Here is a 67,789-nt window from a genome sequence, read left to right as displayed (position 1 = left end):
TCATTCTCAGATGACTGAAGCTCGTCATCGAGCTCATCTTTTAAAATCACGTCTGCTGACATTAATGAGCAGCGACAGGAGGACACACAAAGCTTATCACGTCCAAAAAAGCACGTTCACCAACTTTACTCTCAAAAGCACTTTTCACTTCCATCTCGTTGATGTGAGGGATGTTTTCAGGTCACGTGTTTGATGTGTGCACATTGTAATGGTCACCAGTGTCAAAAGCTAATACTGATTCACTATGTCGTTTTGAATCCTGTTCTTTTATACTATATTCATTTTTTTACCCTTTTCATTTATATTGTTGTCTAAACGTGATGTTGACATGCTCATGTTATATTAACTCTTGATGGGGTTTTTTTTTACGTTTATTTGAACCGAACTTCAAACACAGGAGTTTTGTAAAAATTACGAATCTGAAGCCGAATCTGCAACCGACCAGCAACATCTGGAATAAAGACAACAAATCGCCAGTTGCCATGATTCCCAGTTAAATTGGAACACCGGCTGACAAACCACGTCCCTACGCATATTTATGTGAATTTTACATTTTGTTTCCTGTCAGCTGGTTGAACACAACGTCCACACCCAGTATCTAACGCTAATTTCGGCGTAGATCAGGTCACTTAAATCGCTACAATAAAGTCAAGAATCACGTAGTTAGCTTCCCCGGGACCCCTTCAACCCGTGGCTTCAACCGTTGTGTTGAATCATTTTCACCCGATCAAAAGTGTCACTACGGATGATGTGTGAAGAAGCTCAGTGCGACCAGACACAGAAGAGCCTTCACGTTAGCTGACTAAATCCGATATATTTGATTTTGATTTTGATATCGTTGTTATCGTGAGGTTGTGTTTATCCGGTTGTGTTCCACTGTGAGAGCCTTGCTAATTCCTGCATGTTTTTCCTTCATCAGAAAATGGGGCTTGTGGAGCGTTTCGTCATGGATCTCACATCCGTCCGTCTCCTGCTCATTCTTGGTCTTGCTGTTGCCGCCCAAGGTCAGTGTGGAAGAGCTAATGAATCAGGAGCCAAAGCGAAAGCAACGTGAAGCCAGGCGGCCCCTTGTGTTGGGTCATTGTCACAGACTCCCCCTTTAACAGATAGATAGATAGATAGATGGATACTTTATTAATCCCGAGGGAAATTTAGATTTAGAATCTTCTCAGTCATTGTGCAGTAAAGTGACAGGAAATATGATACGAGCATAGTCCCACGGAAGAACAAGAGAAATGTATATCAAACAGAGGCTATAACTAAAATATTGTTGTGTTTTCATAATTTTCTGATGCTCCGGCTTCAACGTGCTGTGATTGGCTATTTACGCAAATGAGGGGATATTTTCACTGTTTTCTTTTTCTTCAATTATTAGAACTATACCAAACTCCAGGATGGCTCAATAGAATTATTCCCCAATCTTCTCTCACACATCCTCTGTTGGTCAAGTACGTCCGTATTATACACTGTCTGAACAGGGTGTGAGTGCTCTGCCTGTGGAAAGCTGGAAACCACATAACTGCATTAAATAACAATACAACCAGGGCCGGGTCTAGACAGGCATGTATGAGGGGGCAGCCACAAATCTTGAGGGGGCATTGTGCTTTATTATATTATTATTATTATAAATTGGGATTTAGTTTGAGGGGGCACAACATTTATTTGAGGGGGCCAGGCCCCCTCTTGCCCCTGCCTAGACCCGGCCCTGAATACAACTACAAGTTTTCAACATAAAACCAGCGGCATTAATTCATGACAGCAACTGTTTATTATATAAAAACGCTGAAGATGACTAGTTTGATTAAAATGGATTTAAACTAGTTTCCACAGCCTTAATGAATAAAAATACACAACTGTAATCGGATGTATGTGATCCAAGCAAATCCCTGATCACAGTGTCCTGATTCCCCTTTTACTTTATTAATTTTTTGGAGCAGTGGCTGCCACAACTAACCCTATTATTTGGAAAGAAAGTTTCTTCATTTCTTGTAATTGATCTCCTGTGCGCTGTGTGCTCTGTGCGCCTGATGGCACAGTCACGTTCATTGCAGTGATTTGATGATACACGCACAGTGTTAGAAGATATTATTAAAACCTATTAATGACTCGGCTCCGTAACTCCGCTGTTAAATGGAATCTAAACGTAATTTGCTGTAAGTTGTTTTATATATTTTTTAATTAATTTGTGTGGAACATATATGTCACGCGAGCAAAACTAAGCTGTTGGTTTTAATGTAAATGATGACTTGGATCAATAATCTGCTTCAGTTCACCACATCACGTCGACGCCACTTTCCCGTCTCCAAAACGTTTGTCAGAGTTTGCGTGGTAATACGCAAATTTTCCCGTCAAGTTTGTTTTTATAAATCCCAACGTTTGAGTGAGAAGTGGTGTACGCACGTTTCAGGCCCCGTTTTGTGCGTACGCAACGGTTATAAATGAAACCATTGGTAAATCATCAAAAATAATCTGTCCTGGTAGAGTTATTTCTGGCCTCTTCCATGATCTCATCTCTTTATTTTTCTACATTTTATTTACAGAGAGTAGAAGGGACGTCGTGAAACTGTATGATCATCAAATTGTGGGTAAGTTTCAAATGCAGTCGAGTACAGCACAGTAGATCAAGAAAGTAAAGAGTTAACGCTCATTATTTGCATAGTGTCAAATCATGACTTACATTATCTGAAGGCACTTTACATAGAAGGTCGAGACCTTTAAAATTATGGAGAAACACAACAGTTCCCACAATGAGCAGCACTTTGGCGACTGTAGAGAGAAAAGAGGGGAGAGAGAGAGAGAGAGAGAGAGAGAGAGAGAGAGAGAAACACGTTATAAAGAAAAAATAAGAGTAATATTTATAGATGTTATTAAGGATAGCAGCAACAATTAATAAATATATGATAATAATTATAAGTTCTGTTGACAAAGTGTGTCGGCATGTTCGTTTTTCCCAAAGATGAGAAGAGTCTGGTCTAATTAAAATATTTATTAAGAAACAATGAAGTTGAACAAACATAGCTATGGACCATTATCACAGCCTAGGCTAAATCAGTTAGCAATAGGTAGTCAATAATGGCACCGAACAGAAGGGGTTTGATATAATTATAACAGTAGATTGAATGACATTGGTTATAAAATATTGAAGCGGCGTCACCGCAAACCACTGTGTTTCGGCCTTTGAAGGTGGACAGGCGTAGGCCATCCTGCTGGCATTTGAATACGGAAGTGAACAGGGAGCCACTCCCAATCTCACTCCTTCTTTAAAAGTTTCTTAGCAACCTGTTCACTTCTTGAAAGGCCTTGACCCAGCAGATGCCATGAGGGCAAAACTGTTGTCCACTGGAGAAAAGAATATTATGTTTCTGCTGTATCAATACAATATCCTGACTGTGTAAACATTTGAAACAACTGAATCCAAACAATGTCAGTCTGACTTTGCCCCAGAAGGGACAGTTCCGTGTGTGATGTTGAGTGCAGCGAAGGGAATAAGCCAGAAGTAAGAATTTAGAACAATTAAAAGATTCATTATTAACACCAAGCAGCAACAGTTATTACAATCATTTGTATGAAGGCATAATATCTAGCTAAAACTACTCCTATCTTTATTTGGTTAGAATTCTGTCAGACACAAAGACAGAGACTATAGTTAAAATATTGAAATCCTTACAAGTGCCACATTCCCGATCTTACTCTTCTCATGTGCGGATGGTGAATGCATTTGTTGGACTCATATCCCGTCAACCTTTTTAACACGTTTGTATTTGTCTCCTCAAAATAGTCGATTTCGTCATTGCTCTCATCATTGAGGTCATCAGCCTCCTCCTCCTTTTCATCCTGATCTGCATCATCATCCATAACAATTGCTGGTAAAGGTTTTATTTATCCTTTTAGACTAACACCTTGAAACGGCTGCTTCCCTTTTATGGCTGCTGTATCGTATCACAGACCAACCAGCAGTGTTGCCACAGTTACTTTGAAAAAGTAACTTAGTTACTTTACAGACTACTTGATTTTAAAAGTAACTAAGTTAGATTGCTAGTTACTTTCTAAGTTACATTCCGCAGCTGCCGACAACACCCCCGCCGACTCAACATAAAAATGACAACCGGTTTTGCCAACACTCACTTTATTAGTGGATTTTTAACAGTAATGTACACAACAACAATGTACAATGTAACTTAAAAACTAATTCTTGGAAAAATACATGTTTTTATAAAAACAAAAGTCTTCCTTAAATTAACTTAACTTAAATACTTCTTTTTTTTATAAAACAATAAAAATAAAATAAAGACAGTCTTTCTTGACCTGACATATTTAACTGTTAACACTGTAATCCTCTTTGTGACTTTTAAGACTTCTCCAACCAAGAGGTTTGGTGTGATTTGCACATTTCATTTCACTTAAATAAAAGATAGATAACGTCTTTTAAATGCTTTTAATAATCAGCCCGAGAACTGTTCAAAGAACAATCCAGTTCCTTTTTTCAAATTGCCCGTCTGGTTTGTTCAAATTTTACGTGAACTAATTTTACCTCTGCAAAGCAGGGAGCAGTGCTTAATAAATGTTTCCGAGGAGAAAGATTTTAGTTACTGTCGGGGCAGAGTTGTTGTTTGAGTGTAAAGACGAAATCGTGTGTAGGACAGTGTTGTGCACTAATAATCTAATTTATCAAAATAAAATATAAAAAAATAATATATAAAATATTAATATTAAAGGGACTCTTACCTTTGTTGCATTTGAGAATTACAGCACATTCAAATCATTCCGCCTTCCTCCAATGCCCCACCCCCTCGTTCCCATCCGCGGTGTTTTTTTGAAGAAACTTTATTTACAAGCAGACTTACAAGCTACTGCCTCCGCGCACGTACGTGAGTTTTTGTTTACCAAAGCAATGGATTCGGTAAGTTATATACATTTACATTCACATGCCTTGATGACGCAGGCCCGAATGCGCCACAAGAAGCAGACGGAAAACCTGCATGTCCATGCAGCAAACAGACAGGTCTGTCGGCCAATAAGGTCCTTCGGTCCGAAAAATTGTATTGGTTGAAGTTTTCACTAAATATTATGAGAGTGAAATAATTGTTTGTTTTTACTCCTGGTGGGTCTGTCTTGCATTTTAGAGTGTCATTACCTTATTAATACCAATTTAACCTTATCCAAAAAAAGTGTAAAAATGCAACAAAGGTAAGAGTCCCTTTAAATCATAACTTTAGTATGTTAAAGTTACCTCGGGGAACCACCCTTCAAAGGAAGGGAAAAGATAGCCGATTTATTGATTAAGATCATTCTCCTTTAGATCTAGTTCAATTAGAACTCTCAATATTGCTGGTGTCTGTGTAAATGTTAATCAGAGAATGAAAGATTCAGAGAGAGAGAGCCTGTGAAGAGCCTACCTATCATTAACTTTCATTTAACTTATAAACATAATATCACCACATATATCAAACTTATAAACATCACACAGAATCAAATAAACAGTCTTGCTTCGTCTAGTATAGCTGGCTTTGTGGTCGTAAAGTTCTGCATTCGCTATTCTGTCGAGCTGTGGCTCAGTCGCTGGTTTGAAGTTCTTACCTGCAGGACATCAAGTCGCTGCTAGAAGTTTGTAGAGCTGGGTTTTTTCAGAGGCGGTTTCCTTGATGAGATGAGCTGGGAGCTGCACCGCTGCGCGGCTCTCGTTGGACTGGAAGAGAAGATTTTAGTTGGAGAAATCCGGTTTCTCCACTCGCCGATGCAGGAGGAGAAGCTGGCAGCCTCCTCCTGGGAGGGTTGGTGAAAGGAGAGAAAGAATTGGGGCAAACCTCTCCATATATTGGTCTGGTGACCTCACAGGTCATGGGGCCAGAGTGACCAATTGGAGTTGACCCTGGTGGTTTTTCACACCTCTGGGTAAAACTGGCCAGAACAATGGAACATGCAGCATTCTGGGAGCCTGAGTTCCTTGGGTTTCTAATAGTTCTCCTGAACAGAAAGAAAGAGACCATGCTTGTTTTCAGGTTTTGACCACATTTAGGCCAAAAGGAGGCCTGTGGTTCCACAAAAACCATTTCCCAACAACAGTATCTTTAAAATCCTACTTATACAAGTTGTGAATCTTGAATACACATTTGAGCTTCACAACTTTGGCTCTGTAGGAATGAATTTGGCAAGTCAGTGAATTATGATTTATTTTTTGTAAGTGATATTTCAGCCATTTACTCAACACTTACTTTTCCTTTCTGCAGTGGAATAGGTAGCACTTTGGCATCCCAAAAAAACAGAGCGAATTTGGTCAGTGCGGCTGCGAGTCATAGTTGGTGTATGTGTATGTGTGTGTGGTATTCTCCTTGAAAGAAGTTGGTCTAGGTCTTTTCTCCACTTTATTACATTCTACTGGGTCACACATTAGCAGTAAAGTTGACCATTATTGTGTTGCAGCCCTCAGAGAGACGGTGAGGCTCCAGATCAACGAAAGCAAATTTCTCTCAAGAAAACTTCCATTCAGGGTAAGAAGATTGACCACAAAGCACATTTGAACCATTGTTTGCCAAATGAACACATAACGATGAGCGGCACCGAAATATGATGATAAAGGCACAACATTTGAAAGGAGACGTATGATGCGTTTTCACTGTTTCTATACTTTAGTGTGTTTATATGTGGTAAATGGTTTTGTATTTATATAGTGCTTTTCTAGTCTTGATGACTCAAAGCTCTTTACAGTACAGTTTTACATTCACCCATTCACAACACCTTCATACAGTGCATCTATTTGCACAACTTTCTTGTTCTATGAGGGGCAATTTGTGTTTCTGGGAATCGAACAGTCGACCTTCAGGTTGGAGTACGACCGCTCCAGTCCTCAGCCACAGCCGCCCATATATGTTTGAGTGTCTATGTCCAAAGTCTGTGGTAGAGGTAACTGTGCTTCCCCGAGAGAAAACATTGCTACTGAAACGCCTCCTCACTTGTCATGCTATTTTTATGTCCAATGACATCACATTTGCATAACTTTTTTTTTCTTTTATTCATTAAGAGGACGTGTAGAGAGGAAGCAGAACTTTCTCCGTGGTCAGCTTCATCCAAACAGGTTTGCTTTTGCTTTTAGGTACAGAGAATCAACACAAGACTGGACAAGTCTGAAAGTGGACAACAAGAAATAAGCTATTTTGTTTAGTCATGTATTCTCTAAAAGTAGAGTAGGAGCCAGAGCTTTCAGCCATCAAGCCCCTCTCCTGTGGAATAATCTCTCACTCTCAGTTCGGGAAGCAGACACCATCTGTACGTTTAAGCGTAGGCTTAAAACCTTCCTTTTTGATAAAGCTTATAGTTAGAGCTGGTCCAGGCTTGTCTTAGCCCTGCTCTTAGTTATGCTGCTATAGGTCTAGAAGGTTGATAACATCAACTGGCGGTAAGCATTAATTAGTGTGGCAGAGCGTAACTTGTCCTATGTTCTAAAATAGGAAGCGTTTAGTTTAAAAAGGCATAGAGGTATTGATGTCTGATCTACTGAATGGGCCACATGGTTTTCATAGTACTGCCATACAAACCAGTAGCCAGTCAGATTTACCTTGAGCTTCAGTGTACCCTCAAGTTTGGCCTGTATCATTGTATCATTGATTACAAGGCAAAAACACCGGATGACCCTAAGGTGCAAAGCGAATTTATGACACATGACACACGGAGCTCTTCTTTCCAGCTTCTCCTTCCTCTTCCCTTTGCCTTATCGTCCGCAGATCCAGGGCCGCAGCTGTGGCCATATCATGGATTATAGTGGCATCCGATCTTGATGGTGGATCATGATCTTGCTGAAAATTAACACTATTCTTTTTTCTTTTGGATCAGTAAGCATTCCTGTCCTGATGGCCCAGCTGTACGGGATGTACCAATGATCTGAATGGAAGAGGGTCGCCCCTGGACGAGTGTTTGAACCTGCTTATGGCTTTAATTTAGTTCACCTGGAATTACTTCCACTGGTCAATAAAACTCACTTTTCTCTTTGCACTTTGTGTTATAAGCTCCACACGTTTTCAGTTTGTTCGTTAATTAGCAGCAAAAACTCCTGAACAGCTGGGGCCAGAAAGAATTCCATACTGTTTGATGGTATTTCATCATTTTCTCTGGATAATTCATGGATCCTGATGATGAAAATCAGACAAATTTAATGTGTCATAAAGAGGGTGAAAATTATTCTTATTTGATCAATCGTTTGAAGCTGGAAAAACTGATTCTAATCCTCTGTCCTTGTATTATTAACACTGAAAGATTACTTAGAGAAGTAACATAGTAAACACAGCAAGTCCAACACCAAAGCACACGTCACTGTTTGCAAGAAACCAGTCTGAGCACAAGGAAGATCACACCACAGAAACATTCTCAGAAAGTTGAGCAATGCTGCTGTGTTTTAGTCTCAGAGGCCAGGTTGTAAAGAGCAACAAGAAAACAGAGGAACGTCTAAAGAAAAAAAAAATTGTCAACTTTATCCAGTACCTGATCAGCATCTTCCATCATCTTTAAAGAGAGGGATAGAAATTAGAAATCAACACATTTAACTACTTATGTTGCCTTAGAAAACGTTTACATATAAATCATCAACCTAAACAGGAACATTTGCATTTGCCTATGCTCAGTGTTGAGGGTATTTTCATTATATATATGGATCTTAAAAGGGTCAGAGGCCTCGGAATCCAGAGCGACACGATGACATGAATCCAACTTGGTCGACCATGTGGAAAGTTTCCCAGGTACAGATGGTGTTTGTAACACCTGCATTAGATCCTCAAAGGATTTACCTTCAAGTCTCATACTTAAAACTAACTGACTTGAGCGGGAGGGCGAAGAGAAGGAAAGGCAGCTTAAATGATCGTGAACAACTTACGACTCTTCCTTTGCTAACAATGTTTTCCATCGAGGAACATTAATCGAACAAAGCAGATTTCTGTTTGTTTCTCTTCACTGCTCTTTGTCACATTGATGATTTACATTGATTCCTGTGAATGACCCTCGCTTGTGTCTGTGCTCGTCTTATCTAAACCTTAACTCAGCTACAACTCATTTGAATGTCTTGTTCTTAGTCTTCCACGCCAATCCAGGAAACACCAACAGCCAATCATATTTGACGTAGTTTATCGTGCTCCTGGGGCTTATACTGAATTTCTAACAGAATTCCCTAAGTTTTTATCAAACCTAGTCCTAAAGACCAATAAAATTATTATTGTTGGTGACTTTAATATTCATCTTGACAATAATAAAGATAGCCTTAGCGTAGCATTTATTTAGATACTACACTCAATTGGTTTCAGTCAGTGTGAACACCAACCTACTCATTTCACCACACACTTGACCTTGTATTATCATACAGTGTTGGATTTGAACATTTAACAGTACTTCCGCGCAATCCAATACTATCAGACCATAATTTAATAACCTTCAATTTTCCATTATCTGAATATATGCCCATAATAAAAAACAAATTTTCTAGATGTCTACCTGATAGTGCTGTAGCTAAATTTAAGGAAATAATTCCGATTACATTTAAACCCGTATTATCTGTAGACATAAACAACAAATTCTTTAAAAACCCGAGCTCTATTGAGATTGACCACCTCGTAGAAAGCTCTGCAGACTCATTACGATTAACATTAGACTCAATAGCGCCTCTAAAAAAGAAATGTGTAAAACAAAGTAAATTAGCTCCGTGGTATAATGCCAAGACACATGAGTTGAAACAAATATCAAGAAAACTAGAAAGGAAGTGGCGCTCCAGCAACAGTGTTGAAAATCTCCTAGACTGGAAGGCTAGTGTTAAAGAATATAAAAAGGCTCTCCACAAAGCAAGAGCTTCCTATTATTCAAAACTAATAGAAGAGAATAAAAACAACCCCAGGTTTCTCTTCAGCACTGTAGCCAGGCTGACAGAGGGTCACACCTCCACCGAACCCAGTATTCCTCGATCCCTTAATAGCAATATCTTTATGACCTTTTTTAATGATAAAATTCTAACTATTAGAAATAAAATCAACCATCTCCTGCCCTCAATTGGCACTAATACCCTCCCAACAACAGAGATCTCAGAAACGGCTGAGAATCCTTCCCATTATTTAGACAGCTTCTCTCTGATCACCCGTGATCAGTTGACTAAAATAATCTCAGGTTCTAAACCAACAACCTGTATCTTCGATCCTATTCCTACAAAATTACTTAAAGAAATTCTGCCCCTAATTGATAATCTGTTACTTAACACAATCAATCTGTCATTATCATCAGGTTATGTACCACAGTCTTTTAAAATAGCTGTAATCAAACCCCTACTCAAAAAACCCACTCTAGACCCAGAGGTTTTAGCAAATTACAGGCCAATATCTAATCTCCCCTTCATGTCTAAAATGTTAGAAAAAGTTGTAGCCAATCAGCTGTGTGAGTTTCTCCAGGAAAATAATATGTATGAAGACTTTCAGCCTGGGTTTAGAGCCAATCACAGCACAGAGACAGCCTTGACAAAAGTCAATAATGACCTTCTAATAGCTTCAGATCAGGGACTTGTGTCTGTCCTCGTTCTGTTAGATCTCAGTGCAGCATTCTACACAATTGACCATCAAATTTTATTACATTACATTTCATTTAGCTGACGCTTTTATCCAAAGCGACTTACAATAAGTGCATTCAACCCCGAGGGAACAAACCCAAAACAACAAGAATCAATACAGTACAATTTCTTCGAAATAAAGCAAAACTAAAAAGTGCTATTGGTATTACAGAGACTAAAACAGTTAATTAACATTAATGGAACCGCCCTAAACTGGTTTAAATCTTATTTTTCTGATCGCTCCCAATTCGTACAAATTAATGATGAGTCATCTGTGCGCACCAAAGTTAATCATGGTGTTCCACAGGGCTCTGTGCTCGGCCCAACTTTATTCTCATTATATATGCTTCCAGTAGGAAACATTATCAGGGCACACTCTGTAAATTTTCACTGCTATGCGGATGACACCAAGTTATATTTGTCAATAAAACCTGAACAAAGTAATCAATTAACTAAAGTTCGAGCATGTCTCAAGGACATAAAAACCTGGATGAGCCGCAATTTTCTCTTATTAAACTCAGATAAAACTGAGGTTATAATACTTGGCCCTAAACACCTTAGAGAGACGTTATCCAATGATATAGCTGCGCTAGACGACATTGCCGTTGCTTCCAATGAAACAATCAGGAACTTGGGAGTGATCTTCGATCCTGATTTGTCCTTTAATTCTGACTTAAAACACATTTCTAGGACCGCCTTTTTCCACTTGCGTAATATCTCAAAAATCAGACATGTCCTTTCACAAACAGAGGCAGAAAAACTAGTCCACGCCTTTGTTACATTGAGACTGGACTATTGTAATTCATTATTATCAGGGTCCAGCAGTAAGACGTTAAAGACTCTGCAGCTTGTCCAAAATGTCGCAGCACGTGTCCTGACGAGAACCCAGAAAAGAGAGCACATTTCTCCAGTATTAGCATCGCTACACTGGCTTCCTGTGAAATCAAGAATAGAATTTAAAATTCTCCTCCTCACCTTCAAGGCCCTTAATGATATGGCACCTTTTTACCTTAAAGAGATGTTAATACCATATCAACCTACTAGAGCACTCCGATCCCAGAACTCAGGCCTACTTGTCGTCCCTAAAGTCTCTAAAAGTAGAGTAGTAGCCAGAGCTTTCAGCCATCACGCCCCACTCCTGTGGAATAATCTCTCACTTTCAGTTCGGAAGGCAGACACGATCTGTTCGTTTAAGAGTAGGCCTAAAACCTTCCTTTTTGATAAAGCTTATAGTTAGAGCTAATTAGTGCGGCAGAAAGTAACTCGTCCTATGTTCCAAAATAGGAAGCGTTTAGTTCAAAAAGCCATAGAGGTATTGATGTCTGATCTACTGAGTGGGCCACATGGTTTTCATCGTACTACCATACAAACCAGTTGCCAGTCAGATTTACCTTGAGCCTCAGTGTAGCCTCAAGTTCGGCCTGTATCATTGTATCATTGATTACAAGGCAAAAACACCTGATCACGCTAAGACGCAATGGAAATTTATAACACATGACACACGGACCCCTTCCCTGGAGTTTCTGTGCCTTATCGCCCGCAGATGCAGGGCCACAGCTGTGGCCACACCATGGATTACAATTGCGGATCGCGCATCAGAGGTCGCAATGGTGGATCCAGTTTGGTGGATTCTGTATCGTGCCGGCTGATCGCAGTGATAATGGAGGATCGACTGAGGCGGCGGCTTATGATGGATCCTAACTGGTGGCAATGGACAATGACTGTGGACTATAGTGGATCCCATCTTGATAGTGGATCGTGATCTTGCTGGCTGCTGACCAGAGACTATGATTGCAGCAGGACTGCATGACATGTAGTATTGAAGTTATCCTTCAAAATGTTTACCCTCATCGATGCTGCTTAAAACTGTAATCCCGATGATGTTCTCCTTCACTTGACATCTATTGCACTTTGTCTCTCTGAGGTTTCTACGTATTTTTACCTGTGAAAAGGGTTTTTAGTAGTTTTTCCTTACTCTTGCTGAGGGTTAAGGACAGAGGATGTCACACAATGTTAAAGCCCTATGAGATTAATTGTGATTTGTGAATATGGGCTATACAAATAAAATTTGATTGATTGATTGATTGATTATCTGGACGGACCCTTCATGTGAGACTAATTGGACTGTGAGGAGAAATTAAGCCTTTTACTCTAAACCCTGTTCTCCTGAGTCTCCTGATGGCTGTGATTACGCCGCCTGTTTTATAGCTCGGAACTAAAAGCAGCAAAAACGTAATTCCTCCTCAAACAGGAGGAACAAGCAGCTCAAGAACAAGTTGATCAGGAGGAAGCCGCTCAGGAGGGAGCAGCTGATAAACTCTTCAGAGTTGGTTTTCAGAGGATTTATGATTTGAGCCACACTTCAAAACAAACCTTGAATATTCACAACATTTGGCTCCAGAGGAGAAATCTCTGATAGCTTAGTGACGCATGTTCGTAACTTTGAGGTTTGTTTAGCTAGCCACTGGTTCTGGCTTCACTTTTTGCGTTCAGCTGTAAACTCAACGTTAAATAAAAATCTGTTTTGTTTTCCAGATGGTGTCATTTGGCTGCAGGTGAGTTGAAGGTTTGTTTCTCCTGCATCAATGGAACTGGGAACAGGAGAAGTGCAGCAGGTCTAATTAACAGTCACTGGAGAGCCCTTGAGCAATGCACCGAGTTCCACCAGGCACTCTCTTCAGGGACCGAGTGTTCCTGCTGGTTGTGGAGAGATGTGCGACAGTGTGAATGTGTGTGGTGCAGTAATCGAGCAAACTCGGCACAAACAGGGTCCCTGAAAATATAAAGGTAACACATGACTGATGAATCTACTGTCGGATGAAAACTGAGCCAAGCTACAAATCTCAAACTGGATGAGAATCAGGAATAAACTAGATGATCTGTGGCTGTTCCACCGCGTCACACAGGAGGTCGGATGAGATCCAATACGATCTCACTGAAGATTGAACTTCATCACTGTCACGGTACATCAGAGTTCAGCCAATTCATCCTCCTCTTCATCAGTGAGAAGCAAGGGAAAAACATATGACTCCTCATGGAGCAGCGTCACAGATTCTCTGAAATCTGATCTATATATATATAGATATCTATGTGTGTATATAAAAAACAAACCAATGAACCCTGCTTCAGGCTGTTTGTTATCTCACTGTAACAGTCGACTCCTTCATTGATTTCCTGCCTTTAGAACTCGACGCTCGCTGCACATGATAACAGACAAAAGCTCAAAGTGCATCTACTGAAACTCCCAAGTTTGACGGTTTGACTGACGGTGAATCAACAGAAACTCCACAGAGACGACTGAAGCAACAGAGAAGGAAACAATAACATAGACGTGATCGGAAGGTAAATTATAGATCGTTGACAGTTGCTTCTGAGAGATTTTCACACACAACATTATTTATCTGCATGAAATCTCTCCAGAGACGAAGTGCAGGCGGCAGAGCCTCCATCCATCACTGAGACAAACTGAGGAGGGATTTAATAAGTGTGTGATGTCGCCTAAAGACAACGATCGCACCAGGATAACAGTCACATCACTTCTACTACTGTCAATACAATATTACCATTAACAGTGCTGCTGATATCAAGTTCAAGAAAAGCGGCTGGATTTCCGCTCTAAGTGTAAAACTGTTTTAATGTGTCTGTGGAACATTTTTTTTTTTTTTTTTGGGAATATTTTTTTTTCCAAAATATTTTCACAATGCAAGAGAACATGCAGTGCATACAGAGCACTCTACATTAAACATTACAGAAAATTACATAACAAAATAAAAATAATACACACATAGATGAAATAAAACTATTTTTTATTTATTATACTTTATTTACAATTTTCAGATACATAACAAAGTGTTGACCATACATAATACAAATTTAGAAACAAAAACAAAACAAAACTAAGGGTAAAATCACACACCAAAAACAAACAACAAAAATAAAAACAAGCTGCCAGACAGATTACTGAATTACATATATGGTCTTTCGGGAATGTTCTCACAATAGCCCTATCTAAAATATAGGACCAGGTAAAACGAATAAGTGAACAGAGCAATATACTACATCAACTAATGTAGCCAGGTAGGTCAGGGTTGTTGTGGAGTTAAAGATATATTGCACTGCGCCAAAGCAGGTCCCCATGTTCTCTCAAACTTTTTCTGTGTGTTGCCTTTGTGGTGACGCAGTTTTTCCATTTGAATTACAGAGAACATCTCTTTAAGCCAGTGTGTGAAGCAGGGTGGAGAAGTAGACTTCCAAGCCAGAAGAATACGTTTCTTAGCGATCACCATCCCGAGATGAGGAGCAGTTTGTGTGTCATAAGGAAGCTTGATGAGTCTCTGCTGAGCATCCAAGGATGGCCAGATCTCAGTTTGGCTGAATGTCTCCAGAATAGGCTTTTGAGAGCCACTGAAAAATTTTACTCCAAAAATGATACAGTTTAGGGCAAAACCAAAAAAGGTGCACCAGTGAACCTACAGCAGCACCACACCTATCACATTGAGAGGAGACCGATGGGAAAATGAGGTTTAGCTTTTTTTTTTAATAGTGCATTGTCAGTATTGGAGATCAGTCTAGAGTCGACTAGAAAATAGTCAATCCGTGTATAGGACTTGTGTACATTAGAATAAAAAGAATAATCACGATCAGATGGATGTTTCAGTCGCCAAATGTCTACCACCTTCTTTGACATCATCAAATTATTGAGAGTTTTAACAGCCACAATCCTGGGGGGAGGAGCTGAGGATAGTCTGTCAAGATAAGGGTCAAGATAACAATCGAACGAAGCAGAGTTACCCTCATCCACATCTGGGACCACCGGCTGAAAAAGCAGGGAGAAATTCTCCAAAACACAGCCCCTCGTTGGCCCACACGGCACAGAACGTATTACACATTAAGGAAAAAAAAAAATCGCCGTGGTAACAGTTCAGTGATCGTGGAATGTACTCTACATTTGCATTTCGCATAGTTGCCTTTCAAAGTTTTTGCTCAATGAAGTTCTTCGCTTCAGCCAGGTCGTTAAATACCTTCACTTGCCTTGGTTTCCTTCGTATTCCATCGACTGCTGCCTCCCGAGCCGTATAATCTTCTCCTTCTCCTGTGCGAGGTGCACCCGTGCTATGATCGTGCGGGGTCGGGAGCCTTCCGCTGGTCTGGGCTGTGATGTGCGGTGTGCCCTGTCGATGACCACCGGCTTAGCGAAGTTGTCGTCCCCGAGCAATTTGGGGATCAGGCTGGAGACAAACTCGGTTGGCCTCCCTTTCTCTTCACCTTCTGGGATGCAAACAATCTTTATGTTTTGGCGCCTGGACCTCCCTTCTAGATCACACAGCTTGGCCCTTAGTGTTTTGTTGTCCCGCTGTAGCTCCGTGACTGAAGTTTCCACGTCGTGGGTGCGCTGCTCGTGGTCTGCGGCCTGATTCTCGGTAGCAGACAGCCTCTCCGTGAGCACTTGCTGGGCAGAAAGGAGACTCTTGAAACTCTGTTCAAACTTATCGAACCGCTCGTTAAAGGACTGCAGGAGCTTGTTTGATAGTTTCTGCCAGATAAGTGGCAGCTCTTCCTCCTCCTTGAGCAGTGGCATGTCTGCAGGCTTCTTGCTAGCAAGGTCACGGCTAGCGGCAGCTTCGGCTAGCTGGCGAGCTCCTTTTCCGGTTCGTGGAGTTTTAACTGACATTTTAACGGCAGTTTTCCGATGGAGCAAGATTTAAACCGAACGCGAAGATGCCCTGCTCGTGGTCTGCGGCCTGATTCTCGGTAGCAGACAGCCTCTCCGTGAGCACTTGCAAAAACGTAGAGTATAGCATTAAATTGGCGATTAAATAAGTAGAACTGTGTGAGCCTCGAGAAAACACGTCTACACTGCACTCATCTCACTAGCGCCCCCCATAAAACTAATTAAATAAATAAATACATAAATTATTCCCCCACTCCAAAAAGAAAAAAAAAAAAAGTTGGTGCATAGGATGACACATCACAGAGAAATACTGCAATGACACAGTGCATAATGTTATTCAGAGCTCCAAATATTTACAGTCCTATGGTGCCGTTGGTGGTGTATCCATGTACTCCAAATAAGGCTGCCAGATATTTCAAAAATAACTTATATTTCTTTCTGAGACTATATGTAATCTTTTCAAAAGGAATACAACTTTTCATTTCCACAGACCATCTGTCTATGAGAGTCGGGGAATCAGACTTCCAAGTCATTGCTATACATTTCCTGGCCACACATAAAGCAATTTCTGCTAATTTAATTTGGAGCTTCGTTAAAGACCCGTTGAAAGTTGTAAAGTTTCCCAGTAAACATAGCTCCGGATCCAATGGAAAGGTAACTCCTGTGATCTTAGTTAAGGCATTACAAAAGTCATACCAATAGGACCTCACCTTTGTGCAAAGCCAGGTACAGTGTAGGAAGGAGCCAACCTCTATACCACCTCTGAAACACATTTCTGATAATTCAGGTTTGGATTTATGTAGCTTCTGTGGGGTGAGGTACAGTTGATGAAGAAAATTATAATGCACAAGTCTGTACCGGGCATTAACCGTTGCTGACAGACTGTTGTGGCACAAATCTGACCAGAGTTGTTCATCAACTGCTATATTCAAGTCGGATTCCCATCTCACCCTGGATCTGTGTAATCTTGTTTTTGGGCACTCATTCAGCAACATGGTACGGAAGCGTATTGCATTCACTTGAAAAATTAAAAAAGCTCTGGGTCTGGGCCCTGTTTTTCTGAGATAAAATCCTGTTTTTCGAACTTTTTTTTCTCCTGTTTTTACGAGATAAAATCCTGTTTTTTGAACTTTTTTTTTTTTTTTACCCAGAGCTTTTTTAATTTTTCAAGTGAATGCAATACGCTTCCGTACCATGTTGCTGAATGAGTGCCCAAAAACAAGATTACACAGATCTATTGGTGATTTTTTTTTTCTGTTTTTCCGAGATAAAATCCTGTTTTTCGGAGTTAAGTTTTCTCCGGAAAAGGCGTTCCCTTAATCCTGCCTGAAGCTCTCACACGCATGGATTATGGTTGCTCCTGCATCAGACCGTCAGTGCTAAATTATTTCAAGTGCAACGGTGTCAATACAGGTAAGGAAAGTATTTGGTTACATGTTAGATGCCAAATTCTGTTACGTCTTTTGACCACATGTAACAAAAGAGAGCAAACGACAGTGACGGCAACCTGTCTACCTTAAGGCACGATCCAGCTAGCTGTGTTCGAGCCCCTGATTATAAAGCTATCTAGTATTTTGATGAAGTTACATTTTGCATGGACGTTTCGCATAGAGCCCTTGTTCAGCGTGCTTCATGCAGTGTTGGGGAGTAACGGAATACATGTACCGGCATTATTCGGATGGTATTCAGAATACAGTTACATTATTGAAATCAATGGATTACATGACGGTACTTCTCTGTTTCACGAGTTTATTCACTCTCTTAATAAATCTATGGAAATGCCGCAAATGCCGCTTGTAAATCCACCGGAGGCAAAGCCCCCAGGATGCAGCTGAGAGCCCCGGCCGCCGGTGGCGTTAAGAAGCCTCACCGCTACCGGCCCCGTACCGAGGCTCTGAGGGAGATCCGTCGCTACCAGAAATCTACGGAGCTGCTGATCCGCAAGCTGCCCTTCCAGCGCTGCCCTTGTATTAGTGCCATGACGTAAAGCGTCGCTTAAAACTGTCAGACTATCCTTCTGTATAAATAACTACAAAAGATTATAGATTACATTTTCATGTGACCATCTTAAATTTGTTAATATTTGTTGATGCAAGAATTGTTTCCATAGATTCTTCATTTTCCTACATTTGTACAGAACCAGCAATGGCTACATCCTCAAACACACCCCTACCACAAGATGATGGTCTGAGGAAATTTCTTCAGAGTCGAGGTATTCCTGAGTAGAATATTCAGAAAATGCTGCAGGATCGTGTAAGTCTCAGAACAGGGAGAGGATAATTTCAGCACAGAAATAAACAATAACAATAGTTTATAGTTTTACTATAGTTATATTTTTAAGCCAGTGTCTTACACTTAAATGTCTTGATGTGTTGTTTTGTTTTAATTACAGATTGATACCTCAGTAGTTGAAGAAATTGATGATGACACTTTGGCTGCATACATTCCAGCATATGGTGACAGAATTGCTACAAGGCGGTTCTGTATGGGAAAACAGACAACAGGTGGAGTTGATTCAAAAAGACTGTCCATGTTTGAAAAACTAAAAAGAAAAATGTACACAAAAAGCAACAAAGACAGACGTCAAGATTGTGAGGAAGAGCATTCTAACATGCATCTAAGAAATAATAGAAGGGCCTCAAAGATGACAAGAAAAATAGAGATAGGCTGGATAAATGATAAGAGACAGGTGAGAAAACGCAATGGTGGAGGAACCAGACTTCTTGATATTTCCAAGACAGCCACAAAGAAAGACATTCTGTCACATGCCAAGGGGCTATTTTTCCCAAATGAGAAATCGATACATGGAAAGTGAGAAGAGTTTAGTCACGATATTGTCGACTTTCAGGAAGCAAACCTTGAAGACAGTATTAGTGTGAGATAACTCTATGAGGCACATAATTTGGGGTGTTAAGATTTTACCTTTTCACAGAGCATCTGACCAATAGAGAAGACATCACAGAAATGGGAGAGAGAGCTGATAAACAGACCGACGCAGACAACCAACAAAAAAACACAGCAGAAAATGTGAGCAGCTGACACAGAAAACACCAGACAGTAAATAGCAAACACACACTGTGGATGAAGATGGGCAAAGTACCAACAAAATGTCAGCGTTAGTCTCTACTGCTTTTGAGATTATTGATCTTACATCTTTGTACAATTCATCGGAAGTCGTTTTTGGCCCTATGCAAGGTGACGCATATTTAGGTGTTTTCGATGATACAGTCCCATTTGAGCCTATCCTCCCAATAGAAGACGCACACATAAACACTGACACATTCACCTCAACTCCTATTCATTCTGAAACAGTTCCTGCTGCCCCACCAAGTCCTTCTTTTGAACTTTTGCATGTGACTGTGAAACTTCACAGATTGAATCTCTTAGAAGAACTGATTACTCAATTCAAGGATGAAGCCATGATAAGCTACTCTGTGAAATACAGCTTCATTGATGAAGTTGGTGCAGATGTGGATGGTGTGTCCAGGGACGTATATGCTGCATTCTGGACAGAATTTTTAGACTGTGCAGAAGAGGGTGCAGATATGAGGGTTCCATCGCTGTCCCCAAAATGGCAAGAAGAAGAATGGAGATCTGTTGGTAGAATAATGGTCAAGGGATTGGAGGACCATGGATATTTCCCTTCTCGGCTCGCTCAAGCCTTTACAGCAGCAGTCACATTTGGTGAACATTCGGTCTCACCTGATTTACTGTTTGACTCCCTGATGTTGTATCTTAGTCAGTCTGAGCGTGATCTCTTGTCCACTGCTTTGCAAGAGGCTCTAGTTGGTGATGATGAAGATGAGTTCCTTGATCTTATGGATCGCATGGGAGTAAGAACAGTACCAACACAAGAAAACTTGAAAGCTGTGCTTCTTCAAGTGGCCCACAAGCAAATAATCCAGCAACCGAAATATGCACTAGATAACATTGCAGCAGTCGCAGGACCAACTCTCAGGAAGTTCTTCCCCAGTGTGCTTGAAATCCGTAAGATGTACGATGATCTTAGACCAACAACGCGAAAGGTGTTAAAGCTGATCACAGCCTCTCCAAATACACCATCAGAGAACCAAAGTTTGCGGTTTTTACATCAGTACATTAGGGGATTGGATGAAATAGGCCTCCGGAAAATATTAAGATTTATGACTGGGTCTGATGTCATCTGCGTTAAGAAAGTTGAAGTCATATTCACCTCGTTGGGAGGGCTGGCACGGCGGCCAATTGCGGCCAATTGCACAGTAGAGTCTATACTGTCCAGTAACTCCTTTACAATGGACATTGCATAGGAGTGCCTCTATCACTCACTCACATGAACACACTTTTCCCTTTCTTGTTAAATTTTTGTACGGTTGAAGCCTTATCAGAGCCGACATTCAAGATCAAAACAGTGTGATTGTGAGACAGAGTTAATGTGGGGAAGATATGGTAATTAGTTCAGTAGCTGTATTATGAGCTCGGGGGGGGGGTTCTTCACGATAAGCTTTTACTATTATCGAAACAGTAATCACCTCACTTAAACTGTTTGTAACAAATGGTTGATGAACAGTATGTTCATGCACTTGAAGGACTACAACACCAAAAAACAAATGTGCACATTTGCAAAATAGTTTATCCTCTAAACCTTTCTGAAGTTGTTAACAGGAAGTATTTTGTGCATTTTGTTGTGTTAAGGTGTCCAAGGTTTTACACTGAAGTAGAGTTGAAATAATATTATTATTATAGGCAAGATGGCCTGCTTTTATTAAAACGATAAAAGATTGTTGAATTATCAGCACCAAATAATAGATAATAATATATTTCAACACCTAAGATCCTCTCTACATCACCAAATGCCATATAATTATGTGGTGGCAGTTGAAATATCTTGATGAGAAAGGCACAAAAAGGAAGGAATTTCATAAATGCTTAAATAGTGTATAAACACTCAATCACACAGGGGAGAAATTAAACTAAATTAAATGATTCTCTGTATTACCAGGTTTGTCTGATCCCACCCACCACTGGAGTTTTAAAGTTTCAGCCCATAGACACCCATCATCATAAGATATTATAACATGTTTGATTTATGGATGATTATGCAAGAATAACCAAAGTGTGTCAGATGACATTCAGTCATGCTACATAGTTCCACTATGAGGACAAATTTGACATTTTTTGTAAAGCAGAAATGTGAGACGTTTATTTTCAGGACAGCCCCAGTGACCTTGTTGAGATGTATAACTTTTCCATAATGATGAATGAAAAGAGATTATATGAAGCTCAGAGAGGAGTTAATTGCTATTCATTATTTAGAGACAATACATCTGTTAAGCATTTAAACTGAAATTTGCAGTCAACATTACATTTTCCACCCATAGAAAAAATGCAAATATAGTGTTATTTTGTTGAAGATGGGTGCGCACATTCAATCATCTGATCCAGTACAACAACTTGTGATTATTAAATATGGGCATATATGTAGGCCCGTAAAAACTTATAAAGCTCAATGGATTCCTCTGGAGAGGTGGGTGGATGAAGATTTGTTTCTGCCATGACAAGGCAACAAACGTCAAACACAGTATTATCACAGGGATACGGTCCTCTCTGTAGGCATTCCTCCCTGCATGCCTGTATCTTCTGTTGGGATACCTCTTTAAGGTACTCCCTAGCACCAAATAGTTGGGGTATGGTGTACATCATCACCGGACGTCCTCCTGGGGACACCGCATTTCTGCATGAGCGAATTCTGTGAGTGTTCCAGAGGTGAACAACATCCTGCAGTTCTCTCTAAATATAAGGGGAAAGAGTGGGGAAGTGAGAAAATTAGTAAACGTGGCAAACCAACTTCAGGCAAAATAAATTGTTATTGTCCACAATAGAGCAGGGGTTTTCACAACATTTTCATTGCATATACCCTGAAAAGGGTGCATGTTAATTGTAAATTTTAAATGCATTTAGGGTATTTTGTGCAACTTTATTATTTTACTCCCCTACATCTCAGAGGCAAATACCGTCAACTGAATTTGTCTGACAGCCTTTGTTAGTAATTTCAGAACAACAACACGGGCGCCCCAGTGGGCGCTGCGCTTATAGTGGGGAGGGGCAGCGGGACCGTGGTGAGGACCAGACACGGATGATCTGGAACCGAGAGAGAACAGCGCGACGGCGACACAGGATCACCCCTGTGGTCAGAGGACAACCTCTGTCTCCCAGGCAATGAGAAGCACGCCAAACTCCCGAACTCACAGGCCTTAGTGGCGACACATGTCAAGCAGTGTGACGTGCCCAAACACTGACATGTTCACTGACCTTCTGGAAAACTCGGTAACTTCAACAACAATCTTACTAACTCAGCTGAACTCTATTCTTAAACCATAAACACATTATCTCAGTGAACATTAACATTTACAACTAGTCCTTTATAATTTTCTGGGTATTTATTGGTATAATATATTTTTTTAAGGACCTCCTTTGGTGCTTCATTTTTTAACACTGGAATCCACTTTTGTTGCTGGTAATATAGAAGAACCTCACACACTTGCTTAACATATGCCACCATGGACAAAATAATGAATTAAAAATGTTGGATTATAGGCTACATTTCAAAAGCGAAAAAAAGTTGTTCTTACCTCTATTATTTCGAGACATGTGAATTGTATCAGACTTTTGTCGAGGAAGTCACCAGAGAAGTGGTCAGACTCTTTTAAATCCTGAAATACGTTCATCCAGAACTGTGCATGTTGCTTCCTCAAAAAACCCCACCACTGCTCAATCCGCTGGTTATGATTGCTTGAGCCGTATAAAAAGCATCTGTTCGAAAATTCGTCCATATGATCATGTCTCATGAATATTTGCATCTGCTCCACGTAGCAATTCTCTGTCTCAAGGTCTGATCTAATTCGAGTAGCAGTCCCATTTCTTGATGACACCTCATCAATAAAGTATCCAGCAATTACCCTTGGATCACTACTTGCATGTAGCCACACCACCATCCTTGAAAACCCGTCCATTGCACCATTGATGCAGATTCCATATGGTTTGAGTTTATCATATGAATCTATGTGCCATAAAAAGTTCGGACCTGGTTTCTGACACAAACGTCGTCGAAGGCGTTTACGGCGTCTCAGTTCCACTCTGCGGGGATAAAGACTGAACTGAACCAAGCTCCTGCATGAGCACCTGGATCATTCTAAAGGGAATAGATGGATGGGGAATGTGCTTGTGTTGATTAAGTCCCTGCCCACACATCGCTACTCCCCATTGGATGGTTTAGTGAGGTCCTCCAACCGGCCCCTCCAGAGTCGGTCACGGCCCTGGCGGAGCCGAGAAGACGATCAAACTGGACTATTCTAGAGGAAGTAAAAGTTAACAAGATCCCCCCCCCCCCCCCCCTCCCCCGACGGCAAACACGCACGAGAGAGAGAGAGAGAGAGAGAGAGAATGGTTGTAAATGGTTGATAATAAATAGACTAATGAGAAAACTGAGACTTCATACAATGTTAAACCGTTCGAAGGTTCAATACTGTCTGTACTATACTCAGTTTGTTTATTACAATCATATAACTCATTTTCATATTTTGGCCTCTTTAATGTGATATCTCCACACTGCTTGAGGGAATTAATTCAGCTTTTGAACAGTTGGCACAAGTCATATAAATCTGTCAAAAACTGTATTTAGAAATATGTACATGGGAACAAGAATGTCAGCCAGTAGAGCCCATCCCTCCTTATGAAAACACATTTATATTCACTGGATCAGTATTTTTTAGTTGGCTCTCAACCAAACTGCGCAAAACAAATCTTCGAAACATCCACTTTTGCATAATGCACGTCACTGAACAGAGTGACTTGCTGATGAAACACTGATAGTCTCTGCCATTCCACAGACTTTTTATATTGGACACCAGTAATTAAAGCCCTGGCCTTATATAGTGGATTATAACTTTTGTATATATTTATATTTTGTTTTATATCAATACTGTTTTTATTTCAAGTTTTTTTTCTATGATAGTTGTAAATGGTTGATAATAAATACGACTAATGAGAAAACTGAGACTTCATATTATCAGTGTTTTTCCCTGTATATCCTGATTGATATTGAACCGGAAGTAAGCTGCGTTTTTACTACTTTAAACTTGATTTCCAGTGGTGGGGTTCGTTACTGTACTAAAGTAGATTTTTCACATATCTGTACTTAACTTGAGTATTTATTTTCCTGACGACTTTTTACTTTTACCCGTTACATTTGAACAAAAATATGTGTACTTTCTACTTCTTACATTTTCAAACTGGCTCCTTACTTGAGCAGGGGAGGTTGACGCAGCACGCCTCTACGCACGGCGCACCTCTCTCTCTCTCTCTCTCTCTCTCTCTCTCTCTCTCTCTCTCTCTCTCTCTCTCTTTCTCTCTCTCTCTCTCTCATCTAGGGTTCAAAATTCGTAAATTTATACAATACATACATTATATTAATATTGTTGTTATAATTTTTCAGTCAGTTGAGATAAATCTTGAGGAGAAACATTTTGGATTGTTTTGTGTCTGTATAGGACTACTATAAAAAGCACTTTGCATTTTTAATTTTGGTACTTGTACTTTTACTTTTGATACTTAAGTACATTTAATATGAGCTACTTTAAGACTTTTACTCAAGTCATTTTCTGACGGGAGACTTTCACTTTTACCGAAGTCACTTTCAGGTAAGATATCTGTACTTTTACTCAAGTATGGCTCTCAAGTACTTTATACACCACTGTTGATTTCCATAGAATCTTCAGAATGTCGTCAGAATGTGTGGTTAGTGGGCGTGGTTAGGCGCGTCGTTTCGGAAGACAGGAAGTGAAGCGTTTGTCCTGCCGAGTCACGCCCTTCCTTCTTTCACACAAGGTTCAGTTTCCTCCCACAGTCCAGTCGCAACAGCAGCTTCCGGGTTCGTCTCTCCGCGGCTCTCGTCGTCCAACCGGGTGAGTTTTACATTTCTTTTTACAAACCAGCAGAAAGACGACACGGTGAAGTCACACTAACGAGCGATTTATTTTAAAAACCGCGTTTCATTGACGGCGAGGCGCTTCGCTGCGTTAGCTGGCTCGACGGTCGGGTGGTGGCAGATTCGTCATGTTTACAAACGTTAGATATACAAAAGCGGAAGCGGAAACCCATCTCGAGTGAAGCAGTGTTAGCTTCTGGTATTAGCTTCTGGTTTTAAGCCCCAGTTGTCTGGTGATGGTCCCCACACAGAACAACAACAGGCTTCACAAACCTGCCATACAGTTACACACACAGCTGCTCCTACACATCTGGTGCATGTAAGGTCTTATTTTACAATCCTTCACTAGTGAGGAGGAGACACATGTACAATGCTAACGAGCTCTTAGCTCTTGCCATCAAACAGAAGATAGATAGATAGATGGATAGATTGATAGATAGATAGATAGAGTACGTTATTCATCCACGAAGGGAAATTAAGTTGTCATAGCAGCCGGTACATTTGAATACAATAAAATACAATACAATAGAATAAAATAAAAAATATTGAGGTAGAAAGAATAAAAAACAGAAGCACAAGATAAAATAAAATAGGTAGATAAGGTGCAGTGGCAAGATGATGGTAATAGTACTGATGATATGATGGTAATGTTATTGTTAGACAGTATATAAAAATAGTACAGTATATATATGATAGTAATTATACCAATATAATAGCAGTATATAGTAAGACCTACATCTCTTAAGGGAATAAAAAAGAACGCTTGCTGACTTCAATGCTGCTTTCCCCTCTAACTTTATAATATTGTATTTTACAATTAAATGTAGATAGCCTGTTATATATTTGAAGACCAATGTCGTCTGTATGAATATGAGAATGAAAGAACAAGGAAATGTTTGGACAATCTGAAGTGGTACATAGCTGTTAATATTGAGGTGATATAATATATAGTAATTGTGGATTTTCAATCATGAATAGTGACGTCTGTAAATACACACTTAAATATATTTCCCATATTATAACACTCATTCTTGTCAGAAGTGCCTTTTGAGTACTTAATGCTTTATGTACTCATTTCTAGATTTCTAGGTTGGCTAGCTTTCTTTTCTGGCTAGCCAACCACAGCTAGATCAACAAGCTAGCTGCGTTTGTTTTTTCCTTATCCAGAGTGTTAGTCCGGCTGGTTGCAGTCATTTCAGACTTTAAGATATAAAGATCATAAAGATGCTGCGTGAAGTACAGAATGAGGAAAACGAGGAGGCAGGTGTTGACTTTGAGTCTGGAATCTCCGATGCTCATGAACTAGACTTATGTTCTACAAGTGTTGTAAATACATTTGTGTCATAGAGAGATAAACGTTGTGGTTCACAGCAGAATAAACAGAACTTCATCTGTCACCTGAGTGTTGATGTTTATCTGATGAATTTAGGTCACAAACAAATGGTTGTATCACTTGCCTTTTTTCAAAATAAAAGCACCCCAGCGTTTCTGTTGATGGAATCCATTCCCTTGTTTAAAACGTTTTATTTTTATTGTGAAATATTTGCAGGAGCGGAAGATGCACGGCTTCATACTGTTTAGTACTGGTATTTATTACAAGGGACTTCTTCCATACTGGCCAATAATCATATTTGTGGCCATATTCAAATCAAAGCCTATATGTAGAAACATTGGGCTGCAGAACATGTTGTGGAACTGAGAAGCTACAAATTGTGCATTGTAAATATGAATTGATATTAATTTGAATATTGTGCATTGAATAGAAAAAGTTGCACAACTGCCCTTCCTTGTGTATGTTTACTTCTTGTACATTCAGCCTTTAACAGAAATTCCAAAAAATAAGAAGTAGTGTTTTTTTTTTTGGAAGATATCAGGGTGGTAGATCTCGGCTTCATTTGGAATTTAAAAATTAATCTTGGGCTCGCAAAAGGTTGGTGACCACTGGTCTACAGGATCAGGCTGGAGTTGTGGGTGTGTCTTGGAATCCACTTCCAAATCAAAGGAGCCTTCTCCTAAAATAAAGAAGGAAGAATAAGCTATAAAAGAACAAAGACATCCATTTTGACCCGTGTTGTGAATTAGAAGAGGTTTAGCTTGTGTGTCAAAGGGTTAAAGTGTGGAATTGCATTTCCTTTTCACACTGGACATGGTATCGCCATCATAAAGAGACATATCCTGTGAGTAACCCGCTGTAGATGAGTCATCGTTAAGCCCACACTCCTCGCATGGGGACGAATATCAAACTATGTAACCTGACCACAATCTGTTTTAACATGAAATACACAATCAGCAAGAGTTGTCATATCTGCACAGGGAATTTGACTTGCTCCTTCAACTGACACAGTTCCAACAGCACGTAGTCATCTGACAGAATAGAAGAATTACACAACAGGTGTTGTTAGCGTGAGGTTGTGTTTATCCAGTTGTGTTCCACTGTGAGAGCCTTGCTAATTCCTGCATGTTTTTCCTTCATCAGAAAATGTGGCTTGTGGAGCGTTTCGTCATGGATCTCACATCCGTCCGTCTCCTGCTCATTCTTGGTCTTGTTGTTGCCGCCCAAGGTCAGTGTGGAGGAGCTAATGAATCAGGAGCCAAAGTGAAAGCAACATGAAGCCAGGCGGCCCCTTGTGTTGGGTCATTGTCACAGACTCCCCGTAAAGTGACAGGAAATATGATACGAGCATAATCAGATGGAAGAACAAGAGAAATTTATATCAAACCAGAGACTATAACTAAAATATTAAAAAATTGCTATCTGTACAGAACAAATAGACTGGCTTCAACGTGCTTTCACACATGACGGCTCACTTCACTTCGGTAGAAGTGTTGATTATAACATTTTCATCGTGACCACAAACATTTAAAGTCTGGTCCTGATGAGCATTCCAAGTGCTTTAAAAAACTGCTTTGCAATTCACAATCACTCTCAACTAAAACGAGAACTGCTGAAGGTTACAGATCCCAGTTAAAACAGTTGGCACCTGTAGTGCAGTCCTTTAATTGCAATTAGGGATGGGCATTCGATTAAATTGTCTTAATCGGTCGTCGGGAGAGTTAATGACGAATTTTCGATTAATCATTTATATTTTTATATTAAAATTCACTATTTATGGGCTGTTAAAATGCAGTGAAAATAGAAAAAACACAGCGTGTTTCCTCATTGAGGTCTTTATTACAAGATGAACAACTCTTGTGGCAGTTAAACGGGGTCGTTCAATGGTTACACTTGAAAATATGCTCTGATGTCCTCTTCAGCCCCGCTGAGAGAGCAGGTAGCCGCTGAGAGCTAGCTAGACTCCTCGACCTCTTACTCCGGCCGTTGTCGCGTCCTCACTCCCAGAACCCCTCCACCAGACCCGGCCCTGTCCGGGTCCGAAGAGGCTAGCTTTCGAGCTAGCCTCCGCTAGCTCGAAAGCTAGCTGCGGAGCTCGGCTTCATGTCCGCACACGGACCCTCAGTCTACGGGGAGGGGAACCCGTACAGACCCGGGTCTGGGTGAGGTTCCGGGATTGATGACATGACAACAGCCGGACTGAGACGTTGAGAACTGTCAAATCCATCTAGCTCTCAGCGGCCAGCCGCCGGTCCCCCAGGGGCGCTTGTCGAGTCCTCCGGGCCGCTTCCTACAGCTGCTAATATCGTCACTGTGCTGCGTTCAGGCAACTCGGATATTCTGCCCTCCTACTCATGCGCTCATTGAGACGTATAGCTTCGCAGTGTTGGCAGTGAACGCAACAGAATTTCGTCGAAGACAAAATAATGTCATCAACGAAATTCTTTATGATCAATTAATCGATCGTCTATTAATTATGCCCATCCCTAATTGCAATATCTTTGACGTTCGGTCTCTTGCCCAAGGACACTTCGGCGCGCAGTTGAAATAAAGGTTGAATAAACTTTTCTGTCTTTCTTTTTCCATTATAGCTCAAAACTGTGAGAGACCTGTGCCCGGAGCCAACATGGTCTTGAAGGACGATTTCATTCTCTTGGAAACGTTCCTGAATGGCGCTGTGGCCTCTTTCAGGTGTGATGTTGGCTACACGTCTGCAGGAGGGTCTTCATCCGTTACTTGTGGAGACGGCAGCTGGAGTCCCGTGAAGCTGAAATGCCAGAGTGAATATCATTTTTACATGCACTTTACTAACAGCAGACAGTATGACCCATTCAGCCCTGGTATTAATATTACAATTGTTATTATTATTATAATCTGATCACAAGGGGTCAGCATCAAGTTCTTGAAATAAGTTTGAACGCACACAACTGTGTTCTGAGATATGACCACATTTAGACGAGGTCTGGGACACGTGAGCCACTTTTCACTCGGTGATCTTAAATCTTTCCTCAGGCCAATTACGAAGTTCACGACAATGTCACAATGAATCAAACGTATTTTTACTCCTCCCAGTGAGTGTCCATACGATCCTTCGTCGCAATATCAACACATAATGATTGATATTATTCTTTATACTCAGACTGGGTGAAAACAATAATTTGGACTTGGTAAACACATTACGTACCTGATTATTTGCATAAAGAGCAGGGAAGTAGTCACTAGTGGTCACATGAGACACATTGTCAGGTGTGAACAGACGACCTTGTCCGGTTGTGATTGAATGTTTCAGGACGAACGTTGATACCAGGTCTAAACGGGGCATATTTCACAATCAGTTTTGGCAGCACTGCCTGGAAGGAACCATTTAGTAAATTCAACTTACCAGCATATAAATGATGAGTCACTGGTAATGTCTGACCAGCCTGTTGAGTCATTTGTGTTACCAAATCCTTTTAAAGGGAGGACTTTAATCTTTCTTTCAGGAAAGAGCTGTGGCTCTGCTGGAGAAGTTGATCACGGGAGCGTTGATTACCCTGAAGGGAATGAGTTTGGCGATCGAGCTGTGGTCAGCTGCAACAGAGGGTTAGTAATAAACCAATGATGCTGGTGTTTTTTTTCAATCCTACTCTTTAATCCCCAAAGTTTTTCAGGAAAACCTTATGCTTCCTGATCAAACAACTTCTTTTCAACTAAAGTGGGAATTTATTATTCCTTTCTAGTTACAATATGGTTGGCGGAGCTCCACGCTTTTGTGGAGACCAAGGGTGGACGGGCAGGTTGCCTACATGTCAAGGTTGGTGATCTTTCTTTAGCAAAACATTTTTTAAAAGACAGAAAACTATGTTAAAAGCATTACATTCTAATAATTGTAATTTTTATTTTGCAGCAATAAATTGTGATCCGCCACGTGAGATTCAAAATGGCAATTTCCTCCCAAAAAAAGAAGACTTCTATGGATTTTCAGAGGTTGTACAATACACCTGCCAAAAACCGTATTCACGCAAAGGTTCCAAATCATTAACATGTTCAGAGACTGGGGAATTCAAGCCTGATCCTCCAGAGTGTATCAGTAGGTGGCTTTTATAATTTCTCTCAAGATTCTCCGATGTAACCTGAGCCATGACTCTCACCAATACTCTATTTCTTTTCATTTTCTTTGCCTGCAGTTGTTAATTGTGAAGAGCCTGTTGTTAAAAACGGTAAATGGGTATCGGGTTCTCGACCCCCCCATAAACACTTGGCTAGTGTGACGTTCGAGTGCGATACCGGATACGACATGGTGGGAGAGAGGACACAGACATGTGACATAAATGAGAAATGGTCACCCGGACTTCCAAAATGCATACAGAAAGGTAATTCCTACGTGTGATTGGCTATTAATGCAAATGAGGGGATATTTTCACTGTCTTCTTTTTCTTCAATTATTAGAACTATACCAAACTCCAGGATGGCTCAATAGAATTAATCCCCAATCTTCCCTCACACGTCCTCTGTTGGTCAAATAGATTCAGCAAAGACGTCCATTTAATACGCTGTCTGAACAGGGATTGAGTGCTCTTCCTGTGAAAAGCTGGAAACAACATACCAGCATTAAATAACAATACAACTACAAGTTTTCAACATAAAACCAGCGACATTAATTCATGACAGCAACTGTTTATTATATAGAAATGCTGAAGATGATTTGTCTGTTTATATGGATTTGAACTAGTTTCCACAGCTTTAATGAATAGAAATACACAACTGTAATCGGATATATGTGATCCAAGCAAATCCCTGATCACAGTGTCCTAATTCCCCTTTTACTTTATTAATTTTTTTGAAGCAGTGGCTGCCACAACTAAAGCTACTACCACCACCACCACCAGCACCACCACCACCACCACACCTTCAGGGAAACAAACGGGTAGATTTTCTTTTGATGATTTTGTTTTGGCCAAAAAGCTTCTTTTTTTTTGGGGGGGGGGGGGGGGGGGCGACTGATTTGATCAACATGTTCAATGGGGTCTTGTCGGCGATTGTTTGTTACAAGTACAATCAAACCTTTTTTTACACAGCGTTTTGCACCATCTACACGTACGGTGCTTAGCAACTGCTTGATTGTGATCACACTCTGCTCTGAAACATGTAAATGGAGAGAATGAATGGAACAGTGTATGAGCCAGGCATGTAAACATCATAATCGAGCCACAAAACAGAAACATAACCACAACGGATGTGAGCAACAACGGATGTTGACAATGAAACCAGCAGAGTTAGTTCTCTATTGCTGCTAAATTCTCGTCTATTTAGGGTACAGGTGCATTCTTAACCACAATAAGTAACTATTGACACTTCACATTTTAACATTCATTATCGCTCACTTCGGTTGCAATTGTGTTGTGTGGCTGTTGTGGATGTGTTGTCACTTCTTGCTTTGTAGTTGTGGCTTTAGTGTTCATGATTTCCGTTAATGTGCTTGTGTGAGAGTCTGCAATTGTACAATATCCATTGCTTGATACCTCAGAATTTCCCTGAAAACATTGCTCAGCCTTCGTTGATGCTGCATGTCCGGTGTTTGAATTCATCCGATGATGCTTATGTGTAACATGCAATCATTTTTTTTTTCTTCTTCTTTATATCTCTGTTTCAGCTGCTCCTAAATCAACTGACGCACCTGGTAAGTCATCAAAAATAACCTGTTCTGTTACAGTTATTTCTGGCCTTTTACGTGATCTAATTTCTTTTTTTTTCTCTACCTTTTATTTACAGACAGTGGAAGTGACGGCTCAGGGTGGAAGTGGGGTCTTGGAAGTAAGTTTGAAATTCAGTCGATCAAACCACAATAGATCAAGAAAGTAAAGAGTTAACGCTGATTATTTCTATAGCGTCAAATCATAACTTGCCTTATCTGAAGGCACTTTACATAGAAGGTCGAGACCTATAAAATTATGAAGAAACACAACAGTTCCCACAATGAGCAGCACTTTGGCGACTGTGGAGAGAAAAGAGGGGAGAGAGAGAGAGATAAACACGTTTTCATTGTTATAAAGATAACAATAAGAGTGATATTTAAGAGGTTATTAATGATAGCAGCAACAATTAATAAAATAATGATGATAATAATAATAAGCTCTGGAGTCAAAGTGCCACATTCCCAATCTTACTCTTCTCAGGTGTGGACGGTGGATACGTTTGTTGGCCTCATGTCCCGTCATCCTTTTTCACACATTTGTATTCTCATTAAAATAGTATTCGGTGGCATCTGTTGCATCTGTTGTTGCATCGGTGGTGGCATCTGCTACAAGAAAAAAAAAAGGTAAAGGTTTTATTTATTCTTTTAGACTAACACCTGGAAACGGCTGCTTCCTTTTATGGCTGCTGCATTGTATCCCCGACCAACCAGTAACAAAACCCGATCCTCTTTGTGACTTTTGAGACTTCTCCAACCTTTTCTGTTTTTGGATTTAAACGTCCTTTTCCTACTGGCTAAGCTTTCTGTGTGTCAGCTATTTCTAAATGTTGCATGCTGAAGTATGTTGTGTGCGTTCTTAAGGTATTTATACACCACAGTTGTCACAAGGGGGCACTGTTGTGAGCGTCAGAAGAACTCTCCTGCACAGAGCTGTCAGTCACTCAGGAGAAAGAGCTCTGCCCCGAGCGCCGAATGAGGTTTTAATCGTGTAGAAGAACAAAGTAGCTGAATGCATCATGAGACAGCTTGTTTAAGTAGAAACTATAAGTTATCCCATGGTTACATTAGACTGTTTAACAGGCGCCAGTTTTTCAGTGGCACAGAACATGTGTTATGTTAACCCTTACACTGCATATTACAAATTTGTCTTAATCTGGTGTTCAGGGTTAACCCGTCCCTTACACTGCATATTAGATAATATGCACCCTAACACTAGATAATATTAGATAATATGCAGTGTTAGGGTTAACCCTGAACACCAGATTAAGACAAATGTCTGGAGAGTTGGTGTAATTTGCTTAAATATAAGGCAGATCATGTCTTTGAAATGCTTTAATAATCAGCCGAGAACTGTTCAAAGAACAATCCAGTTCCTTTTTTTAATTTCCCGTCTAGTTCGTTCAAATTTTACGTGAACTTATTTTACCTATGCAAAGTATGAAGCAGTGCTTAATAAATGTTTCCCTGGAGAAAGCTTTTAGTTACTGTCGGGGCAGAGTTGTTGTTTGAGTGTTAAGACGAACTTGTGTGTAGGACAGTATCTTTAAAATCATACTTATACAAGTTGTGAATCTTGAATACACATTTAAGATTCACTACTTCGAGCTCTATAGGGCTGAATTTGGCAAGTCAGTGGAAAAAAGAGGTGATATTTCAGTCATTTACTCAGCACTGAGTTTGCCTTTCTGCAGAAGAACAGGTAACACTTTTGCTTCTAAAAAAAACAACAACAAATTTGGTCAGTGCGGCGGCTGCGAGTCATAGTTGGTGGTGGTGTATGTATGTGTGTGTGTGTGTGTGTGTGTGTGTGTGTGAGTGTGAGTGTGTGTGTGTGTGTGTTATTCTCTTGGAAAGAAGTTGGTCGGGGTCTTCTCTACACATTAGCAGTAAAGTTGACCATTATTGGGTTGCAGCCCCATGAGAAGTTCTCCTGACAATGAGGCTCCAAAACAAGGAGAGGATATTCCACTCTCGGTAAGAAGTTTGACCACAAAGTACAATTGAACCTTTGTTTTTCAAATGAACAGATAACGATGAGCGGCACCGAAATATGATGATGTAGGCAAAACATTTTTATTGGAGACATATGATGCGTTCTCAGTGTTTCTATCCTTTGGTGTGTTTGATATGTGGTAAATGGTTTATAAAGCGTTTTCTAGTCTTGATGACTCAAATCTCTTTACAGTACAGTTTAACATTCACACACACATTCATACAGTGCATCTATTAGCAGCACTTCCTTGTTCTATGAGGGGCAATTCGTGGTCCATCGGCATGCAGATGGGGAAGCCTGTGGGATCCAACTGCCGACTTTCAGATTGGAGGACGACCGCTCTACCCCTCAGCCACAGCCGGCCATATATGTTTGTGTGTCTGTGTCCAAAGTCTGTGGTAGAGGTAACTCTGCTTCCCCCAGAGAAAACACTGCTCCTGAAACGCCTCCTCACTTGTCCTGTTATTTTTTTGTCCCATAACATCACATTTGCATAACCTTTTTTTTCCTTCTCTAACAGGGCTCTATGGGTTTTTACACTATGTCTACAATTAAAACTACTCTTCTTTTTCTTTTGCAGAAGTAAGCATTAGCGTCCTGGTGGTCCAGCTGTACGTGATGTACTAATGAACTGAATGGAAGAGGGTCGCCCCTGGACGAGTGTTTGAACCTGCTTATGGCTTTGATTTGTAAAGACCGACATGATGAAATGTCTAGAGATCCTGAAATCTCTGCAAATTGCGCTGAGTCCTCAGCTGCTGCTTGTTGCTCTGGTTAGTCGACAGTAATGTACATATCTGATAATCTTTTAACTTGCCTTACTTATTCCTGCCCATAATGAAGACCAGTTCAAACGTTTTTCTTTTGTCTTATTATTAATTGACATTGTGTTTGTCAGAGAAGCTTTATCTCCATATAGATTTTATACTTTTGCACTAAAACTCAAGAGCACAGCTCGGGCCACTGTAGCATGAAATGCAACAATGGTTTGGATTGAGAAAAAACTGAATGTATGCACTGCTCACCTTTTCAAAATACAGCCGTTCAGTTTAAATAACCTGTGTGATGCTGAAGAAACTATCGAATATATCTGTCACTTGTTTCAAACAAAGCTTGTAACTGAAATAGATATTGATGGCACCCCTCGTAGAGGGAGGGGCTCTGAGCCGATAAACCAGTCCTCTCAAAAAGGTGGGATCGAGCATCGGGCCTGTCGAATGTGTGGTGTCGTTTAAATGCCTTATCCCAAACAGACCTTTTACAACTGCTTACTGTTGGCTAATGGGGCCTAATCATGACTCTACTAAATGATGAGATGTCATATATTCGCCAGAGTCTGAACAAATTCCCCACTACTGTGAAAAACAGGAATGCTTCCAGTGTTTTGACGGTGGCTACATCAAGATGTACAGAATGTGATTTGTAAAGGTTTTAGCACCTGCTCAACTTTTTATTTATTTGTCAAAAGAGAAATTAGTAGTTTTGTGTAAATTTGCCATAAAATATTTTGTAAACATGAATGAAATAAATGTGTTCATGATACGCCTTTACTTTTATCTTTATTTTGCAGAAGCTTTGCTCATCGCTACATGTTTGACCCACATTTTTCCAATGTTTTCTTTAACCAGAAGTCTCTTGGTCCCAAAGCTTTTAAAAATACATTCAAAACATAAAAGTAATTAAGAGACAATAACAAGGAAACACTAGCTGCTGTAAACATGTAAGGAACCCATTGCATGCATTCTCTAAAGATGTGAATGTCTTTTCAACACTTTAAATAATACAAACCAAAGTTCTCTGATGGAATATTTTAATAGTATTACTGATTAAGTACCAAACAATCCAATTACTCAAATCCACTTAAATTACTTTTATACCAACATTTCATTAAGTGCAAATATTTTACTTTTTACACGAAATCTGTTGCATTACTGTGAGAAGAACCACTTACATAAGAGATGTCTTTCTTTTAAATTGTAGACATAAAACAACATTTTGCCATTAACACTAAAATATCGAATATTTTTGTCATTGTCATCATTTAAGCAATTGTTTAACTTCGAAGTTTCAGCAGCAAAATGAAGACAGCTTGGTTGCAAAATCCATATCAAGGTGAGACGAGATCTGTCCTTCACTGTAACCAATTTCAAATGGTGCTAGAAACAATAGTAGACTCTGAACACGAAAAGAAATCGGTCAACCTTGGAGATAGGACGAAGAGCTTGAGCTGTCCCTGCAGAGCCACGGCTTGTTGACCACTAGGTGGCGCTTCACGGAGAGACACTGGATTCAAGATTCAAGAGATTCAAGATTTTTTTGAAGATATCTTGGGCTCGCTAAAGGTTGGTGACGACTGGTCTACAGGAACCGGCTGGCGTTGTGGGTGTGTCTTGGAATCCACTTCCCCTAAATTAGTAAGCCTTTGATGACATGAGTCTTCTATGTCATCAAAGGAGCCTTCTCCTAAATAAAGAAGGAAGAATAAGCTATAAAAGAACAAAGACATCCATTTTGACCCGTGATGTGAATTAGAAGAGGTTTGCATAGCTTGTGTGTCAAAGGGTTAAAGTGTGGAAGAGCATTTCCTTTTCTACACTGGACATGGTATCGCCATCATAAAGAGACATATCCTGTGAGTAACCCGCTGTAGATGAGTCATCGTTAAGCCCACACTCCTCGCATGGGGACGAATATCAAACTATGTAACCTGACCACAATCTGTTTTAACATGAAATACACAATCAGCCAGAGTTGTCATATCTGCACAGGGAATTTTACTTGCTCCTTCAACTGACACAGTTCCAACAGCATGTAGTCATCTGACAAAATAGAAGAATTACACAACAGGTGTTGTTAGCGTGAGGTTGTGTTTATCCAGTTGTGTTCCACTGTGAGAGCCTTGCTAATTCCTGCATGTTTTTCCTTCATCAGAAAATGGGGCTTGTGGAGCGTTTCGTCATGGATCTCACATCCGTCCGTCTCCTGCTCATTCTTGGTCTTGTTGTTGCCGCCCAAGGTCAGTGTGGAGGAGCTAATGAATCAGGAGCCAAAGTGAAAGCAACGTGAAGCCAGGCGGCCCCTTGTGTTGGGTCATTGTCACAGACTCCCCCTTTAATCTTCTCAGTCATTGTGCAGTAAAGTGACAGGAAATATGATACGAGCATAATCAGATGGAAGAACAAGAGAAATTTATATCAAACCAGAGACTATAACTAAAATATTTAAAAAATTGCTATCTGTACAGAACAAATAGACTGGCTTCAACGTGCTTTCACACATGACGGCTCACTTCACTGCGGTAGAAGTGTTGATTAAAACATTTTCATCGTGACCACAAACATTTAGAGTTACAGAGTATAACCTGTAATTCTATAGAGCTTTTCTGGTCCTGATGAGCATTCCAAGCTCTTTAAAAAACAGTTTTACAATTCACAATCACTCTCTCAACTTAAACGAGAACCGCTGAAGGTTACAGATCCCAGTTAAAACAGTTGGCACCTGTAGTGCAGTCCTTTAATTGCAATATCTTTGACGTTCAGTCTCTTGCCCAAGGACGTGCAGGAATGTTTTGTTTTCTTTACTCTGCTAAATTGTGAATGAACAATATATTTCACAGATGAAATAAAGGTTGAATAAACTTTTCTGTCTTTCTTTTTCCATTATAGCTCAAAACTGTGAGAGACCTGTGCCCGGAGCCAACATGGGCTTGAAGGACGATTCCATTCTCTTGGAAACGTTCCTGAATGGCGCTGTGGCCTCTTTCAGGTGTGATGTTGGCTACACGTCTGTAGGAGGGTCTTCATCCGTTACTTGTGGAGACGGCAGCTGGAGTCCCGTGAAGCTGAAATGCGAGAGTGAATATCATTTTTACATGCACTTTACTAACAGCAGACAGTATGACCCATTCAGCCCTGGTATTAATATTACAATTTTTATTATTATTATTATAATCTGATCACAAGGGGTCAGCATCAAGTTCTTGAAATAAGTTTGAATGCACACAACTGTGACCTTCATGTGTTCTGAGATGCGACCACATTTAGACGAGGTCTGGGACTGGGAATCAAACGTTTTTTTAACTCCTCCCAGTGAGTGTCCATACGATCCTTCTTCGCAATATCAACACATAATGATTGATATTATTCTTTATACTCAGACTGGGTGAAAAAAATAATTTGGACTTGGTAAACACATTACGTACCTGATTATTTGTATAAAGAGCAGGGAAGTAGTCACTAGTGGTCACATGAGACACATTGTCAGGTGTGAACAGACGACCTTGTCCGGTTGTGATTGAATGTTTCAGGACGAACGTTGATACCAGGTCTAAACGGGGCATATTTCACAATCGGTTTTGGCAGCACTGTCTGGAAGGAACCATTTAGTTAAATACTTCTTACCAGCATATAAATGATGAGTCACCGGTAATATCTGACCAGCCTGTTGAGTCATTTGTGTTACCAAATCGTTTTAAAGGAAGGACTTTGATCTTTCTTTCTTTCAGGAAAGAGCTGTGGCTCTGCTGGAGAAGTTGATCACGGGAACGTTGATTACCCTAAAGGGAATCAGTTTGGCGATAAGGCTGTGCTCAGCTGCAACAGAGGGTTAGTAATAAACCAATGATGCTGGTGTTTTTTTTCAATCCTACTCTTTTTTTTTTTTTTTTTTCAATATTTTATTTATACATTTTCAATATATAAAACAGGCAACAAGCATATTGTGACAGAAAAAAGACACATTGAACAAGTGTTCATGGACAAACACATATTGTACAGACAGCAAAAAAAAACAAAAACAACAGAGAGTACAAAGAGAGAGAGACAGAGAGAGAAAAAAAAAAAGAAAAAAAAAGGGGACCTGCTCAGAAACAGTACATACAATTATCTACAGAACATACCTGTCATTATATAGAAATCAAAAACATGAAGTTACGTTGATAGAGAGGAATGTGAGTGGAACATGACTATCACTGTTGGGTCATTCTTGACAAATATAAAAAGAAAGGTTGCCACATCTTATCAAAGGCTGCAGAGCTGAGAGAAACATTGTGTCGGATCCTTTCCATATGCAGCAGACTGGTAATTTCTGAAAGCCAGGCCTTAAAGGAAGGCGCCTCACCACTCTTCCATAAAGTTAGCATGTTCCTTTTTGCTATGACCATGCCGTATTGTATAGTCCTACGGTGTTCATTGGTGAGCATAGAAAGGTGCTGAGAGCCACCTAAAATTGCAGTGAATGGATCTGGAGAAATATTACGCTCATATACCTCAGAAAAGCATTTGAAAATATCAGACCAAAACTGGTTCAATTTGGGACAAAACCAAAAGAGATGTCCTAAGGTTCCCTCAGCTGACTGGCATTTTGAGCAGATTGGGGATACAGAAGGGTAGAAAGAATGGAGTTTAGTACAGGAATAATGTAATCTGTGGACAACCTTAAATTGAATAAGTTGGTGTCTTGAATTTATTGAACATTTATGAATAGCACCGAGGTAGGATTCCCAATCATTGTCGCTTATCGACAAGGCTAAGTCTTTCTCCCAAGCTTCCTTTAAGTGTTAGGATGAGGTCGGGTTAAGTGAGGTGAAAAGATCAACAAATCGCGAAGTGAGTTTCTTAGAATCAGGAGGTCGAGTCAAAAGAGTGTATAATTCAATGGGAGCTGGCAACGATTGAAAGTAAGGAATATTTTTACGGGTGAAATCTCTAACCTGCAGGTAGCGGAAGAAGTGCGTGTCTGACAGTGTATATTTCCCCTTCAGCTGAGCAAAGGTGGCAAAAGTCTTGTTAAGATAAAGGTCCCCAATGGTGGCAATATCTTTATCCCTCCAGAGAAGAAAAGTGTTATCAGACAATGAAGGTGGGAAAGTGTGGTTTCGGTGGAGAGGGGTGTAAGAGGAGATCTCAGGCAGGTTAAATGATTTCCTTATTTGATACCAAATTTTTAAAGAGTTGTAACTATGAAATTATTTCCAGCAATGGATTTTAAGGGCTGAGCTGAGGAGAAGAGGAGGGCTGGCATAGAACTGACGGGGAGACTTTGTTCAATTGCGAGCCAAGATGGGGTGTGGGCAGCAACATTACCTTGATGTGCGTTTTGCCAATACATTAACGCTCTGCAATTCGCTGCCCAGTAGTAGTGGCGGAAGTCTGGTAAACTGAGGCCACCAGCTGATCTGGGTTTGGTTAAATGTTTTTTAGCAATACGATGCGTTTTGAAACCCCACACGAAAGGTAGAATGAGTGAATCTAATAATTTAAAAAAGGATTTGGGCAAGAAAACAGGTAGATTTTGGAAGAGATAGAGGAATCTGGGAAGAGTTACCATTTTGATTGCATTGACACGACTTATCAGAGATAATGGTAGCAGTCTCCAGGATTCGATATTCGATTTTAATTTATCAATCATGTCCAGGAAATTCAGTTTATAAATTAACTTGGGGTCTTTAGGGATTGTGGTTCCTAAGTATTTGATTTTGTCTGTTACAATTTTAAATGACAGGTTTTTAAGAAAAATTGGGTCCAGATCACCTGTAAGGGGCATGAATTCACTTTTATCCAAATTTACAGTGTAGCCAGATATTTCACCAAATTTTTCAATGAGTCTTAATAAAGGGGGGAGGGAGTCTTCTGGGCGGGATAAAAACAAAACTACATCATCCGCGTACAGCGAGATGCGGTGGTCGACTCCCCCAAGGATTACTGGGGCAATAGAAGGGTGGTTCCTGATACTGACAGCGAGGGGCTCCATTGCAATAGCGAATAATAATGGGCTGAGGGGGCAGCCCTGCCGGCAAGATCGTTGTAATTTGAAGGTAGGAGATCTGTTGTTGTTAGTGATAACTGAAGCGGTAGGACGCGCGTATAGCATTTTGACCCAGGAGGCAAAGTTCTCCCCCAGACCGAACTCCCTTATTGCAGCCAATATATACGACCACTCAACTTGATCAAACGCCTTTTGGGCATCAAGAGCGAGGACAGCTATTTTAGAATCTTTACCAAAACTAGTGTACATAATATTCAACAGACGCCTTACATTAAAAAAAGAAAATTTGCCTGGAATAAATCCAGTTTGATCTTCATGGATTATATCTGCAATGCATTTATTTAGTCTGTTTGCAAGAATTTTAGTAAACACCTTAAGGTCACAGCCCAGGAGGGCAATAGGCCGGTATGAGGAGGGGTCTGTCTGGGTCTTGTCTTTTTTCAAGATCAGGGAGATATTGGCAGAGTAAAGCGTCTCAGGGACCAGACCAATTGACATAGAATGATTAAACATTCTTAACATGAAAGGAGCTATAATGTCTAAATATGCTTTATAGAATTCGATGCCAAATCCGTCCGGGCCGGACGCCTTTCCATTAGGAAAAGAGCGGATTGCCTGTTTAACTTCCTCTAATGTTATGTCAGCATTTAAATCTGCTTGTGCTGAGGGACTCAATTTAGGCAGGTGGAGAGTGCGAAGAAATTCAGAGGTATGTGTTGTAGTAGTGGTAGACTTTGAGGTGTAAAGATCTTCATAGAATTCACGGAAACATTCATTAATTTTCTCAGGGTCTGTAGTAGTGGTTCCCGATTTGGTCTTAATTTCATGAATCATTCTGCTAGCCTGGATGTTCCTAAGCTGGCGAGCCAGTAGTTTATCTGGCTTGTCGGCTAGCTCGAAGTGTTTTTGTTTAACTTTTAGTAACATTAAGCTGACTCGGTCAGAAAGGATAGCATTATATTTAGACTTTAATTTGGTTATTTCAACAAGCTTAGGAGGTAAGGCGGTCAATCTGTAGTCTCTTTCTAATAGTTTGAGTTGAGTCGTGACATCAATTAATTCTTTCTTCTTGTCTTTTTTTATTTTAGCCTCATGAGCTATGATATGTCCTCGTATAACAGCTTTAAAAGCCTCCCATAGAGTGGAGTCATTTACCTCGGGTGTATCATTTTCATAAAAATATTCTGTTATTCTGCTGGCTGTTTGCTGGCGAAATTGTATGTTGTTAAGTAGTAACGGATTGAACCGCCAGTTAAATGCGGTCTTGGTCCTACCAATATTTATTTTTAGTTCAACAGGGCTGTGATCAGAAATTATGATATCATGATATTTGGAGGAAATTATATCTGAGGTCAAAGTGGCGTCAGTCAAAAAGTAGTCAATTCTCGAATACGACTTATGTACGCTTGAGAAGAAGGAAAAGTCCCTATCGCTTGGGTGTTGCAGCCTCCAAATGTCAAGAAGGTTCATTGACTTAATTATATTATTCAGCGCAATGCTGGCATTAGAGAGACTGGTGGGGCGAGAGGAGAGTCTATCAAGAGAGCAGTCCAATACCGTATTAAAATCACCACCCGCAATTAGATGAGTGGATGATAAATCTGGAATAAGGTTGAAGACTTTCCTAAAAAAACCAGGGTCGTCAAAGTTAGGTGCGTAAATATTCAGAAAGGTTACATGCCGTGACAGAATGCGGCCTGTTACTAATAAATAGCGGCCGTTAGGGTCAGAGGCAGTGGAAATATGTTCAAATGGGACGGTCCGTCTGATTAATATGGCTACACCTCTGGCCTTAGAGGAGAAAGTTGACTGATATATCTGAGATATCCAAGCACATCTCAACCTCCATTGCTCATTGTTGCGGTGGACATCTCTGCAGCGGTCTATCCGTTTGCAGTCACCAGATTGGTTAACTAATTATCACGGGAGGAAAAATCAGAGCACCTTCTTCTTTCTTGGTCTGGGAACACGAGACCGTTTATTAAGCGCATGCGCAACAGGTTACAAGTGCACGCAGGCACAACATGCTCCGTGACATCATTACCTGTGCTATATAACATGGCATTGCTCACTCAACACTCCCACTCAAAAACATGTGTATAGCTCTCTCTATAGTGGTAAATAAAAACCAAAAATACATAACTCCAAAATAAAACATTTGGTATACTGACAGTGTTCTAAAAACTTCAAAACTTTTTCATCTGCCAGTTCACATTTACATTCCAAACAAATACCCCTTGAAACTTTCAAACTTAGCCTTTGTCACTGGCTTGGTAAAGACATCAGCAACCATGTTTGCAGTAGGACAGTATTCTATGGATATCTTCCCTTCTGCGTGTGCAGACCGTACAAAGTGATACTTTATATCTATGTGTTTGCTTCTCTGTCTGCATACTGGGTTCTTGGATAAAGCTATCGCCCCCTGGTTGTCCTCATATATCTTTACTGGTACATGCTGGCTACTATCTATTCCTCTAAGTAGTTGTACAAGGTACATGCTCTCTTGAGTAGTAGCTGCTAGTGCCATATACTCAGCTTCACAGGTGGATAATGCCACTGTTGGCTGCTTCCTACTCTTCCACGATATAACTGGACCATTCTCAGTTAAGCTGAAACAGTATCCACTTGTGCTCCTCCTATCATCCCTGTCGGCTGCCCAATCAGCATCACTATATCCCTCCAGCTGTAGTGGGCTTTCCTCACATTTCTGGTAGTGTAGTTCTTGATCTATAGTACCCTTTAAATACCTCAGTAGGTGTTTTGCTGTAGCCCAATGCTGTTGCTTTGGTTCTGCTAGGTATTGAGATAGTTTGCTAACAACCCAGCTCAGGTCAGGTCTGGTACATGTCATAATGTATATCAAGCTACCTATTATCTCTCTATATCCTGTTGAATCAATAACCTCACCCTCACTGTCAAAGTTTAACTTTTGCTCATATGGGGTGGATCTGGGTTTGCATTCAGACATTCCAAATATTAATATCTGGTTAATATCTTCTCTATGTGTCTCTTTTGAGTCATTTTGATCTCTCCCTCACTCTGTCTGAAATCGATACCCAGGAAGTGTTTAAGTGGACCCATATCTTTCATCTTAAACCTTCTCTTCAACATTTCTTTTACATCACTGAGTAAGGTGTTGTTACTCGCTGCTATGATTAAGTCATCTACCCATACTAACAGAATCACTTTCTCATTCTCAGATTTTCTGCTGTAGACACAATGATCAGCATCATTTTGCACAAAACCATTCCCTGTAAGATGATCATGGAGTAACTTGTTCCAGTTACGTCCGGACTGTTTTAAACCATACAATGACTTGTTGAGTTTACACACTAAGTGTTCCCCTGTGTTTGACTTGATTTCAAAACCTTCCGGTTGCTCCATAAATACCTCACAGTCCATTGGAGCATGGAGGTAAGCAGTTTTCACATCCATTTGATGTAGGGTGAGATCCTCCTGTACAGCCACCTGCATTAATGCTCGTACAGAGGTCATGTTGGCTGTCGTTGAAAAAGTCTCTTTATAGTCGATCCCTTCCACTTGACCATACCCCTTTGCGACATATCTGGCTTTACAAGTCTCAGATCCATCTGGGCTCTCTTTCACTGCATATACCCAGCGACCTCCCACTGCTTGTTTGCCTCTTGGCAGTAGGGTCAGAGTGAAAGTGTCATTCTCTGTCAAAGAGTTCATCTCCTCTTTCATCGCGTCAGCCCACATTTTTGACTTCTTAGAGTCCATTGCCTCTTTAAGTGTTTTAGGTAGATCATAAGCCACTCTGTAGAAATAATCTACATTTTCACAATCAGCTTTACACTGGTACCCCTTTAAGTAGTCTGGAGCCTTTCTCTGTCTCGTAGGATATCTCCTTTCTCCCTCTTCTTTCTGAGTACTATCTGTCTGGGTCGGACCTGCCTCATCAGTCTCCTCAACATTGGACTCTTTACTTTCCTTAGGCTGTCCCTGACCCTGGTTGACTATCTGCTGTGGTGTATCTTCATGACTCTCAGTGTCATTCCCCATGTCACAATCTGTCTGAGTCTGGCTCTCTGCGCTACCTTTGATGATGAATTTCACCAGCCTATGTTTTAGGACTTTTCCTGTCTCAGGATAGTACACGTTATATGCTGGACTATATTTGTCATAGCCTACAAGGATCGCCTTTTCGCATCTAGAGTCCAGCTTTTTCTTATCCTGCTTATATACGTAGCATTCAGAGCCAAATATTTTCATGTTGGATAGGTTAGGTGTTTTTCCTGTGAAAACACAGTAAGGTGTCCGCTCTAGCCGCTTACTGAAGCACCTGTTGCGGATTTGAGCTGCTGTCTGTACAGCATATGTCCACAATTTCTTTGGGAGGTTACTCTCCAATAGCATGCATCGAGACATCTCAAATAATGTTCTCCAACCTCTTTCGGCAGTTCCATTCTGATGGGGTGAGTAGGGTGCACTCTTCTCATGCCTTTCCCTTTACTCCTAAGTAAACACTGGAACTCCTACCCGGTAAACTTTGTGCCGTTATCAGATCTTATGCACTTTATTTTTCCATATGGAGCTACATCTGCTATGAATTTTTCTGTAGCTTTTGTCGTGTCACTCTTTGCTTTAATAAAATATGGAAAAATCATCCCACTGTAATCATCAGTAAATGCTATCGCATATCTGTATCCGTCTTTATCTGCTGGATCTATAGGACCACATAGGTCTGTGTGTACTAGCTCTAATACGGTTGTAGCTTTAGCGTCTGCCTGTCTGTTTCTGCTTTGTGTAAACTTTCCCTGTGTGCATATTTCACAGTTTTGATTGGACTTGTCATGTTTCCCTTTAATAGACATCCCTTCAACCACCTTTTCTAATTTTGCAACATCCTCAAAATTGCAATGACCTAGTATCCTATGCCACGTTTGAATGTCATGACAACCATACACTTCATCAACATTTTCATTCTCCACTGTGCTAAGGTAATACAACCTACCATACACATCCATTTTAAACTTAGTACCTTCCTTGTGGACCAGCCAGTCATTACCGTCCTTGAAGCGGACCTCAGCTCCGTTGGCTGTTGCTGCTTTGACTGAAAAGATGTTTTGTGGAAACGAGGGGATGTAGAGTGCTTGCTTTAGCCTCGTTTTCACTTGTCGTCCCTCGCTGTCCAGCAAGTAAACTTCGGCGTCTCCCCTCATCCTCGCCATCCCGCTCACCTTGGATCCGTCAGCAAGCTCGATCATGTGGTCCTCGGGTCTGAAGCTCTTGTCAACTGTTATGAACTTCGTGGCGTCGTTGATCATGTGTGTTGTCGCTCCGCAGTCGACCATGAGACCCTTCTTGTTTCCTCTTTGTGTGGGACAGTCACTCATCCTGAAGAAACAGAAAGATGTGGGCTCTGCCTCCGTCTCTCCATCAGCTTTCTTCACATGGTCACGGCCTCGTCCCCGGCCGCGTCCCCTTTCTCGCTGTGGCGCGTCCCATCTTCGTTCCTCTCTTCTCACCTGGTATTCGTCAGGACATGTCTTGGCCATGTGTCCCTTTTTGCCGCACGTGTAACACTCGACATCAGCCAGGTCCATTTTCTTTCCTCTTCCTCGTCCTCGTGACCTCGTTGCTCCGCTCATCCTCATCACGTTGTCATCTTCAACATTCACGTCACTCTTCCCATATTTTTCAGTACTCTCGTAACTCCGCAGTTTTGTTTTAAACTCGCCGAACGTTACAGTGTCATTTGTCTGGGTGATGTGCACGACGAATGGCTTGTATGATTCAGGTAGCCCCTTTACCACCATAGCTATCTGAAGCCACTTATTTGCTCGTCTGCTCTTCTCAATGACGTGAATATTGTCTCTGCTCGAATAATATAGTCCGTGACAGTTTCATTGCTGGCCTTCTGGAGCGAGGAAAGTTCACAATATAAACTCACCACACGGGGTTTATCCTTTCCCGCATAGTGCTCGCGGAGAATATTCAGTGCTTTTCTCCCGTCACGTCTCGCGTCCCTCATCACCAGCGATAAGCTCTTGGTGTCCAGACATTGCACCAGCTCTGCATATGCCTCACCGTTCTTCGTCTCATCTTCGGCGAGAGCATCGTCGTCATCCTCATCTATCCGCGGGTCCTCCAGGATAACTTCTCTGAGGTGACGCAACTCCATGTGCGCGAGGAACCTCGTCTCCCAGAGTTCATAACTTTTCTCATCACCGTCGAATAAAAGTCTGAACCACCTCTGGCCTGTTTGACTGGGCCCATAACCTGTTGCGGTGGACATCTCTGCAGCGGTCTATCCGTTTGCAGTCACCAGATTGGTTAACTAATTATCACGGGAGGAAAAATCAGAGCACCTTCTTCTTTCTTGGTCTGGGAACACGAGACCGTTTATTAAGCGCATGCGCAACAGGTTACAAGTGCACGCAGGCACAACATGCTCCGTGACATCATTACCTGTGCTATATAACATGGCATTGCTCACTCAACACTCATCATGTTTAATATGCGTTTCTTGCACAAAAATAATATCTCCTGACAAAGACTTTAAATGGGAGAAGACTTTGCCCCTCTTCAAGCTACTCTGCAAACCTCTGACATTCCAGCTAAGTAGTGTTAGACTGCCACCTTGTGGCGGAGTAGGAGAGTTGTCAATCACAAAAGGATAGTAGATGTATGACGACGTAACATATCAAAAGACATAATAGGTACGGTACATTTAAGAAGAGCAGGCGAAAAAGGGAAAAACGAGAAGACATACAGACTAAATCCCCCCCCTGTCCACCCCCCCAAACGAGGTGGAACAAGAAAAACATAAGCACTGAGAAACGGCTAGACACTGCAAGAAACCGTCGAACTAGAATAATACTCCTTGCTAAAGCAGAAAACATGACTCGCTAATCAATAGACCGGTAGCCCCGTCCACACAAATAAACGAAAAACACTCATATATTTAGCGGTTAAATAACACTCAATTCTTAGTGTGACTGAGAAACTAAAACGGGTACCACTAAAATGTCTTACGTGGGTGTCTGGGAGCGGCAGCAGGATGAATAAGTTCCCCGGCCGGGGATAGAGCTCACATCGGAGCAGCGGGGGATGTAATACATTTGTCTATGAAAGACTGGCATCCGTGGCATCCTGAAATATTTTCTGCTCCGTGCCGTGATTGAAGATCAGTCTGGCAGGGGAGAGGAGACCGTGTTTGATCCCGGCGTCCCTCAGTTTCTTTTTTGCTCCGTCAAAGGCGCGGCGTTGTTCGGTGACTTCAGGTGAAAAGTCTGGGTATACGCTGATTCGGGCGCCGTTGAAGGTCAGGGGAGCCTGCAGGCGGGCAAGCTTAAGGATTTTTTCCTTCTCCGGAGGGTGATGAATCTTAGCGATCATGGTGCGTGGACGGCCGGCTGAGGATGGACCGATGCGGTGCGCCCGGTCAACTTTGAGTCCACTTGAGAAATTATTGGTCCCGAGGAGCTGCGGCAGGAACTCAGCGAGAAACTGAGTCGGGTTGCCTTTCTCGACTTTTTCTGGTAGCCCAGTAACTTTAATATTACAGCGTCTAGATCGGTTCTCGAGGTCTATTAGCTTACGTTTAGTGGACATGTTGATTTCCAATAGCTCCGTGCACCGTTTCTCCAGGGCTGCGATGCGGGACTCGTGGTCGCTAGCAAAACCCTCCAAGTCGGAGATGCGTGCCGTGTGGTCCGCTAGGGAAGTCTGAACTTGTTGAAGGTTAGAATCAAGCGCGTTGAATCTGGCGTTCATGTCGTTGTCCAGTTTTCCAATAGCCGCTAAGACGCTAGCCAGCGTGGGTTGTGAAGTTGAAGGTTCATCGGTGTTAGCAGCGGGGCCTGGGCTGTTAGCCGGGCTTAGCTCAGGGCTAATGGCACCAACCTTTTCCATAGTAGGAACGGTTTTGCCGCTTTTCTTTGGGTTCGCGTTCGGATGCGAAGGTTTCTCCTTAGGTTTGTTTCTGCTGGGTCCGCTCATATTTCTGAAAGTGTTGATTTTAACAAATGTTTAGCGAGAGTGTGGTGGAGCCACTCGAAAACAGGACTACTCCATGCAGTGCTCACTAGCGCCTCCCCCTACTCTTTTTAATCCCCAAAGTTTTTCAGGAAAACCTTATGCTTCCTGATCAAACAACTTCTTTCAACTAAAGTGGGAATTTATTATTCCCCCCCCCTTTCTAGTTACAATATGGTTGGCGGTGGCGGAGCAAAACGCTTTTGTGGAGACCAAGGGTGGACGGGCAGGTTTCCAAAATGTCAAGGTTGGTGATCTTTCTTTAGCAAAACATTTTTTTAAAGACAGAAAACTATGTTAAAAGCATTACATTCTAATAATTGTAATTTTTATTTTGCAGCAATAAATTGTGATCCGCCACGTGAGATTCAAAATGGCAATTTCCTCCCAAAAAAAGAAGACTTCTATGGATTTTCAGAGGTTGTACAATACACCTGCCAAAAACCGTATTCACTCAAAGGTTCCAAATCATTAACATGTTCAGAGACTGGGGAATTCAAGCCTGATCCTCCAGAGTGTATCAGTAGGTGGCTTTTATAATTTCTCTCAAGATTCTCCGATGTAACCTGAGCCATGACTCTCACCAATACTCTATTTCTTTTCATTTTCTTTGCCTGCAGTTGTTAAATGTGACGAGCCTGTTGTTAAAAACGGTGAATGGGTATCAGGTTCTCGACCCCCCTATAAACACTTGGTTAGTGTGACGTTCGAGTGCGATACCGGATACGACATGGTGGGAGAGAGGACACAGACATGTGACATAAATGACAACTGGTCACCCGGACTTCCAGAATGCATAAAGAAAGGTAATTCCTACGTGTGATTGGCTATTAATGCAAATGAGGGGATATTTTCACTGTCTTCTTTTTCTTCAATTATTAGAACTATACCAAACTCCAGGATGGCTCAATAGAATTAATCCCCAATCTTCCCTCACACGTCCTCTGTTGGTCAAATAGATTCAGCAAAGACGTCCATTTAATACGCTGTCTGAACAGGGATTGAGTGCTCTTCCTGTGAAAAGCTGGAAACAACACAACAGCATTAAATAACAATACAGCTACAAGTTTTCAACATAAAACCAGTGGCATTAATTCGGGACAGCAACTGTTTATTATATAAAAACACTGAAGATGATTTGTCTGTTTAAATGGATTTGAACTAGTTTCCTCAGCTTTAATGAATACAAATACACAACTGTAATCGGATACATGTGATCCAAGCAAATCCCTGATCACAGTGTCCTGATTCCCCTTGTACTTTATAAATTTTTTTGGAGCAGTCGCTGCCACAACTAAAGCTACCACCACCACCACCACCACCACCACCACACCTTCAGGGAAACAAACGGGTAGAGTTTCTTTTGATGATTTTGTTTTGGCCAAAAAGCTTCTTTTTTTGGGGGGGGCGACTGATTTAATCAAAATGTTCAATGGGGTCTTGTCGGCGATTGTTTGTTACAAGTACAATCAAACCTTTTTTTACACAGCGTTTTGCACCATCTACACGTACGGTGCTTAGCAACTGCTTGATCGTGATCACACTTTGCACTGAAACATGTAAATTGAGAGAATGAATGGAACAGTGTATGAGCCAGGCATGTAAACATCATAATCGAGCCACAAAACAGAAACATAACCACAACGGATGTGAGCAACAACGGATGTTGACAATGAAACCAGCAGAGTTAGTTTTCTATTGCTGCTAAATTCTCGTCTATTTAGGGTACAGGTGCATTCTTGACCACAATAAGTAACTATTGACACTTCACATTTTAACATCCATTATCGCTCACTTCGGTTGCAATTGTGTTGTGTGGCTGTTGTGGATGTGTTGTCACTTCTTGCTTTGTAGTTGTGGCTTTAGCGTTCATGATTTCCGTTAATGTGCTTGTGTGAGAGTCGGCAATTGTACAATATCCATTGCTTGATACCTCAGAATTTCCCTGAAAACATTGCTCAACCTTCGTTGATGCTGCATGTCCGGTGTTTGAATTCATCCGATGATGCTTATGTGTAACATGCAATCATTTTTTTTTTCTTCTTCTTTATATCTCTGGTTCAGCTGCTCCTAAACCAACTGACGCACCTGGTAAGTCATCAAAAATAATTTGTCCTGTTACAGTTATTTCTTAACACTCCGTGATCTCATCTCGTTTTTTTTCCTACCTTTTATTTACAGACAGTGGAAGTGACGGCTCAGGGTGGAAGTGGGGTCTTGGAAGTAAGTTTGAAATTCAGTCGATCAAACCACAATAGATCAAGAAAGTAAAGGGTTAACGCTGATTATTTCTATAGCGTCAAATCATAACTTGCATTATCTGAAGGAACTTTACATAGAAGGTCGAGACCTTTAAAATGATGGAGAAACACAACAGTTCCCACAATGAGCAGCACTTTGGCGACTGTGGAGAGAAAAGAGGGGAGAGAGAGAGAGATAAACACGTTTTCATTGTTATAAAGATAACAATAAGAGTGATATTTAAGAGGTTATTAATGATAGCAGCAACAATTAATAAAATCGTGCTAATAATAATAAGCTCTGGAGTCAAAGTGCCACATTCCAATCTTACTCTTCTCAGGTGTGGACGGTGGATACGTTTGTTGGCCTCATGTCCCGTCATCCTTTTTCACACATTTGTATTCTCATTAAAGTAGGCGCTGGTGTCGTTGTTGGCGGCGGTGTCATCTACATCATCATCAAGAAAAAAAGGTAAAGGTTTTATTTATCCTTTTAGACTAACACATTGAACCGGCTGCTTCCCTTTTATGGCTTCTGTATCGTATCCCCGACCAACCAGTAACAAAACCCGATCCTCTTTGTGACTTTTGAGACTTCTCCAACCTTTTCTTTTTTTGTATTTAAACGTCCTTTCCCTACTGGCTAAGCTTCCTGTCTGTCAGCTATTTCTAAATGTTGCATGCTGAAGTTTGTTGTGTGCGTTCTTAAGGGTTTTATACACCACAATTGTCACAAGGGGGCACTGTTGTGAGCGTCAGAAGAACTCTCCTGCACAGAGCTGTCAGTCACTCAGGAGAAAGAGCTCTGCCCCGAGCGCCTTATGAGGTTTTAATCGTGTGGAAGAACAAATCAGCTGAATGCATCATGAGACAGCTTGTTTAAGTAGAAACGATAACCCTAACCCTGAACACCAGATTAAGACAAATGTCTGGAGAGTTGGTGTAATTTGCTTAAATATAAGGCAGATAATGTCTTTGAAATGCTTTAATAATCAGCCGAGAACTGTTCAAAGAACAATCCAGTTCCTTTTTTTAATTTCCCGTCTGGTTCGTTCAAATTTTACGTGAACTTATTTGACCTCTGCAAAGTATGAAGCAGTGCTTAATAAATGTTTCCCTGGAGAAAGCTTTTAGTTACTGTCGGGGCAGAGTTGTTGTTTTAAGACGAACTTGTGTGTAGGACAGTATCTTTAAAATCATACTTATACAAGTTGGGAATCTTAAATACACATCTAAGCCTCACAACTTCAGGCTCTATAGGGCTGAATTTGGCAAGTCAGTGGAAAAAAGAGGTGATATTTCAGCCATTTACTCAGCACTTAGTTTGCCTTTCTGCAGAAGAACAGGTAACACTTTTGCTTCTAAAAAAAACAACAAATTTGGTCAGTGCGGCGGCTGCGAGTCATAGTTGGTGGTGTGTGTGTGTGTGTGTGTGTGTGTGTGTGTGTGTGTGTGTGTGTGTGTGTGTTTGGTATTCTCTTGGAAAGAAGTTGGTCGGGGTCTTCTCTACACATTAGCAGTAAAGTTGACCATTGTTGGGTTGCAGCTCTCAGAGAAGTTTTCCTGACAGTGAGACCCCAAAACAAGGAGAGGAAATCCCACTGTCGGTAAGAAGATTGACCACAAAGTACATTTTAACCTTTGTTTTTCAAATGAACAGATAACGATGAGCGGCACCTGTATATGATGATGTAGGACCAACATTCTTATCGGAGACGTATGATGCGTTTTCATTGTTTCTATCCTTTAGTGCGTTTTATATGTGGTAAATGGTTTATAAAGCGTTTTCTAATCTTGATGACTCAAAGCTCTTTACAGTAGAGTTAAACATTCATACAGTGCATTAGCAGCACTTCCTTGTTCTATTTGGGGCAATTCGTGGTTCAGCATTTTGCCCAAGGAAACGTCGGCATGCAGATGGGGAAACCTGGGGATCGAATTCCCGACCTTCAGGTTGGAGGACGACCGCTCTACCCCTCATCCACAGCCGGCCATATACGTTTGTGTGTCTATGTCCAAAGTCTGTGGTAGAGGTAACTCTGCTTCCCCCAGAGAAAACACTGCTCCTGAAACGCCTCCTCACTTGTCCTGTTATTTTTCTGTCCCATAACATCACATTTGCATAACCTTTTTTTTTCCTTCACTAACAGGGCTCTATGGGTTTTTACACTATGTCTACAATTAAAACTACTCTTCTTTTTCTTTTGCAGAAGTAAGCATTAGCGTCCTGGTGGTCCAGCTGTACGTGATGTACTAATGAACTGAATGGAAGAGGGTCGCCCCTGGACGAGTGTTTGAACCTGCTTATGGCTTTGATTTGTAAAGACAGACATGATGAAATGTCTAGAGATCCTGAAATCTCTGCAAATTGCGCTGAGTCCTCAGCTGCTGCTTGTTGCTCTGGTTAGTTGACAGTAATGTACATATCTGATAATCTTTTAACTTGCCTTACTTATTCCTGCCCATAATGAAGACCAGTTCAAACGTTTTGTTTTGTCTTAATATTAATTGACATTGTGTTTGTCAGAGAAGCTTTATCTCCATATAGATTTTATACTTTTGCACTAAAACTCAAGAGCACAGCTCGGGCCACTGTAGCATGAAATGCAACAATGGTTTGGATTGAGAAAAAACTGAATGTATGCACTGCTCACCTTTTCAAAATACAGCCGTTCAGTTTAAATAACCTGTGTGATGCTGAAGAAACTATCGAATATATCTGTCACTTGTTTCAAACAAAGCTTGTAACTGAAATAGATATTGATGGCACCCCTCGTAGAGGGAGGGGCTCTGAGCCGATAAACCAGTCCTCTCAAAAAGGTGGGATCGAGCATCGGGCCTGTCGAATGTGTGGTGTCGTTTAAATGCCTTATCCCAAACAGACCTTTTACAACTGCTTACTGTTGGCTAATGGGGCCTAATCATGACTCTACTAAATGATGAGATGTCATATATTCGCCAGAGTCTGAACAAATTCCCCACTACTGTGAAAAACAGGAATGCTTCCAGTGTTACACGTTTTGACGGTGGCTACATCAAGATGTACAGAATGTGATTTGTAAAGGTTTTAGCACCTGCTCAACTTTTTATTTATTGGTCAAAAGAGAAATTAGTAGTTTTGTGTAAATTTGCCATAAAATATTTTGTAAACATGAATGAAATAAATGTGTTCATGATACGCCTTTACTTTTATCTTTATTTTGCACAAGCTTTGCTCATCGCTACATGTTTGACCCACATTTTTCCAATGTTTTCTTTAACCAGAAGTCTCTTGGTCCCAAAGCTTTTAAAAATACATTCAAAACATAAAAGTAATTAAGAGACAATAACAAGGAAACACTAGCTGCTGTAAACATGTAAGGAACCCATTGCATGCATTCTCTAAAGATGTGAATGTCTTTTCAACACTTTAAATAATACAAACCAAAGTTCTCTGATGGAATATTTTAATAGTATTACTGATTAAGTACCAAACAATCCAATTACTCAAATCCACTTAAATTACTTTTATACCAACATTTCATTAAGTGCAAATATTTTACTTTTTACACGAAATCTGTTGCATTACTGTGAGAAGAACCACTTACATAAGAGATGTCTTTCTTTTAAATTGTAGACATAAAACAACATTTTGCCATTAACACTAAAATATCGAATATTTTTGTCATTGTCATCATTTAAGCAATTGTTTAACTTCGAAGTTTCAGCAGCAAAATGAAGACAGCTTGGTTGCAAAATCCATATCAAGGTGAGACGAGATCTGTCCTTCACTGTAACCAATTTCAAATGGTGCTAGAAACAATAGTAGACTCTGAACACGAAAAGAAATCGGTCAACCTTGGAGATAGGACGAAGAGCTTGAGCTGTCCCTGCAGAGCCACGGCTTGTTGACCACTAGGTGGCGCTTCACGGAGAGACACTGGATTCAAGATTCAAGAGATTCAAGATTTTTTTGAAGATATCTTGGGCTCGCAAAAGGTTGGTGACGACTGGTCTACAGGAACCGGCTGGCGTTGTGGGTGTGTCTTGGAATCCACTTCCCCTAAATTAGTAAGCCTTTGATGACATGAGTCTTCTATGTCATCAAAGGAGCCTTCTCCTAAATAAAGAAGGAAGAATAAGCTATAAAAGAACAAAGACATCCATTTTGACCCGTGTTGTGAATTAGAAGAGGTTTGCATAGCTTGTGTGTCAAAGGGTTAAAGTGTGGAAGAGCAATTCCTTTTCTACACTGGACATGGTATCGCCATCATAAAGAGACATATCCTGTGAGTAACCCGCTGTAGATGAGTCATCGTTAAGCCCACACTCCTCGCATGGGGACGAATAGCAAACTATGTAACCTGATCACAATCTGTTTTAACATGAAATACACAATCAGCCAGAGTTGTCATATCTGCACAGGGAATTTGACTTGCTCCTTCAACTGACACAGTTCCAACAGCACGTAGTCATCTGACAGAATAGAAGAATTACACAACAGGTGTTGTTAGCGTGAGGTTGTGTTTATCCAGTTGTGTTCCACTGTGAGAGCCTTGCTAATTCCTGCATGTTTTTCCTTCATCAGAAAATGGGGCTTGTGGAGCGTTTCGTCATGGATCTCACATCCGTCCGTCTCCTGCTCATTCTTGGTCTTGTTGTTGCCGCCCAAGGTCAGTGTGGAGGAGCTAATGAATCAGGAGCCAAAGTGAAAGCAACATGAAGCCAGGCGGCCCCTTGTGTTGGGTCATTGTCACAGACTCCCCCTTTAATCTTCTCAGTCATTGTGCAGTAAAGTGACAGGAAATATGATACGAGCATAATCAGATGGAAGAACAAGAGAAATTTATATCAAACCAGAGACTATAACTAAAATATTTAAAAAATTGCTATCTGTACAGAACAAATAGACTGGCTTCAACGTGCTTTCACACATGACGGCTCACTTCACTGCGGTAGAAGTGTTGATTAAAACATTTTCATCGTGACCACAAACATTTAGAGTTACAGAGTATAACCTGTAATTCTATAGAGCTTTTCTGGTCCTGATGAGCATTCCAAGCTCTTTAAAAAACAGTTTTACAATTCACAATCACTCTCTCAACTTAAACGAGAACCGCTGAAGGTTACAGATCCCAGTTAAAACAGTTGGCACCTGTAGTGCAGTCCTTTAATTGCAATATCTTTGACGTTCAGTCTCTTGCCCAAGGACGTGCAGGAATGTTTTGTTTTCTTTACTCTGCTAAATTGTGAATGAACAATATATTTCACAGATGAAATAAAGGTTGAATAAACTTTTCTGTCTTTCTTTTTCCATTATAGCTCAAAACTGTGAGAGACCTGTGCCCGGAGCCAACATGGGCTTGAAGGACGATTCCATTCTCTTGGAAACGTTCCTGAATGGCGCTGTGGCCTCTTTCAGGTGTGATGTTGGCTACACGTCTGCAGGAGGGTCCTCATCCGTTACTTGTGGAGACTGCAGCTGGAGTCCTGTGAAGCTGAAATGCGAGAGTGAATATCATTTTTACATGCACTTTACTAACAGCAGACAGTATGACCCATTCAGCCCTGGTATTAATATTACAATTTTTATTATTATTATTATAATCTGATCACAAGGGGTCAGCATCAAGTTCTTGAAATAAGTTTGAACGCACACAACTGTGACCTTCATGTGTTCTGAGATGCGACCACATTTAGACGAGGTCTGGGACTGGGAATCAAACGTTTTTTTAACTCCTCCCAGTGAGTGTCCATACGATCCTTCTTCGCAATATCAACACATAATGATTGATATTATTCTTTATACTCAGACTGGGTGAAAAAAATAATTTGGACTTGGTAAACACATTACGTACCTGATTATTTGTATAAAGAGCAGGGAAGTAGTCACTAGTGGTCACATGAGACACATTGTCAGGTGTGAACAGACGACCTTGTCCGGTTGTGATTGAATGTTTCAGGACGAACGTTGATACCAGGTCTAAACGGGGCATATTTCACAATCGGTTTTGGCAGCACTGTCTGGAAGGAACCATTTAGTTAAATACTTCTTACCAGCATATAAATGATGAGTCACCGGTAATATCTGACCAGCCTGTTGAGTCATTTGTGTTACCAAATCGTTTTAAAGGAAGGACTTTGATCTTTCTTTCTTTCAGGAAAGAGCTGTGGCTCTGCTGGAGAAGTTGATCACGGGAACGTTGATTACCCTAAAGGGAATCAGTTTGGCGATAAGGCTGTGCTCAGCTGCAACAGAGGGTTAGTAATAAACCAATGATGCTGGTGTTTTTTTTCAATCCTACTCTTTTTTTTTTTTTTTTTTCAATATTTTATTTATACATTTTCAATATATAAAACAGGCAACAAGCATATTGTGACAGAAAAAAGACACATTGAACAAGTGTTCATGGACAAACACATATTGTACAGACAGCAAAAAAAAACAAAAACAACAGAGAGTACAAAGAGAGAGAGACAGAGAGAGAAAAAAAAAAAGAAAAAAAAAGGGGACCTGCTCAGAAACAGTACATACAATTATCTACAGAACATACCTGTCATTATATAGAAATCAAAAACATGAAGTTACGTTGATAGAGAGGATTGTGAGTGGAACATGACTATCACTGTTGGGTCATTCTTGACAAATATAAAAAGAAAGGTTGCCACATCTTATCAAAGGCTGCAGAGCTGAGAGAAACATTGTGTCGGATCCTTTCCATATGCAGCAGACTGGTAATTTCTGAAAGCCAGGCCTTAAAGGAAGGCGCCTCACCACTCTTCCATAAAGTTAGTATGTTCCTTTTTGCTATGACCATGCCGTATTGTATAGTCCTACGGTGTTCATTGGTGAGCATAGAAAGGTGCTGAGAGCCACCTAAAATTGCAGTGAATGGATCTGGAGAAATATTACGCTCATATACCTCAGAAAAGCATTTGAAAATATCAGACCAAAACTGGTTCAATTTGGGACAAAACCAAAAGAGATGTCCTAAGGTTCCCTCAGCTGACTGGCATTTTGAGCAGATTGGGGATACAGAAGGGTAGAAAGAATGGAGTTTAGTACAGGAATAATGTAATCTGTGGACAACCTTAAATTGAATAAGTTGGTGTCTTGAATTTATTGAACATTTATGAATATCACCGAGGTAGGATTCCCAATCATTGTCGCTTATCGACAAGGCTAAGTCTTTCTCCCAAGCTTCCTTTAAGTGCTGGGATGAGGTCGGGTTAAGTGAGGTGAAAAGATCAACAAATCGCGAAGTGAGTTTCTTAGAATCAGGAGGTCGAGTCAAAAGAGTGTATAATTCAATGGGAGCTGGCAACGATTGAAAGTAAGGAATATTTTTACGGGTGAAATCTCTAACCTGCAGGTAGCGGAAGAAGTGCGTGTCTGACAGTGTATATTTCCCCTTCAGCTGAGCAAAGGTGGCAAAAGTCTTGTTAAGATAAAGGTCCCCAATGGTGGCAAAATCTTTATCCCTCCAGAGAAGAAAAGTGTTATCAGACAATGAAGGTGGGAAAGTTTGGTTTCGGTGGAGAGGGGTGTAAGAGGAGATCTCAGGCAGGTTAAATGATTTCCTTATTTGATACCAAATTTTTAAAGAGCTTGTAACTATAAAATTATTTCCAGCAATGGATTTTAAGGGCTGAGCTGAGGAGAAGAGGAGGGCTGGCATAGAACTGACGGGGAGACTTTGTTCAATTGCGAGCCAAGATGGGGTGTGGGCAGCAACATTACCTTGATGTGCGTTTTGCCAATACATTAACGCTCTGCAATTCGCTGCCCAGTAGTAGTGGCGGAAGTCTGGTAAACTGAGGCCACCAGCTGATCTGGGTTTGGTTAAATGTTTTTTAGCAATACGATGCGTTTTGAAACCCCACACGAAAGGTAGAATGAGTGAATCTAATAATTTAAAAAAGGATTTGGGCAAGAAAACAGGTAGATTTTGGAAGAGATAGAGGAATCTGGGAAGAGTTACCATTTTGATTGCATTGACACGACCTATCAGAGATAATGGTAGCAGTCTCCAGGATTCGATATTCGATTTTAATTTATCAATCATGTCCAGGAAATTCAGTTTATAAATTAACTTGGGGTCTTTAGGGATTGTGGTTCCTAAGTATTTGATTTTGTCTGTTACAATTTTAAATGACAGGTTTTTAAGAAAAATTGGGTCCAGATCACCTGTAAGGGGCATGAATTCACTTTTATCCAAATTTACAGTGTAGCCAGATATTTCACCAAATTTTTCAATGAGTCTTAATAAAGGGGGGAGGGAGTCTTCTGGGCGGGATAAAAACAAAACTACATCATCCGCGTACAGCGAGATGCGGTGGTCGACTCCCCCAAGGATTACTGGGGCAATAGAAGGGTGGTTCCTGATACTGACAGCGAGGGGCTCCATTGCAATAGCGAATAATAATGGGCTGAGGGGGCAGCCCTGCCGGCAAGATCGTTGTAATTTGAAGGTAGGAGATCTGTTGTTGTTAGTGATAACTGAAGCGGTAGGACGCGCGTATAGCATTTTGACCCAGGAGGCAAAGTTCTCCCCCAGACCGAACTCCCTTATTGCAGCCAATATATACGACCACTCAACTTGATCAAACGCCTTTTGGGCATCAAGAGCGAGGACAGCTATTTTAGAATCTTTACCAAAACTAGTGTACATAATATTCAACAGACGCCTTACATTAAAAAAAGAAAATCTGCCTGGAATAAATCCAGTTTGATCTTCATGGATTATATCTGCAATGCATTTATTTAGTCTGTTTGCAAGAATTTTAGTAAACACCTTAAGGTCACAGCCCAGGAGGGCAATAGGCCGGTATGAGGAGGGGTCTGTCTGGGTCTTGTCTTTTTTCAAGATCAGGGAGATATTGGCAGAGTAAAGCGTCTCAGGGAGCAGACCAATTGACATAGAATGATTAAACATTCTTAACATGAAAGGAGCTATAATGTCTAAATATGCTTTATAGAATTCGATGCCAAATCCGTCCTGGCCGGACGCCTTTCCATTAGGAAAAGAGCGGATTGCCTGTTTAACTTCCTCTAATGTTATGTCAGCATTTAAATCTGCTTGTGCTGAGGGACTCAATTTAGGCAGGTGGAGAGTGCGAAGAAATTCAGAGGTATGTGTTGTAGTAGTGGTAGACTTTGAGGTGTAAAGATCTTCATAGAATTCACGGAAACATTCATTAATTTTCTCAGGGTCTGTAGTAGTGGTTCCCGATTTGGCCTAATTTCATGAATCATTCTGCTAGCCTGGATGTTCCTAAGCTGGCGAGCCAGTAGTTTATCTGGCTTGTCGGCTAGCTCGAAGTGTTTTTGTTTAACTTTTAGTAACATTAAGCTGACTCGGTCAGAAAGGATAGCATTATATTTAGACTTTAATTTGGTTATTTCAACAAGCTTAGGAGGTAAGGCGGTCAATCTGTAGTCTCTTTCTAATAGTTTGAGTTGAGTCGTGACATCAATTAATTCTTTCTTCTTGTCTTTTTTTATTTTAGCCTCATGAGCTATGATATGTCCTCGTATAACAGCTTTAAAAGCCTCCCATAGAGTGGAGTCATTTACCTCGGGTGTATCATTTTCATAAAAATATTCTGTTATTCTGCTGGCTGTTTGCTGGCGAAATTGTATGTTGTTAAGTAGTAACGGATTGAACCGCCAGTTAAATGCGGTCTTGGTCCTACCAATATTTATTTTTAGTTCAACAGGGCTGTGATCAGAAATTATGATATCATGATATTTGGAGGAAATTATATCTGAGGTCAAAGTGGCGTCAGTCAAAAAGTAGTCAATTCTCGAATACGACTTATGTACGCTTGAGAAGAAGGAAAAGTCCCTATCGCTTGGGTGTTGCAGCCTCCAAATGTCAAGAAGGTTCATTGACTTAATTATATTATTCAGCGCAATGCTGGCATTAGAGAGACTGGTAGGGCGAGAGGAGAGTCTATCAAGAGAGCAGTCCAATACCGTATTAAAATCACCACCCGCAATTAGATGAGTGGATGATAAATCTGGAATAAGGTTGAAGACTTTCCTAAAAAAACCAGGGTCGTCAAAGTTAGGTGCGTAAATATTCAGAAAGGTTACATGCCGTGACAGAATGCGGCCTGTTGCTATTAAATAGCGGCCGTTAGGGTCAGAGGCAGTGGAAATATGTTCAAATGGGACGGTCCGTCTGATTAATATGGCTACACCTCTGGCCTTAGAGGAGAAAGTTGACTGATATATCTGAGATATCCAAGCACATCTCAACCTCCATTGCTCATTATGTTTAATATGCGTTTCTTGCATAAAAATAATATCTCCTGACAAAGACTTTAAATGGGAGAAGACTTTGCCCCTCTTCAAGCTACTCTGCAAACCTCTGACATTCCAGCTAAGTAGTGTTAGACTGCCACCTTGTGGCGGAGTAGGAGAGTTGTCAATCACAAAAGGATAGTAGATGTATGATGACGTAACATATCAAAAGACATAATAGGTACGGTACATTTAAGAAGAGCAGGCGAAAAAGGGAAAAACGAGAAGACATACAGACTAAATCCCCCCCCTGTCCACCCCCCCAAACGAGGTGGAACAAGAAAAACATAACCACTGAGAAACGGCTAGACACTGCAAGAAACCGTCGAACTAGAATAATACTCCTTGCTAAAGCAGAGAACATGACTCGCTAATCAATAGACCGGTAGCCCCGTCCACACAAATAAACGAAAAACACTCATATATTTAGCGGTTAAATAACACTCAATTCTTAGTGTGACTGAGAAACTAAAACGGGTACCACTAAAATGTCTTACGTGGGTGTCTGGGAGCGGCAGCAGGATGAATAAGTTCCCCGGCCGGGGATAGAGCTCACATCGGAGCAGCGGGGGATGTAATACATTTGTCTATGAAAGACTGGCATCCGTGGCATCCTGAAATATTTTCTGCTCCGTGCCGTGATTGAAGATCAGTCTGGCAGGGAAGAGGAGACCGTGTTTGATCCCGGCGTCCCTCAGTTTCTTTTTTGCTCCGTCAAAGGCGCGGCGTTGTTCGGTGACTTCAGGTGAAAAGTCTGGGTATACGCTGATTCGGGCGCCGTTGAAGGTCAGGGGAGCCTGCAGGCGGGCAAGCTTAAGGATTTTTTCCTTCTCCGGAGGGTGATGAATCTTAGCGATCATTGTGCGTGGACGGCCGGCTGAGGATGGACCGATGCGGTGCGCCCGGTCAACTTTGAGTCCACTTGAGAAATTATTGGTCCCGAGGAGCTGCGGCAGGAACTCAGCGAGAAACTGAGTCGGGTTGCCTTTCTCGACTTTTTCTGGTAGCCCAGTAACTTTAATATTACAGCGTCTAGATCGGTTCTCGAGGTCTATTAGCTTACGTTTAGTGGACATGTTGATTTCCAATAGCTCCGTGCACCGTTTCTCCAGGGCTGCGATGCGGGACTCGTGGTCGCTAGCAAAACCCTCCAAGTCGGAGATGCGTGCCGTGTGGTCCGCTAGGGAAGTCTGAACTTGTTGAAGGTTAGAATCAAGCGCGTTGAATCTGGCGTTCATGTCGTTGTCCAGTTTTCCAATAGCCGCTAAGACGCTAGCCAGCGTGGGTTGTGAAGTTGAAGGTTCATCGGTGTTAGCAGCGGGGCCTGGGCTGTTAGCCAGGCTTAGCTCAGGGCTAATGGCACCAACCTTTTCCATAGTAGGAACGGTTTTGCCGCTTTTCTTTGGGTTCGCGTTCGGATGCGAAGGGTTCTCCTTAGGTTTGTTTCTGCTGGGTCCGCTCATATTTCTGAAAGTGTTGATTTTAACAAATGTTTAGCGAGAGTGTGGTGGAGCCACTCGAAAACAGGACTACTCCATGCAGTGCTCACTAGCGCCTCCCCCTACTCTTTTTAATCCCCAAAGTTTTTCAGGAAAACCTTATGCTTCCTGATCAAACAACTTCTTTCAACTAAAGTGGGAATTTATTATGCTCCCCCCTTTCTAGGTACAATATGGTTGGCGGTAGCGGAGCAACACGCTTTTGTGGAGACCAAGGGTGGACGGGCAGGTTTCCTGAATGTCAAGGTTGGTGATCTTTCTTTAGCAAAACATTTTATTAAAGACAGAAAACTATGTTTAAAGCATTACATTCTAATAATTGTCATTTTTATTTTGCAGCAATAAATTGTGATCCGCCACAGGGGATCCAAAATGGCGATTTCATCCCAAAAAAAGAAGACTTCTATGGAATTTCAGAGGTTGTAAAATACACCTGCCAAAAACCGTATACACTCAAAGGTTCCAAATCCTTAACATGTTCAGAGGCTGGGGTATTCAAGCCTGATCCTCCAGAGTGTATCAGTAGGTGGCTTTTATAATTTTTCTCAAGATTCTCTGATGTAACCTGAGCCATGACTCTCACCAATACTCTATTTCTTTTCATTTTCTTTGCCTGCAGATGTTAATTGTGACGAGCCTGTTGTTGAAAATGGTAAATTATCAGGTTCTCGACCCCCCCATAAACACTTGAATAGTGTGACGTTCCAGTGCGATGCCGGATACTTCATGGTGGGAGAGAGGACACAGACATGTGACATAAATGAGAAATGGTCACCCGGACTTCCAAAATGCAAAGAGAAAGGTAATTCCTACGCGTTATTGGCTATTAATGCAAATGAGGGGATATTTTCAGTGTCTTCTTTTTCTTCAATTATTAGAACTATACCAAACTCCAGGATGGCTCAATAGAATTAATCCCCATTTAACACGCTGTCTGACCAGGGATTGAGTGCTCTTCCTGTGAAAAGCTGGAAACAACATACCAGCATTAAATAACAATACAACTACAAGTTTTCAACATAAAACCAGCGGCATTAATTCGTGACAGCAACTGTTTATTATATAAAAACGCTGAAGATGATTTGTCTGTTTAAATGGATTTGAACTAGTTTCCACAGCTTAAATGAATACAAATACACATTACATTTCATTTAGCTGACGCTTTTATCCAAAGCGACTTACAATAAGTGCATTCAACCCCGAGGGTACAAACCAAGAACAAAAAAATCAAGAAAGTACAATTTCTTCGAAATAAAGCAAAACTACAAAGTGCTATAAGTAAGTGCCATTTTAGTGCTACCAAAGTGTTAGTTTCAAAAAGTGGTTAGTTTTTTTTTTTAATTTTTTTTTTTTTATATCCGATTACAACTGTATATCCGATTACAACTGTAATCGGATATATGTGATCCAAACAAATCCCTGATCACAGTGTCCTGATTCCCCTTGTACTTTATTATTTTTTTTGGAGCAGTGGCTGCCACAACTAAAGCTACCACCACCACCAGCAGCAGCACCACCACCACCACCACACCTTCAGGGAAACAAAAGGGTAGAGTTTCTTTTGATGATTTTGTTTTGGCCAAAAAGCTTCTTTTTTTGGGGGGGGGGCGACTGATTTGATCAACCTGTTCAATGGGGTTTTGTCGGCGATTGTTTGTTACAAGTACAATCAAACCTTTTTTTACACAGCGTTTTGCACCATCTACACGTCCGGTGCTTAGCAACTGCTTGATGATGATCACACTCTGCTCTGAAACATGTAAATGAAGAGAATGAATGGAACAGTGTATGAGCCAGGCATGTAAACATCATAATCGAGCCACAAAACAGAAACATAACCACAACGGATGTGAGCAACAACGGATGATGACAATGAAACTAGCAGAGTTAGTTCTCTATTGCTGCTAAATTCTCGTCTATTTAGGGTGTTGGGGTACAGGTGCATTCTTAACCACAATAAGTAACTATTGACACTTCACATTTTAACATCCATTATCGCTCACTTCGGTTGCAATTGTGTTGTGTGGCTGTTGTGGATGTGTTGTCACTTATTGCTTTTGAAATGTGGCTTTAGCGTTCATGATTTCCGTTAATGTGCTTGTGTGAGAGTCGGCAATTGTACAATATCCATTGCTTAATATTGCTTAAAATTTCCCTGAAAACATTGGTCAGCCCTTGTTGATGCTGCATGTCCGGTGTTTGAATTCATCCGATGATGCTTATGTGTAACATGCAATCATTTTTTTTTTCTTCTTCTTTGTATCTCTGGTTCAGCTGCTCCTAAACCAACTGACGCACCTGGTAAGTCATCAAAAATAACCTGTTCTGTTACAGTTATTTCTGGCCTTTTACGTGATCTCATTTCTTTTTTTTTCTCTACCTTTTATTTACAGACAGTGGAAGTGACGGCTCAGGGTGGAAGTGGGGTCTTGGAAGTAAGTTTCAAATTCAGTCGATCAAACAGCAATAGATCAAGAAAGTAAAGAGTTAACGCTGATTATTTCTATAGCGTCAAATCATAACTTGCATTATCTGAAGGAACTTTACATAGAAGGTCGAGACCTTTAAAATGATGGAGAAACACAACAGTTCCCACAATGAGCAGCACTTTGGCGACTGTGGAGAGAAAAGAGGGGAGAGAGAGAGAGAGAGAGAAACACGTTTTCATTGTTATAAAGATAACAATAAGAGTGATATTTAAGAGGTTATTAATGATTGCAGCAACAAATAATAAAATAATGATGATAATAAAAATAAGCTCTGGAGTCAAAGTGCCACATTCCCAATCTTACTCTTCTCAGGTGTGGACGGTGGATATGTTTGTTGGCCTCATGTCCCGTCATCCTTTTTCACACATTTGTATTCTCATTAAAGTAGGCGCTGGTGTCGTTGTTGGCGGCGGTGTCATCTACATCATCATCAAGAAAAAAAAGGTAAAGGTTTTATTTATTCTTTTAGACTAACACCTGGAAACGGCTGCTTCCCTTTTATGGCTGCTGTATTGTATCCCCGACCAACCAGTAACAAAACCTAATCCTCTTTGTGACTTTTGAGACTTCTCCAACCTTTTCTGTTTTTGTATTTAAACGTCCTTTTCCTACTGTCTAAGCTTTCTGTCTGTCAGCTATTTCTAAATGTTGCATGCTGAAGTATGTTGTGTGCGTTCTTAAGGGTTTTATACACCACAATTGTCACAAGGGGGCACTGTTGTGAGCGTCAGAAGAACTCTCCTGCACAGAGCTGTCAGTCACTCAGGAGAAAGAGCTCTGCCCCGAGCGCCTTATGAGGTTTTAATCGTGTGGAAGAACAAATCAGCTGAATGCATCATGAGACAGCTTGTTTAAGTAGAAACGATAACCCTAACCCTGAACACCAGATTAAGACAAATGTCTGGAGAGTTGGTGTAATTTGCTTAAATATAAGGCAGATAATGTCTTTGAAATGCTTTAATAATCAGCCGAGAACTGTTCAAAGAACAATCCAGTTCCTTTTTTTAATTTCCCGTCTGGTTCGTTCAAATTTTACGTGAACTTATTTTACCTATGCAAAGTATGAAGCAGTGCTTAATAAATGTTTCCCTGGAGAAAGCTTGTAGTTACTGTCGGGGCAGAGTTGTTGTTTGAGTGTTAAGACGAACTTGTGTGTAGGACAGTATCTTTAAAATCATACTTATACAAGTTGGGAATCTTAAATACACATCTAAGCCTCACAACTTCAGGCTCTATAGGGCTGAATTTGGCAAGTCAGTGGAAAAAAGAGGTGATATTTCAGCCATTTACTCAGCACTTAGTTTGCCTTTCTGCAGAAGAACAGGTAACACTTTTGCTTCTAAAAAAAACAACAAATTTGGTCAGTGCGGCGGCTGCGAGTCATAGTTGGTGGTGTGTGTGTGTGTGTGTGTGTGTGTGTGTGTGTGTGTGTGTGTGTGTTTGGTATTCTCTTGGAAAGAAGTTGGTTGGGGTCTTCTCTACACATTAGCAGTAAAGTTGACCATTGTTGGGTTGCAGCTCTCAGAGAAGTTTTCCTGACAGTGAGACCCCAAAACAAGGAGAGGAAATCCCACTGTCGGTAAGAAGATTGACCACAAAGTACATTTTAACCTTTGTTTTTCAAATGAACAGATAACGATGAGCGGCACCTGTATATGATGATGTAGGACCAACATTCTTATCGCAGACGTATGATGCGTTTTCATTGTTTCTATCCTTTAGTGCGTTTTATATGTGGTAAATGGTTTATAAAGCGTTTTCTAATCTTGATGACTCAAAGCTCTTTACAGTAGAGTTAAACATTCATACAGTGCATTAGCAGCACTTCCTTGTTCTATTTGGGGCAATTCGTGGTTCAGCATTTTGCCCAAGGAAACGTCGGCATGCAGATGGGGAAACCTGGGGATCGAACTCCCGACCTTCAGATTGGAGGACGACCGCTCTACCCCTCAGCCACAGCCGGCCATATACGTTTGTGTGTCTATGTCCAAAGTCTGTGGTAGAGGTAACTCTGCTTCCCCCAGAGAAAACACTGCCTCCTCACTTGTCCTGTTATTTTTTTGTCCCATAACATCACATTTGCATAACCTTTTTTTTTCCTTCACTAACAGGGCTCTATGGGTTTTTACACTATGTCTACAATTAACACTACTCTTCTTTTTCTTTTGCAGAAGTAAGCATTAGCGTCCTGGTGGTCCAGCTGTACGTGATGTACTAATGAACTGAATGGAAGAGGGTCGCCCCTGGACGAGTGTTTGAACCTGCTTATGGCTTTGATTTGTAGAGACAGACATGATGAAATGTCTA

General features: G+C 40.9%; 3 protein-coding genes across 3 annotated transcripts; all 3 read left to right on the top strand.

The window, feature by feature from the left end:
- The first annotated feature begins 25,084 nt into the window (after positions 1 to 25,084).
- LOC133004994 (membrane cofactor protein-like) lies at positions 25,085 to 35,742 on the top strand. Its single transcript, XM_061074587.1, has 13 exons — positions 25,085 to 25,177; positions 27,677 to 27,761; positions 29,125 to 29,313; positions 30,016 to 30,115; positions 30,253 to 30,326; positions 30,420 to 30,602; positions 30,700 to 30,885; positions 31,359 to 31,439; positions 32,166 to 32,192; positions 32,285 to 32,326; positions 32,765 to 32,831; positions 34,121 to 34,181; positions 34,781 to 35,742. Exons 2-13 carry the CDS (start codon positions 27,680 to 27,682, stop codon positions 34,784 to 34,786), a joined length of 1,098 nt encoding a protein of 365 aa, XP_060930570.1. The 5' UTR covers positions 25,085 to 25,177; positions 27,677 to 27,679; the 3' UTR covers positions 34,787 to 35,742.
- A 1,394-nt stretch (positions 35,743 to 37,136) lies between these two features.
- Positions 37,137 to 49,987, top strand: LOC133004637 (complement decay-accelerating factor-like). The gene is made up of 4 exons (XM_061074113.1): positions 37,137 to 37,216; positions 37,866 to 38,054; positions 38,705 to 38,794; positions 49,587 to 49,987. Exons 1-4 carry the CDS (start codon positions 37,159 to 37,161, stop codon positions 49,787 to 49,789), a joined length of 540 nt encoding a protein of 179 aa, XP_060930096.1. The 5' UTR covers positions 37,137 to 37,158; the 3' UTR covers positions 49,790 to 49,987.
- Positions 49,988 to 55,778: 5,791 nt separating this feature from the next.
- LOC133004636 (membrane cofactor protein-like) lies at positions 55,779 to 67,700 on the top strand. Its single transcript, XM_061074112.1, has 8 exons — positions 55,779 to 55,858; positions 56,508 to 56,696; positions 57,347 to 57,446; positions 63,160 to 63,239; positions 63,333 to 63,515; positions 63,613 to 63,795; positions 64,465 to 64,542; positions 67,654 to 67,700. Exons 1-8 carry the CDS (start codon positions 55,801 to 55,803, stop codon positions 67,698 to 67,700), a joined length of 918 nt encoding a protein of 305 aa, XP_060930095.1. The 5' UTR covers positions 55,779 to 55,800.
- Positions 67,701 to 67,789: the final 89 nt, after the last annotated feature.

The sequence above is a fragment of the Limanda limanda genome, chromosome 7 (assembly GCF_963576545.1).
Source record: "Limanda limanda chromosome 7, fLimLim1.1, whole genome shotgun sequence".
NCBI lineage: Eukaryota > Metazoa > Chordata > Actinopteri > Pleuronectiformes > Pleuronectidae > Limanda > Limanda limanda.
This window is presented reverse-complemented; position numbering and strand designations above follow the sequence as displayed.

Excerpts from the sequence above, each read along its gene's own strand:
- LOC133004994 (XM_061074587.1), top strand. The coding sequence starts at position 27,680 with ATGTGGCTTGTGGAGCGTTTCGTCATGGATCTCACATCCGTCCGTCTC. Across the intron at positions 29,314-30,015 it reads CGTGAAGCTGAAATGCCAGA|GAAAGAGCTGTGGCTCTGCT; the intron begins GTGAATATCATT and ends TCTTTCTTTCAG. Across the intron at positions 31,440-32,165 it reads ACCTTCAGGGAAACAAACGG|CTGCTCCTAAATCAACTGAC; the intron begins GTAGATTTTCTT and ends TCTCTGTTTCAG.
- LOC133004636 (XM_061074112.1), top strand. The coding sequence starts at position 55,801 with ATGGATCTCACATCCGTCCGTCTCCTGCTCATTCTTGGTCTTGTTGTT. Across the intron at positions 57,447-63,159 it reads GTGCTCAGCTGCAACAGAGG|GTACAATATGGTTGGCGGTA; the intron begins GTTAGTAATAAA and ends CCCCCTTTCTAG. Across the intron at positions 63,240-63,332 it reads CAGGTTTCCTGAATGTCAAG|CAATAAATTGTGATCCGCCA; the intron begins GTTGGTGATCTT and ends TTTATTTTGCAG.
- LOC133004637 (XM_061074113.1), top strand. The coding sequence starts at position 37,159 with ATGGATCTCACATCCGTCCGTCTCCTGCTCATTCTTGGTCTTGTTGTT. Across the intron at positions 37,217-37,865 it reads TCTTGTTGTTGCCGCCCAAG|CTCAAAACTGTGAGAGACCT; the intron begins GTCAGTGTGGAG and ends TTTCCATTATAG. Across the intron at positions 38,055-38,704 it reads CGTGAAGCTGAAATGCGAGA|GAAAGAGCTGTGGCTCTGCT; the intron begins GTGAATATCATT and ends TCTTTCTTTCAG.